General features: G+C 39.2%; 1 protein-coding gene across 1 annotated transcript; it reads left to right on the forward strand.

The window, feature by feature from the left end:
• The first annotated feature begins 11,418 nt into the window (after nucleotides 1-11,418).
• On the forward strand, nucleotides 11,419-53,396 carry LOC126248593 (tubulin alpha-1 chain-like). Its single transcript, XM_049949716.1, has 4 exons — nucleotides 11,419-11,570; nucleotides 38,832-39,051; nucleotides 46,158-46,459; nucleotides 52,432-53,396. The coding sequence occupies exons 1-4, from the start codon at nucleotides 11,568-11,570 to the stop codon at nucleotides 53,251-53,253; spliced, it is 1,347 nt and encodes a 448-aa protein (XP_049805673.1). The 5' UTR covers nucleotides 11,419-11,567; the 3' UTR covers nucleotides 53,254-53,396.
• Nucleotides 53,397-72,089: the final 18,693 nt, after the last annotated feature.

The raw sequence follows: 72,089 nt of genomic DNA on the forward strand, positions 1-72,089 counted from the left end.
CCGCTGTTATTGAGGGAAGGCAGCAGCTGTTGCCTGCAGTGGAAAATCATTTACTGCTCTGACGACATCCTTCTCCTGTTCTCGTTACGCTCCTAAAGCCGAAGAAATTCCTCGTTGTGTACCAGGAGTAAAGTGAAGAAAAGTCAGTTTTTTTTTTCAGTAATTGTTAGTGGTAGAGAAAAATAAGTGAAAAGCATGTGATGTAATAATCGTTGACTGACAGACTGACAGTTTAAATTGTTGTCCCCCCTCCCCTCCCCCCCTCCAAGTGAAAACCTTATATGTAACATATTCTTGCGGAACAGAATGCAGAAGATTCTTGAAATAATTTAAGAGGATTCTCCAGTCGTAGAATTTGTTTCTGCTGTTATGCTTGTATTTAAAATCCCTGTTAAACTGGTTTTGTACCTTTGCTCAATCAACTATTCGTCGCTACGGTCGCAGGTTCGAATCCTGCTTCGTGCATGGATGTGTGTGTTGTCCTTAGGTTAGTTAGGTTTAAGTAGTTCTAAGTTCTAGGGGACTTATGACCTCAGCAGTTGAGTCCCATAGTGCTCAGAGCCATTTGAACCATTTTTGAACTATTCGTAAGTACACTGCATAACACAACATCCTTTTCGAAATCCCGTAATTGTCTCTCATTGTGACGCAGGAGATTGAAATTCTATTCAAAGCTGCAGATAATATTCTCCTGTTATGGCGCAAAAGAACGGCGCCCTGCGATGTTACCCACGGGCTCGACAACGCTTCAAATTGTAAGCTGTCGACACAAGCGAAGAATTGCCAGAGTTGAAGAAGTTCATTTGAGGTGTGAGATTGGTTAATGACATCAATTGGCAGAGTGGCACCAAAATTTATCACATTTTTGCCCAACACTACCGTGGAAGCGTCAGATGATGGGAAGGTCGTTATACCCCTTCTTACCCACATTTCACCCCTTTTTTCGACGACTCTGTGATGGAGGCCAGAACGGCGACGCCCAGCGTAGAAATCACGCGTTTTTTTCTGTGTGGCCGAGGACAACATTTCAGACACACTACGCCTCTGTATCAACACGGAAAGGCCTCAGGGGGTGGCATAAAAGGCGCCAGTCAAGGCACCAAACGTGTAATATGGAGGAGCAGGACTCAATCCAGATTAAGGCTTCATGTGTTTTTTTTTTTAACATGATTCTGGCAAGTGCCAAGAGGATTTTCTCGAAGGGGACACGGTCAATTTCGTTTTCCATCTTTGACCTATCCGGACTGCGCTCTGTCTCTGACGACTCCGCCGTCAACGGCATGTTAAGTACTGACCTTTCTTTCTTTGATTTTCAAACATAAATGAGCTGTCAATGAAAAGAAGACAGATGGAAAATGATTAAATAAACTGTTTATCACTTCAAAAGTAATCGCCGTAACTGTTAATACATTTATCCCACTGTGAGACGGCACATTCAATGTCTTATGGAAAAATGTTTGCTGTTGCCTACGGAACCATGATTGTATCCCTACGTGAACCTCTTCGTTCGAAGTAAATCGACGGCCACGAATGTTTCTCTTGAGGGCTCCAAAACTGTGTAAATCGCATGGGGAGAAATCTGGACTGTATGGAAGGTGTGTAAGGGCTCACCAGCGAAACTGCTGCAGCGTACTCGAAACAACGTTGGCAATATGTGGGTGGTCCCACATGTTGCAGAAGTTTCGGTGGAAAACCCTTGCACATTCTCCATACAGTCCCGCTTTCCGCTTTTTCTTGGAGACCTGAAGAAAGACACTCGTATTTGTCGATTTGCTTCGTACGTCGAGGTGCACGCCTAGGTACAGTTATGGTTCGGTAGGCTAGTAGTATGCTACACAGATTCAAGTCAGCCTTGTTGAACGTACATCTGGACGAGTTTCTTTCAGACACTGTTAAATCTATCTGTTGCATCTAGATTGGAAAGGGTCCTTAGAGTGCAAGTCGTTGGTCACATCCAGCTGAGCAGTGTCCACTCTTGAACTGCGTGAGATGTTCCCTATTCAAATGAAGAAAGTGTCTGAAGGCTTGTGCTTGCGATAGCTCGAATAAGAGTGCAGGCGGTGTTAGTGCTTGCTAGCTGTTACATTCATTTAGTCTCACAAACGGGCACTGGGTTCTGGAACTGTACAGTAATAACACTGTGAGCGTATATGTTATGAAGATATCTTAGGGAAAACGCCGATTTGTATATTTTACGTAGCTGGATCAGCTTTGACTCTTCAGATAGCGCAAATGACGCGTGGTTCGATGGGTTTACTGTCGCTGTTTTGATCTTTTCCTTCCAGATCTGTCTTTTTTCCATTTTTTTGTGTTTGTGTGTGGAGCAGGAGGGGAGTAGTTTTTTCCTTTGTATGTTGTATTATATTCGTATGTTTAGCTTGCTCAGCCTACCGATAAGAATTAATTAGCTTTATTCTGCTATTTTATGATGATTTATTTTCTTATATGGAAGAGAAAAGTAAACTTTCCAGCATGTCTATAGCAGTTACAGTACTACGAGGCAGGCACCGGTGTTTTTGGCGATAGTAACCACTGATCGCTGACAAGTGCGAGAATTATCGCACAATCAGCTTAACAGCTCATGCATCGAAGCTGCTTACAAGAATAATATACACAAGAATGGAAAAGAAAATTGAGAATGCGCTAGGTGACGATCAGTTTGGCTTTAGGAAAAGTAAAGGAACGAGAGAGGCAATTCTGACGTTACGGCTAATAATGGAAGCAAGGCTAAAGAAAAATCAAGACACTTTCATAGGATTTGTCGACCTGGAAAAAGCGTTCGACAATATAAAATGGTGCAAGCTGTTCGAGATTCTGAAAAAAGTAGGGGTAAGCTATAGGGAGAGACGGGTCATATACAATATGTACAACAACCAAGAGGCAATAATTAGAGTGGACGATCAAGAACGTAGTGCTCGTATTAAGAAGGGTGTAAGACAAGGCTGTAGCCTTTCGCCCCTACTCTTCAATCTGTACATCGAGGAAGCAATGATGGAAATAGAAGAGTCCGCAGCTCGTGGTCGTGCGGTAGCGTTCTCGCTTCCCGCGCCCGGGTTCCCGGGTTCGATTCCCGGCGGGGTCAGGGATTTTCTCTGCCTCGTGATAACTAGGTGTTGTGTGCTGTCCTTAGGTTAGTTAGGTTTAAGTAGTTCTAAGTTCTAGGGGACTGATGACCATAGATGTTAAGTCCCATAGTGCTCAGAGCCATTTGAAATAAAAGAAAGGTTCAGGAGTGGAATTAAAATACAAGGTGAAAGGATATCAATGATACGATTCGCTGATGACATTGCTATCCTGAGTGAAAGTGAAGAAGAATTAACTGATCTGCTGAACGGAATGAACAGTCTAATGAGTACACAGTATGGTTTGAGAGTAAATCGGAGAAAGATGAACGTAATGAGAAGTAGTAGAAATGAGAACAGCGAGAAACTTAACATCAGGATTGATGGTCACGAAGTCAATGAAGGTAAGGAATTCTGCTACCTAGGCAGTAAAATAACCAATGACGGACGGAGCAAGGAGGACATCAAAAGCAGACTCGCTATGGCAAAAAAGGCATTTCTGACCAAGAGAAGTCTACTAATATCAAATACAGGCCTTAATTTGAGGAAGAAATTTCTGAGGATGTACGTCTGGAGTACAGCATTGTATGGTAGTGAAACATGGACTGTGGGAAAACCGGAACAGAAGAGAATCGAAGCATTTAAGATGTGGTGCTATAGGCGAATGTTGAAAATTAGGTGGACTGATAAGGTAATGAATGAGGAGGTTCTACGCAGAATCGGAGAGGAAAGGAATATGTGGAAAACACTGATAAGGAGAAGGGACAAGATGATAGGACATCTGCTAAGACATGAGGGAATGACTTCCATGGTACTAGAGGGAGCTGTAGAGGGCAAAAACTGTAGAGGAAGACAGAGATTGGAATACGTCAAGCAAATAATTGAGGACGTAGGTTGCAAGTGCTACTCTGAGATGAAGAGGTTAGCACAGGAAAGGAATTCGTGGCGGGCCGCATCAAACCAGTCAGCAGACTGATGACAAAAAAAAAAAAAAACACTGATACATCCACTCGCACCATTACGACAGCCGTTTATCCAACATGAACTGTGAGACGCATACTGTAGTATCCATATACAACGGTGTGCAAAATTTAAGGGCGAAAGTAACTGCCAAGTAACATGGCTCGATGGAACTTGGACCATGAATAGAACGAACTGCCACAGTAGAGTACAGAAGGTAACTGAAAGAAATACGCAGTGAGACGAGCAGAATATACACTTTTATTCACTTATTTATTTATTAAACTTAAGTCACAGCGATTCATGGTGGTTCCCTGGACATTCCAAAAGGCGGGGCATGGATCTTACGAGGGGCGTTCGAAAAGTCCGTGCAAAGTCTGAAAGATGGCACCACCGGCTCGTATCGAGGTAGCATCTTTGGAAAGAACGCACACCAAGTTTCAGCCATATTGGTGTATTTATTTGTGTTTGGCATTCGTGTGAATCAAGGAAGTCGAGCGATTTTCAAAAAATGGACGAAAAAGAATTTCGTGTGGTGATTAAACATTACTTTATGAAAGGAAAAACGCCTCAGGAGACCAAAGAGAAGCTTGATAAACATTACGGTGACTCTGCACCTTCGATTAGAACGTTTATAAGTGGTTTCAAAATTTTCGCAGTGGCCATATGGGCACAAGGGTTGCTCAACGTTGTGGACGCCCTGTGGATGTTACGACTCCAGAAATCATTGATAAAATCCATGCTCTGGTGATGGATGACAGAAGAGTTGAGGTGGGTGAGATTGCTAGCGCTGTGGGCATCTCGAATGAACGGGTACATCAAATTTTGCATAAACATTACAAAATGAGAAATCTATCCTCATGTTAGGTTCCACGATTGCTCACGCTTGACCAAAAACGGAATCGTGTGAAGTGTTGAAACGATAGTTTGCAGCTGTTCAGGAAGAATCCGTAGGACTTTAAGCATCGTTACATCACTGTGGATAAATTACTATACTCCTGAGACCAAAGAACAATCTAAACAATGGGTTACCAAGGGAGAATATGCACCAAAAAAGGCGAAGACCATTCTTTCGGCCGGAAATGTTATAGCGACTGTCTTTTGGGATCCGCAAGGGATAATCCTCATCGACTATCTGGAAACGGGTAAAACTATTATAGGTGCATAGTATTCATCGTTATTGGACCGTTTTTAAATCGAGCTGCAAGAAAAACGCCGGCGATAGGACCGCAAAGAAGTCCTTTTCCGTCACGACAATGCACCATCACATACCTCAGCAGTTGTGGTCGCAAAATTAATGGAAATGGGATTCCAACTCGTTTCATATCCCCCCTATTCTCCAGAATTGGCTCCCTCGGACTACTATTTGTTCCCGAATTTGAATAAATGGCTGGCGGGACAAAGATTTTATTCAAACGAGGAGGTGACTGCAACAACTAATAGCTATTTTGCAGACTTGGACAATTCCTATTATTCAGAAGGGATCAACAAATTAAAACAGCGTTGGACGAAGTGTATAAGTCTAAAAGGAGACTTTGTCGAAAAATAAAAAAGGTTTACTCCAAACACGTAAGTAGTTTTATTTTTGCACGGACTTTTCAAATGCCCCTCGTAATACGCTGTGTGATCACCACGGACGGCAGTGCATGCTCTGTAACACGTTTCCATGCTGGCAGCAAGGTTGGTAAGAAGTTAATGTGGTAGTACGTTCCATTCCTCCACCAGCGCGATAGGCAACTGCTGGATGTTCATAGGTGCCTGTGGAAGTGCTGCAATACGTATTCTCAACACATCCCTTACGTGCTCTATGGGGAGCGGAGAGGCCAGTCCATTCTCCGAATATGCTCTCGTTGCAAGAGCTCCTCCGCCTGTGCTGTTGGTGCCGCTGCGCATGATGATTCATAAAAAATGAAGTAGGGGCCGAATACACCCCTGAAAAGAGGCAGGTGGGGAAGAAGTACTGTGTCACAATAACCTTGACCAGTGAGTGTACCACCTTCAAAGATGTTAACGCCAATGCGCCTACGCAACATTATGCCTCCCCACACCACAACACCTCGACCACCAAAACGATCATGTTCGACAATGCTCAATGCACCTTCATATGGCGAGAGGCGAGCGCACTAATGCAGCCGGCAACATTGTCGAGCATCATCGTTTTGGTGGTACACGTGTTACGGCGTGGGGAAGTATAATGTTTCGCAAAGTGCTTCACTTTTGTGTGCAACTGTGCTGTACCCAGTGCACAGGCGTTTGAAAAACGTTGCTGTTAGATGTAGTAATTTGAATCTGAAGCCTTTGCATGTTAAGATAAATGCTGTCGTTTTGTCCAGTGTATCGCTTTCTCCTTCGTAATAACAACGTCTGTGACCACTCTTTTTGCAATTGCACGTTTATGTTCACGATGTTGCGGCAAATCGTAGTAGCATTACAAAATCTGAATATGTTATGAAGTTCTCGATTATTAAGATAGTTATCCAATTTTTTTATTCCTACCGCTTTTCCTCCCTGCTGTACTGTGGCAGTGCCCATCAGATTGCTGCCAATACGTGCCATTTGCACAGTTTTCAAAATACCTATTAATCCAGCTAATTATTTCTTGGTACAAAAAAGGGAAATATCATAATTCCTTCTCCTTTTCTAATAATGACGAACTGATTTTGATTCATTGGTACTTACTTACTGTGCTTTGGTTTCATCTTATTTGATGGTTGATCAGAAAAACTCCCCTTTCAAAACACTCTTATTCTGTTTCCTGTTAATACTCTCCGGTGGTCCATCCAACGCGCTAGGATTATTAAAGTGTTGGTCGTTCTGTTCCATGAATTTATTCTCACCAGCAGCTAAGGATGTGCGTTTCGCCACAGGCAGATCCCACTATATACAATAAAGCCAAATACAACTGGATGCACCAGGCGCCGCAAAGTCTGCTGGCTAGCAACTGTTTCACATCAGCTGCCCAGTCCATGGACTCGCAGCTAAAGTTGAGTATGAGATGGTTTTTGTTCTAAAGTTTGCACCTTCCTTGCTGTCTGAGTATTAACGACAACTTCCCTGTTCTCTATGACATAATACTCCACTGTCTTGACAGTATGTGGTTGCTTAAGAGTTCCCAGAGCTTATGGCTACAGTCTCCAGTTGGGGCATCACAGGTTAGGCAAACCCGAACTCAGTCGTAGATGACTGCGATCCCTAAGCTGTTAGCTATTTGGCAGGATTCTGGAAGCACATGTAGCTTGAGCACGGTGAGAATTCTCTTCGATGACCTTTAGAAGGTATTGGTGTCACTGTCTCTGAGAAGCGATAGTCGTCGACAGACTTGGTTATTTTCTTGTGTCGTGTGATACCAAAGCGATACCTTGAAAGTAGCAGAGAAAACGTCATGTTCGCAATAATAAATTATCGCTTTACTCCAGTTGTCACCGTACACGTACCATCTGCTTACAGTTTCATTTGCGATCTACTTTTAGACTATATAGTAAATTACCCGCTTGGTCACAGAAAGGGGGCGGAGCGTGTATTCGTAAGAAGTAAAAATGGTGAAAACGTGTGGTTATGGTGCATATATCGGCATGATATGTAGTACCAAATGCATTTGTGAACTATTTCATACGAAACGGTAATATACAAGTACAACGGTCGACAATGCAGCTGTCTTTGATAAAGCGGGTATGCTATTTATAATTTTCCGGCAATGAACAAACGGTATTGAACTAAGATTTTCAGCCTTCCTTGCGCATTTAATCTAGTTCAATTTTTCGTCGCTACACATTCTTTACCCTTCAAATCATCAGAACGTTCTTTGCAAGTGAGAGAATACGTATTTAGTGAAGAAAACTCCTGTTTTTTGTTTATTTATGAGCTTTTCTATAATCAAATGAGTGTTATCTTTTGAATCTTTTGTACTTCACTTAAAGAACAATCACTGTATGGTTCAAATGGTTCAAATGGCTCTGAGCACTATGGGACTCAACTGCTGAGGTCATTAGTCCCCTAGAACTTAGAACTAGTTAAACCTAACTAACCTAAGGACATCACAAACATCCACGCCCGAGGCAGGATTCGAACCTGCGACCGTAGCGGTCTTACGGTTCCAGACTGCAGCGCCTTTAACCGCACGGCCACTTCGGCCGGCAATCACTGTATGTTCTGAGCATATGTACGAGGTGCATTCCAGTTCTAAGTCCTCCAATTTTTTTTCTAATTAACTACTCACCCGAAATCGATGAAACTGGCGTTACTTCTCGACGTAATCGCCCTGCAGACGTACACATTTTTCACAACGCTGACGCCATGATTCCATGGCAGCGGCGAAGGCTACTTTAGGAGTCTGTTTTGACCACCGGAAAATCGCTGAGGCAATAGCAGCACGGCTGGTGAATGTGCGGCCACGGAGAGTGTCTTTCATTGTTGGAAAAAGCCAAAAGTCACTAGGAGCCAGGTCAGGTGAGTAGGGAGCATGAGGAATCACTTCAAAGTTGTTATAACGAAGAAACTGTTGCGTAACGTTAGCTCGATGTGCGGGTGCGTTGTCTTGGTGAAACAGCACACGCGCAGCCCTTCCCAGACGTTTTTGTTGCAGTGCAGGAAGGAATTTGTTCTTCAAAATATTTTCGTAGGATGCACCTGTTACCATAGTGCCCTTTGGAATGCAATGGGTAAGGATTACGCCCTCGCTGTTTCAGAACATGGACACCATCATTTTTTCAGCACTGGCGGTTACTCGAAATTTTTTTGGTGGCGGTGAATCTGTGTGCTTCCATTGAGCTGACTGGAGCTTTGTTTCTGGATTGAAAAATGGCATCCACGTCTCATCCATTGTCACAACCGACGAAAAGAAAGTCCCATTCATGCTGTCGTTGCACGTCAACATTGCTTGGCAACATGCCACATGGGCAGCCGTGTGGTCGTCCGTCAGCATTCGTGGCACCCACCTGGATGACACTTTTCGCATTTTCAGGTCGTCATGCAGGATTGTGTGCACAGAACCCACAGAAATGCCAACTCTGGAGGCGATCTGTTCAACAGTCATTCGGCGATCCCCCAAAACAATACTCTCCACTTTCTCGATCATGTCGTCAGACCGGCTTGTGCGAGCCCGAGGTTGTTTCGGTTTGTTGTCACACAATGTTCTGCCTTCATTAAACTGTCGCACCCACAAACGCACTTTCGAAACATCCATAACTCCATCACCACATGTCTCCTTCAACTGTCGATGAATTTCAATTGGTTTCACACCAAGCAAATTCAGAAAAAGGAATGATTGCACACTGTTCAAGTAAGGAAAACGTCGCCATTTTAAGTATTTAAAACAGTTCTCATTCTCGCCGCTGGCGGTAAAATTCCATCTGCTGTACGGTGCTGCCATCTCTGGGATGTATTGACAATGAATGCGGCCTCATTTTAAAACAATGCGCATGTTTCTATCTCTTTCCAGTCCGGAGAAAAAAAATCGGAGGCCTTAGAACTTGAATGCACCTCGTATTTATAATCACTCTTATCCATTTACAGAAAGAAACTAAAGGCAAAGTAGCTAAGTGTCCGAATAATTTTTCACACTGACCGTAACACGTTACTGACTCTATCTGTATTTTCCAAAAGAGCGTTTGGACGGCCCTGCGCAAGCCATGCACATGTATTTAATAATGATATCTAACCACGATCACTATCTACTCTCATTTGCATTTTCCGTGACTTTCAAGTTTCTTCTGTGGAGCTGGGGAGTTTACAAATATTCCACAAGTAATCCTTTCACATCTTTTATCTCAACATGTGTCAGAGGAATAGTGATAATTCGGATTTGTACTATGTTTCAAGAAAGCAGGGACAGGTCAAGCTTTATTCGTAAAGTTTGTGTAAATCCGAAGCTTCCTATCATCTAAAAAATTGCGCAGGTGTTGAGAAAAATGGGATTGCACATGACAGAAATTCAAAATGAGAAGATCGGGCACGAATATCTGGAGGCATTCTCAAGTCTCTCTCTAAGTTTCAGAGTTTAAAGCACTAGACTGGATATACACAAAGCAGTTGTCTTTCTGTGCTGATTAATGACGTAATTCATTTCCCTTAAGAAGATACAATATCTTCCACTGTCTTTTCGATTTGGTTGGAACGAGGTGGTCCTCTCTTCAATACAGCATTAACGTTCTGACCATTAGGATTTAAAATTTCTATTGTATTTCTAGATCACTGAGGTGAATACCCTGTAGTTCCTGGGCACGTCAAGACCCATTTCCTCTCCTATCCTTGAAGAATCTCTGATACCCCGAAGTCCGACAGAAAGTTGTATTCTAACCTTCCTCCCTTCTTCGACGTGTATAGAATTCTCGTGAACGACCAAAACCTATTGCATCACTCATTCTTCATTCTCAGCTGAATTTATTCGATGATTTTTAAACTCAAGAAAGATATCTAATGAACAGTTGAAATTTAACGACAAATATCCTTAGAAGCATCATTCGATCATGGGGAAATAATGAAATCGTTTTTCACCCTGCTAAAGACCTGTTTAGAATAAGAATGAGTCTTCAGTGATCAAACTTTGCCTCTAAGTGCCCTGTAAATTCGGTTTTATGGTACAGGCATTTTAAATCCATTCAGAGAACTAACAGAGATTGGTGATTTGAAATACATGTAAATTACAAAGAAAAGGTCTCTTACCTCATAAATATGTGAAATATCGATTTTTTTAGCTTAGCGTGACAACTCATTAGGTAAAGCAAAATACTTTAACTGTCCAGCCGTTTAAGCAAATAAAAAAAGAAACTTGATGATCACAAGATCCAATAAAAAAGTAAGTTTCACACGAAAACCACAAATTCAAAAGCTGAGGCGACGTCAAACTGCTCTAGTAACATCTCGACGCTGAAATGATAAAATTAATCTTGATATAAAAAAAACGCGTGCTTCACTGGTTAAAACTTAAAGAAAACAAATAGAAATATTTCAATTGTTGTAAACAGTATTTTAGTATAAAGGCTAACAGAGAAGTGTGGAAATCGTCCTGACGTACGCAAGTTCTTAAGGAAACTTCCAACCGTAAGACAAGCTCATCTTATGTTTGTGAGACCCGTAGTAATTTGTATCCTGCTCAAAATTGTTCGTTCATTAATACACTTGTGTGTGACAGGTTTGTAAGTGTACTGCGGATACGTCTGCCGGTGAAGTACCTCATAGTAACACTCCAAGAAAAGAACTGTAATTTCAGAAAAGAAGTCTGTTTGTGTGAATCGCCAGTACCTCCGAGACCTCTTTGCGAGAATACAGGGCAGTTTTCTGAATCGGCGGCCGTGTCCGCTACAGTTGCCTCGACTTATACTTGTTCCATCTCTCCCCGACACATAACTGAAATCCCGGTCCTCTCATTCTTCCGAAACGAGCCGCGTGTTGTCACAGTGTAGGAAGCTCCACCCTGAGGGCCATTTCTTGCGCGGCGCCCCAAAAATAAACCTTCTCCGGCCGTCTGCCAGCAGAGTCTTTAGTAGCGAAGACGCGAGTGTCTCGAATACCTGTTGCAGCGAGAGATCTTACGGAAATTGGACAAAAATGGTTGGTTTATGTACCTTATTCATTTCTTTTGAACGTAGTTGTAGTTTTACGTATGTTTTATCTTTCCTCATGTTCGAAAGCTGTTGTTGTAAGTTAAAAGTTAAGGATGTGTGTGACCACGTGCATGAAACCTGTGGGGGTATGTATCTATACTCTCCTGAATGAAGTGTGTAAAGGCCATCTGACTGTAGTTATTTCAGAATACTATCTTAACACTTAAAAACTAAGCTGTGTAAAGGAACGACGGAAACTGCACTGTTACATTACGCCTGAGTGAGCTGGATAAATTCTGATTTAATAAGTAGAAGTACTGAGACATGATCATATAATTTATTAGTATTTATTTCCTTCTCCTTGTGTCGTCGAAGACTGTGAGTGCTTGTTAATACAAATTCATGAGATGATGTAATCTGCAACATGTGCACACTTGCCAATACGTTACAACTCTTTGGCATCTTCATAGAAAGTGACAATGATTCTATATTTACTGACTAATAAAGCCGCGCAACGAGCGTCAGATTTTTGAAGCTTTGAAGATGATGTTCAGCTGAAAATTCATGAAATCTTAGAATATGAATGCCAACTTTTGCTAGCGCCTTTGTTTCGTTAATTGCGTTAATAGTGGTACCATTCCATAAGTACATATAATGATATTAAAGGTGTGCATTAGAAATAAATTTTGCTCTTCTTCCGGTCAAGGAATATATTTACAAAATAATGCCTGTTTGAATGTTCTTGTGCTTTTTAGTACACCAAGATTGTTAGGCAGATCCTAAGAGAGAATCATCTCACAAAAATGACAGACTATTTTGATGACCAGTTCCATGTATCAATATCAATAATGGCAAGGTTTCTCAGTGGAAAATTCATTGCAAGAGGATTTGTTTTAGAGTAGATTAGCGACACATTTGCCAGAGTAGAAATACATAACATACACAGAAACTGTATCAAATTCAGTTGTTTGGATTCGAGCCATGGTGTGACCCACAATGTTAACCTATCTCAGATACTGACAAGAATGGTAGCTATAAGTAAGCAGTGATAATGTAAAACCAAGGTAAACTGTTGATACGGGAAATAAAATCAATGGAAACCTACATTTTAAGCTCAGATTTCATCTAATGAAAGGTAAGAGGCAGCATCCGTACATAAGTTAATCATCTGACCAGAATATATACTTTCAGTTCAGTGATCTTTCATACTGTTCGCCTGTTTAGCTGAGTGATAACATGCTTGCCTCCCATGTACTGGGCCTGGGTTCGATTCCGGGTTGGGTTGGAGATTTTTCTCCGCTTGGGGACTGGGTTTTGTGTTATACTCACCATCATTTCATCCTTATCATCGGCCGCAAGTCGCCCAAAGTGGCGCCGACTGAAATAAGACTTGCACTTGGCGGCCGAATCCAAATGGTACCTCCCGGCCAGCAATGCTATACGACCATTTCATTTCCATCTGTCATGCTCTGTTAATTTTCATTAGGTTACAGGTTTACAATACAGTGTTTTCTGCCTTGTTTGACAATAGCCAGGAATACTGCAAATAGCGAATATAAGCGTAATGTGTTTATATACATAGTAAAATGACGTAAAACTTAAATATTGCAAATACTTGTCAGCGAACGTGCTCCAACATGAAAAAAAAGTCACGAAACACTGTTTTACTTTTGCTATACGAGAAGTATGGATTTTCCCTTCGAAATTTTTAACTGAGTTACCTCCTACATACAACAACACTTACAGTAATTTAAATACATGTTGTAATTCTTTTGTATCTTCACGGAAAGCGACAATGATGTTATATTTACTGGCTAATAAATTCGCACTACTCGCGTCACGTTCTTGAAGCTCTGAAGAAGAAGATGTTCAACTGCAAATTCATGGAATCTCAGAATATGAATTGAATTCCTAAAAGTGTATCCTGATATTACTATACAGTCCTATTATTTATCCAGTTGTGCATCAGGGCGCAAATGGAGGACAGGGCCATTGTGTAAAAGGTTCTGCATTTTGTAGAGTAAGCAGCCAGTTACGTATCAATATCAAGGTCCAAATGCTATACCTCATGATTGTGACCACACTGTTCTGCTAAGAACTATTGAGTTCTTGACTTAGCAGATTTGGATGCTCATCTTTCTGTATATATCCGCAATATGCTGACTCCAAAATGTTTCAAGTTTAGTTATTGTGTTTAATTTTGGAGCTTATGAAATGTATTTTTCTGTTGTTGACAGTTTTCACCATGCACCTTAATAGGGTTTCCATAATTTATGCGTAACTAACCGGGGAAATTTCTCTTAAACTGACTAAAAATGGACGCAGTTTCGTAAGCAGAAACCAGGAGAAACGAGGACACTTCTCTTAAGCTTAAAAATGACTTAATTAATAAAAATATTTTATCGGCTTTGTGATTACAACTGCCTTTGAAAGTTCATCGCTTTTTTTTTTTTTTTTTTTTTTTTTTTTTTTTTTTTTTTTTTTTTTTTTTTTTTTGAGGGTATCGCGTGCTAACACTGATTTCACAATTGCTGTTTATTTTATTCCGCCCAACGTCACAGTTTTACTATTCGCAATCATTAAAATGCTTGGAGCTTAGCCTAGAAGTAGAGTCCACTGATTTCAAAGACATGTGATGTTTAATAGTATGATAGGACATTGCTGATTCCTCTGCTGTTACTAATTTGCCTTGTTTAAATGAATTTGGAATAAAATAACTGTCCATTTTTTGTTCTTGCAGAGTACACGTTTGATTTACGTTTTACGCTAGTTAAATGATCCTTAATATCTACTCTACCTGCATGTGCAATGGAAACACTTACAAATTATAAATTCTACTTCATAGTGACTTCTCCCTCATTTTATGAAAAACCTCTTGGAATGAACACTTCCCCTTTTGCACTGTGAGTTCTCTTGAAAGAATCAAATACTTTAATAACAAATTAACTGCGATGTGACTTAGAGCAACAGAGAAGCACGTTGGTGGAAAGCTTAACCCGAATTGAGATAAGGGGCAATAATGGAAACTTAGCAGGGTTACCACGCAATAAGATTCCTTAAGGGACTCAGTCAACTGCCATAATAAAAACTTTCGTTATTTAGATAACAGCTGGAGTTGAAATACAGATTAAGGCAAGAATTTTGAGAAAAAGTAGATAGTGTTATAACATTCCTCTGAAATCCGAAATCAGGATCAAACTGCCGTCAGGAAATCCGGGACATTTGGCTACCCTAAGTCCTTTCTCCATTTATCATTATTCTCTCTTCGTTTGCATTCATTTCAGTACAACATATTATAGGCATTTCTGATCATATTCACATTTCCTTCCTTCTTCTTTCTTCCAAGACGTTTGGCTTAAACATGTTCCAAAGAGGGCCGTTCCAAGTACATGACGAGATAGGCCCACGCCAAGGGTGCAGCCACAGAGAGGGCGCAAAATCTGACCAGTTAAAAAAAAAATGTGGTTTACAAATTAACCCGAAGAAGTACGTGAATTCTCCTACCCTTCGTATTCCTACCTTCCGCCTATGAGAAGAAGCATTTCCCTCGGCCGGTAACTAAATGCACGCTGTGTCCTTTCTAATGTGTCATTTCGTCCATGCAGTATGATGAAGACACTACTACGACCAAACAGACGTCTGTCGCTAACATGGTTTGCGTGGTAACAGTGCGCTTGGTTCACACAGTTTGTCGTGTACACAACTTGCTCCTGCTCAACAATGGAGCTCTTTCTGCAGCGTTGCTACGGTATTGTGCGACCTCGGAGGTCGGTAAGCGGTTGCTGAACGAATAAGGTATTTTACTGAGGGCATCCGATTTTTGCCGTGTGAGGACTGGAGCGACACTGTTAAAGTATTTAACAGAATCATAAGTGCACTAGATAACAGATCTTACAAGTACCAAAACATTTCATCTGACTAACGTCCTGTCAATAAACGCCTTAAACGAAAGCTCTGCTCCTTGTATTGAAAAGTGTGCAGCTGATTTTGTTGCCAAATATAGTAGAGATATTGATACAGCGTTGCTAGTTAAACTAATAGCTGCTTTGAAATTCCAGGTTTTCAGAACAGATCAAAAACATTGAAACTGATTTCCATTTGGATACTTTGAAGGTTTTGCAAAGCACTGTATCTGATGCTTATCCAAACGTCGAAATAGATTGGCAAGCGACTGCAGTAATTTGAGCGAAAGCAGGATGTTAACTCTAAAATAATGTCCATAGGATGTGACACAGCTATTAAACTTGACTTCAGTGAGGATATCAGTGAGTTTTTTTCGCTCAAGAAAAAGAAACGCAAGTTAAAATTATAATACAAACATAATTATTGAAAGGGATATTTTCTCAGCTCTTAATTTTAACCCTTTTTCTTCTATTTGTGATTAGTAATGTATTCACAATTGACAATTTATAAAGAAGAAATAAAACCTGTTCTTTGTTATTGTTGTTATTATTTGCATATGGATCCTGTTGGATCACGCAGTAGTTTCAGATTAGTTTTCCCGATCTTCCACGTGGCTCTTATGCTCTCTGCGTATGCCATTTTTCTCCCTTCAGTTCAATTGGTTCCTTTTTCTTTTAATCTTTCGACTGAACAGATTCCTGTTTACCACTTCCATTGCTTTTCTCGACGTCCTTTTTAACTTGCTTGCTCCATGACATATTCTTTGATTGTCCAATGTATCCCATAATTTTGTGTCTAAGCCTCGTTGTTGGGAGTCTTTGAACATGTCCATAAAATTTATATCCTCGTTTTCTAATGTCTGCTGCCAGGTTTGACAATTTCTCTGTTGCTTTACGGGATTTCAGTCTCAGGTCTTCCGTTTTGTCTGGGCCAAGGATTTTCCTCACAGTTCTTTGTGCTTTCCCCAGTACGTTTTCCATATCGCCTTTTCTGTTGAGAATTAGAACTTCCGCTCACTTACAGAGCTTGAGGTGTTTTAATGTCTAACTTTTGTATGTGTGGATAAGCACTTTTGTTTGTAAATGCCATGAGTTCTCCTGCACGCTGTCTAGAGTTTTTGTAATCGAAGTCTCAGCGCTTCCTTTACTGGTCTCGTTTGTTCTGTGACCTCTCCGATATTGTTGAAGTGTCTGACCGTTTTCGTTAGCCATATTTCGTGTCTAATTTCAGAAAATTCAATTTAGTACAAATCAAATCATTCAAAAAAAGAATAAAATAAAATAAAATAACGGGGATTAGTTGGCCAGCTTTTTCATCGCATTCTTTGAACACTTCTGTCATTGCTGTAACTTCACTGTCCGCATATATCGCTAAATCTGCGAAAGTTAAGCAAGAGTTATTAATGTTATCTTTGTTCTTTCAGGCAGAATAAATTTCCAGAGATTTCGGTTTTTTAAATTCTTTTTCCCATTTCATTTTTAATTATTTTTCTCATTTCCTAAATAATTCACCTAAGATGAGATTGAAGTTGAGTAGTGACAGCCCATCTGCTTCGCGAAATCCTGTTTGAAGTTCAAGGGTTTACCATTTTTCCCACTCAAATTTTACTATGGACGTTGTGTCTGTCAGTGTTTCATTAATGATACTTGCTGTTTTTCGGTCTAGTCCCTGCCCCTGTAGGATATGAAACAGAGAATGTCGGTCAACCAAGTCATTCTTCTTGAAGTCGACAAAAGTATAGATGGTAGAGCTGGTACGAGTTGTCATATATTTTAACGTTCTTTTTAGATTGAAGCTCTGTTCTACGCATCATCACCACGGTAGAAAGATTGCTTGGTATTCGCCGATCTTAAGTTCACGCTGTGCTTGTGTTCCTTTGAAGCCGGCCGCGGTGGTCTCGCGGTTCTAGGCGCGCAGTCCGGAACCGTGCGACTGCTACGGTCGCAGGTTCGAATCCTGCCTCGGGCATGGATGTGTGTGATGTCCTTAGGTTAGTTAGGTTTAAGTAGTTCTAAGTTCTAGGGGACTGATCACCACAGCAGTTGAGTCCCATAGTGCTCAGAGCCATTTGAACCATTTGTTCCTTTGAAGTAAACATACTGAGAATATCTTCTATGTGACTCGAAGGAGGGGGGGGGGGGTCCTCCTGCAGTTACTGACGCCTGTCCTGTCACCCATTTTGAGGGGTGGATGGATGAGTGCGTACTTCAAACCTTCTGGCAGTTTTTCTGTGTGCCAAATATCCGTGATGATTTATGTAAGTTCTGAAAGTGAGTTTTTCCCTATGTGCTTCAATAACTCTGCGAATATTCCATTTTCCCCAGATGTGCCGCTGCATTTTAGTCTAAGAGTATGTTTGTAGATTTCATCTCTGGCGGATGAATATGATTCTGTCTGTGTGTGTGTGTGTGTGTGTTTTGTGTAATAGTAGTAGTAGTACTAGTCTCCCTGGGAAATCTTATAGGTGGTTCTGGACAGTTATGTAGCTCAGAGAAGGACAGAAATTGCTCCCTGCAGTTGTGAATTATCAGAGCGAGTATACTGTCCTGCTTTCTAAAGCACCTTTTCCGCGTTGTGTACCCACTGATCCCTCCACTGAACGACCAGCAAAAGTCACGCTTGTTGTACTTCCTAAAGCTAATTTAAAAAAAAAAATTAATATTGTTATTGATGTGTCTCCTCCATCTCTTCCTGATTAATATTGCCACCTGCTTTTTAATCTTGAAAAAGTGTTGTTCAGTTCACGGTGATTTTTTACTGTTGTATTTCTGTAAGGTTCTCTTTCGTTCTTCCAAAGTGTGTTACCATGCTTTGTTCCAGTAAGATTGTTTCCAATGGGTTAGCTTTATGGCTTTCTGTATGGTCTTGGTTTGGAACTCTTCCCAGTGTCTGCCCTTTGTTTCTCCCATTCCTCTTTTATATTAAATTTTCTGAAAGTGTATACTGTTGCAGTGTGCTCTTTTGGGGTAAATTTAACTTTGGGGCGAACAAGATCGATCCGAGTCGACGTCTGAAGCTCTGCGGATTTGTACATCATGATTTTCACATTTTTTTGTTGGCACAAAGCAATGAAACGGCCCGTTCCTGTTTGTGAATTTCTGTGTTGAGAAATTGCTAATCGTTTTTTGGTGTACTTTTTCTCTGCCAAGTTGTGCTATGAAATTGTCTAGTAGGATTCTTACACCTGTTCTTTATTATACATCATAATGTACAGTAGCTCCATAAGCAATAAATCAATAGAATACCGTTTTACTTTAATACTACTTGTGATTTATTTGCTGCAGTGATACATTTAGTTCGTTGTAAGCGATGTTTTATATAAATATACTTCAGTTACGTAATACTTTCAATAATGATTAATTTTTCTTAAACCTACTCAAAAATTATAAAACTATGTGAAACTACGTAGAAAAAAAGCAGAAATGTAGTTTTACGATTCGAGGGGAAGAAGGGGGAGCAGAATTAATAGTTCTGTAAAGGGTATGGGATCATTTCGGTAGCGCACCAGTTCGTAATAAAGTTACTGTATCGAATTAAGAGAACGTATGAAACGTAAAATAATTTGAAATTTTTTCAGCTCTTGGTGCCCCACAGCTTGCTGATCGTGTTTCACACCTCTGTCGACTGCTATAAAAATCTTTATAGCTGCTACTAGTTTTGACTGTTACCCAGGCACAACGAAATTTTCAAATACAACATCTGTGTGGATACATACATGACATTGATCTTACTTTACACGAAGTCGAAAACAGGAACTGGACAAGAGAACTCAATTTATATAATCCTTAATATAGTAGCACACCGCATCCATGAAAGGTGTTCATTTGAAACCGTGGGAGTACACTGTAGGTTTCACGTGATTCATCCTTTTCTTCATTTCGGTGATGACAATTGGAGGGTCAACGCTGGTTGTGGTTTGATATTCCTGGAAGAAGTCTCCAAGTAATTTCAGCGCAGTACCTTAAAACATGTGGGAACGTCAATCCACAATAAGTATAGTACCAACACGTAATAGCTGGAACTGAAGCCACATATTTCATTAAAACTCAGTGCGAGATACATAAAACACCACAACAGTAATCAATTGAATGAAACGTATTATTCTAAAGGCGGGAAGACAGAGAGTCTAAAAACAAAGATATTTCACACTTAACTGTACAGAGACAGTTCTCGTCTAATTGCGTCGTCACATAGGTTCCCCCCACCCCTTACAGAGTGGAGCACCTGGAAGGAAAGGAGATTCGTGGCGTACAGTTCTATTAGCCCCAGTGAGGGTTAGCGGTAAAATCGGAGAAGCTGATTGTCTGATGGAGAATGGTCTGGTGATGACGTACGCCTGCCAACAGCTGTGTCGTCCTATTTAGGCGTCGGGGCGACTATAGGGGGAGCGGTCCAAAGCACTGTCCTCTTGAAGCAGGTAGGCCTGTCTGACACGTTCCAAGGACACCGTAGTGGACTTGCCAGTAACCAACATCATCACAATGTGTTCATTCCGTAACAATACAATAGAATTTTGACAGAGTCAGGACACAGTATAACATGAGAGTACGTATATAACTTGAGAGCATGTACGTAAATCTTAATGTACGAAGATATCAAGATGCGCGTGCCAGTGTGCTGGAGATGGCGAAATTTAGAGATACAATTATTGACTTGTTGCAAGAGGAATGGAGGGTCTCGCAGCATATAGTCGTATAGCTGTTCTAAAACTTTCGAAGGATGTCTGTATGGTTCACCATGCATTAACTCTCCTGCAGAAGCTCGAGTATCAGGTTTAATTGCGGCACATAGTCTCAGTAATACTAGCGGTAGGGCAGATGGCCACAAAGAGCCATGGCAGATTAGGGAAGATTTTAAAGGCAATGCTATCGTTCCATCATCTCGTTGCTGACTGGCTGATAGTCTGCTAGTTCGTGGAACCAATTAAACTTAAATTGACGTCCTTGTTCAGTTGTGATGTTGTTGGTTAGACACTTCAGTTCAGAGCGACTGGTCGTGCTTATTTCCGGTCGCTGTTGTTCTTTGAATAGCTGCGAGGAGTTGTGCATATCTCTGCTCTTGGCCGGATCGGAAATAATACGAATACCAGTTGTGTAACTGGTTGTTGACATCGCGGTGAGAGCTGCGCCTGCTGCTGTACTGTGCGCTTTTGTGAATTGGAGCTGTTTCTGTCAGATTGTGGGAGTTGCTGCCCTCTAGAGACGTCCAAAGCATTTAAATGTGTGACGCTATTACTACTTTGTGGGTCCCCGCACGAGTTGTTATGTAATAAAATACTACGTATGCGTTCAGTTACCAGTATCTAAGAATACAAGTCCGCAGTATCATCTGAAACTACAGCACTTTTGATAGCGAAAGGCAAATGGCTGCAGCATACTTGTTTTAAAGTTGCATCAGACACTTCAGCTTCAGTGACTGGTGAATTCAGACGAAGATTTATCACCAGTAACTTTACTTTTCAGAAATTGTTGAGTGCGTAGGTCTCTTGATCTACCAACGTAGCAGAGCATATCGTCTTTAAGTTGTTCATACTTGTAAGGAAGGTTGTGCTATGAACGATGTTTGACTTAATTTGCAAAGAAAAAAAACGTTCCGGAACTGTGACCTTACGGGGGTGTTTGGGTGTTTTTTTGAAAATTAGATGCATTAAAACATTTTAGCACAGTTTTTTCGTCAGAGAGATCAAGCAATATATATACAAGGCGGTCCATTGATAGTGACCAGGCCAAATATCTCACGAAATAAGCAACAAACGAAAAAACTACAAAGAACGAAACTCGTCTAGCTTGAAGGGGGAAACCAGATGGCGCTATGGTTGGCCCGCTAGATGGCATTGACATAGGTCAAACGGATATCAACTCTTTTTTTTTTTAATAGGAACCCCCATTTTTAATATATATTCGTGTAGTACGTAAAGAAATATGAATGTTTTAGTGGGACCACTGTTTTCGCTTTGTGATAGATGGCGCTGTAATAGTCACAAACGTATAAGTACGTGGTATCACGTAACATTTCGCCAGTGTAGACGGTATTTGCTTCGTGATAAATTACCTGTGTTAAAATGGACCGTTTACCAATTGCGGAAAAGGTCGATATCGCGTTGATGTAAGGCTATTGTGATTAAAATGCCCAACGGGCGTGTGCTATGTATGCTGTTCCGTGTCCTGGACGACATCATCCAAGTGTCCGGACCGTTCACCGGTTAGTTACGTTATTTAAGGAAACAGGAAGTGTTCAGCCACATGTGAAACCACGACCTGCAACAAATGATGATGCCCAAGTAGGTGTTTTATCTGCTGTCGCGGCTAATCCGCACATCTGTAGCAGACAAATTGCGCGAGAATCGGGAATCTCGAAAACGTCGGTGCTGAGAATGCTACATCAACATCGATTGCACCCGTACCATATTTCTATGCACCAGGAATTGCATGGCGACGACTTTGAACGCCGCGTACAGTTCTGCCACTGGGCACAACAGAAATTACGGGACGATGAGAGATTTTTGGCACGCTTTCTATTTAGCGACGAAGCGTCATTCACCAACAGAGGTAACGTAAACCGGCATAATATGCATTATTGGGCAACGGAAAATCCACGATAGCTGCGACAAGCGGAACATCTGCGACCTTGGCGGGTTAATGTACGGTGCGGCATTATGGGAGGAAGGATAATTGGCCCCCATTTTATCGATGGCAATCTAAATGGTGCAATGTATGCTGATTTTCTACGCAATGTTCTACCGATGTTACTACAAGATGTTTCACTGCATGACAGAATGGCGATGTACTTCCAGCATGATGGATGTCCGGCACATAGTTCGCGTGCGTTTGAAGCGGTATTGAATAGCATATTTCATGACAGGTGGATTGGTCGTCGAAGCACCATACCATGGTCCACACGTTCACCGGATCTGACGTCCCCGGATTTCTTTCTGTGGCGAAAGTTGAAGGATATTTGCTATTGTGACCCACCGACAACGCCTGACAACATGCGTCAGCGCATTGTCAATGCATGTGCGAACATTACGGAGGGCGAACTACTCGCTGTTGAGAGGAATGTCGTTACACGTATTGCAAAATGCATTGAGGTTGACGGACATCAGTTTGAGCATTTATTGCATTAATGTGGTATTTACAGGTAATGACGGTGTAACAGTATGCGTTCTCAGAAATGATAAGTTCACAAAGGTACATGCATCACATTGGAACAACCGAAATAAAATGTTCAAATGTACCTACGTTCTGTATTTTAATTTAAAAACCCTACCTGTAGCCAACTGTTCGTCTAAAATTGTGAGCCATATGTTTGTGACTATTACAGTGCCATCTATCACAAAGCGAAGAAAGTGGTCCAACTAAAACATTCATATTTCTTTACGTACTACACGAATATGTAATAAAAAATGGGGGTTCCTATTTAAAAAAAAAACGCAGTTGATATCCGTTTATCCGTTTGACCTATGGCAGTGCCATCTAGCGGACCAACCATAGCGTCATCTGGTTTCCCCCTTCAAGCTAGACAAGTTCGTTCTTTTTAGTTTTTTCGTTTGACGCTTATTTCGTGAGATATTTCGCCCGGTCACGATCAATGGACCACCCTGTATATATGGTAAACAGTACGCTAACATTTTGGAGTGTGGTAGAGGACCCACTACATCAATAAGTACACCTGAAAATATTCATCGACAGTGTGTAACAGGCGATGTAGTATGCGTTATAATTTTGCTCTCCTCGCAGGCTGTAAATGCCTTAGTCAGTTGTCACTCATCCTTCTTTAAGTTTGGCCATACAAATTTGTATGTTATGAGCTTGACTGAAGGTCTCTCTCTTGGATGATCCGTGTTGTGGTAATGCTTAAAACTGTGATTCTAAATTGTTTGGGAATATACAGAGAAACGGTTTCAACAGATATATCAGACTAGAGTCTTAATCCATTGGAAGTAGTAACCTGCTTAGATTTCAGTGAAGTGCTGCAACTTTATTTAAGAGCTTGAGCTTCATCTTTCTCTTTTGAGATAGCTATTTCATCGTAGTCCATCATCTGTAATTCTTCCAGTCTAGACACATGGTCAGCCACTTCAGTTTCTGTGCCAGACACAGAACACAAATCTACATCTACATCTACATCCGTACTCCGCAAGCCACCTAACGGTGTGTGGCGGAGGTTACCTTGAGTACCTCTATCGGTTCTCCCTTCTATTCCAGTCTCGTATTGTTCGTGGAAAGAAGGATTGTCGGTATGCTTCTGTGTGGGCTCTAATCTCTCTGATTTTATCCCCATGGTCTCTTCGCGAGATATACGCAGGAGGGAGCAATATACTGCATGGCTCTTCGGTGAAGGTATGTTCTCGAAACTTTAACAAAAGCCCGTACCGAGCTACTGAGCGTCTCTCCTGCAGAGTCTTCCACTGGAGTTTATCTATCATCTCCGTAACGCTTTCGCGATTACTAAATGATCCTGTAACGAAGCGCGCTGCTCTGCGTTGGATCTTCTCTATCTCTTCTATCAACCCTATCTGGTACGGATCCCACACTGCTGAGCAGTATTCAAGCAGTGGGCGAACAAGCGTACTGTAACCTACTTCCTTTGCTTTCGGATTGCATTTCCTTAGGATTCTTCCAATGAATCTCAGTCTGGCATCAGCTTTACCGACGATCAACTTTATATGATCATTCCATTTTAAATCACTCCTAATGCGTACTCCCAGATAATTTATGGAATTAACTGCTTCCAGTTGCTGACTTGCTATATTGTAGCTAAATGATGAAGGATCTATCTTTCTATGTATTCGCAACACATTACACTTGTCTACATTGAGGTTCAATTGCCATTCCCTGCACCATGCGTCAATTCGCTGAAGATCCTCCTGCATTTCAGTACAATTTTCCACTGTTACAACCTCTCGATACACCACAGCATCATCTGCAAAAAGCCTCAGTGAACTTCCGATGTCATCCACAAGGTCATTTATGTATATTGTGAATAGCAACGGTCCCATGACACTCCCCTGCAGCACACCCGAAATCACTCTTACTTCGGAAGACTTCTCTCCATTGAGAATGACATGCTGCGTTCTGTTATCTAGGAACTCTTCAATCCAATCACACAATTGGTCTGATAGTCCATATGCTCTTACTTTGTTCATTGTACGACTGTGGGGAACTGTATCGAACGTCTTGCGGAAGTCAAGAAACACGGCATCTACCTGTGAACCCGTGTCTATGGCCCTCTGAGTCTCGTGGACGAATAGCGCGAGCTGGGTTTCACACGACCGTCTTTTTCGAAACCCATGCTGATTCCTACAGAATAGATTTCTAGTCTCTAGAAAAGTCATTATACTCGAACATAATACGTGTTCCAAAATTCTACAACTGATCGACGTTACAGATATAGGTCTATAGTTCTGCACATCTGTTCGACGTCCCTTCTTGAAAACGGGGATGACCTGTGCCCTTTTCCAATCCTTTGGAACGCTACGCTCTTCTAGAGAACTACGGTACTCCGCTGCAAAAAGGGGGGTGGGCAAGTTCCTTCGCGTACTCTATGTAAAATCGGACTGGTATCCCATCAGGTCCAGCGACCTTTCCTCTTTTGAGCGATTTTAATTGTTTCTCTATCCCTCTGTCGTCTATTTCGATATCTACCATTGTGTCATCTGTGCGACAATCTAGAGAAGGAACTACAGTGCAGTCTTCCTCTGTGAAACAGCTTTGGAAAAAGACATTTAGTATTTCGGCCTTTAGTCTGTCATCCTCTGTTTCAGTACCATTTTGGTCACAGAGTGTCTGGACATTTTGTTTTGATCCACCTACCGCTTTGACATAAGACCAAAATTTCTTAGGATTTTCTGCTAAGTCAGTACATAGAACTTTACTTTCGAATTCATTTTACGCCTCTCGCATAGCCCTCCTCACACGACATTTCGCTTCGAGTAATTTTTGTTTGTCTGCAAGGCTTTGGCTATGTTTATGTTTGCTATGAAGTTCCCTTTGCTTCCGCAGCAGTTTTCTAACTCGGTTGTTGTACCACGGTGGCTCTTTTCCATCTCTTACGATCTTGCTTGGCACATACTCATCTTACGCATATTGTACGATGGTTTTGAACTTTTTCCACTTATCCTCAACACTATCTGTACTTGAGACAAAAATTTTGTGCTGAGCCGTCAGGTACTCTGTAATCTGCTTTTTGTCACTTTTACTAAACAGAAAAATCTTCCTACCTTTTTTAATATTTCTATTTACAGCTGAAATCATCGATGCAGTAACCGCTTTATGATCGCTGATTCCCTGTTCTGCGTTAGCTGTTTCAAATAGTTCGGGTCTGTTTGTCACCAGAAGGTCGAATATGTTATCGCCACGAGTCGGTTCTCTGTTTAACTGCTCAAGGTAGTTTTCAGATAAAGCACTTAAAAAAAATTCACTGGATTCTTTGTCCCTGCCACCCGTTATAAACGTTTGAGTCTCCCAGTCTATATCCGGCCAATTAAAATCTCCACCCAGAACTATAACATGGTGGGGAAATCTACTCGAAATATTTTCCAAATTATCAAATGGTTCAAATGGCTCTGAGCACTATGGAACTTAACAGCTATGGTCATCAGTCCCCTAGAACTTAGAACTACTTATACCTAACTAACCTAAGGACAACACACAACACCCAGTCATCACGAGGCAGAGAAAATCCCCTCCAAATTATCCTTCAGGTGCTCAGCCACAACAGCTGCTGAGCCAGGGGGCCTATAGAGACATCCAGTTACAATGTCTGAGCCTGCTTTAACCGTGACCTTCACCCAAATTATTTCACATTTCGGATCTCCGTCAATTTCCTTCGATACTATTGCACTTCTTATCGCTATAAACACGCCTCCCCCTTCACTGTCCAGCCTGTCTCTGCGGTATACATTCCAATCTGAGTTTAGGATTTCATTACTGTTACCGTGTGATTTCAGCCAACTTTCTGTCCCTAGTACTATATGGGCATTGTGACCGTTTATTAATGAGAGCAGTTCTGGGACCTTTCTATAGACGCTCCTGCAGTTTACTATTAGCACATTAATATTGTTATTCCCTGTTGCATTTTGCCTACTCCTACCTTGCCGCGTCTCAGGAGGCGTCTTGTCGGGCCTAGGGAGGAAATTCTCTAACCTAAATAACCCACATGTGCACTCCACACGTACTCCGCTACCCGTGTAGCCGCTTCCGGCGTGTAGTGCACGCCTGACCTATTCAGGGGGACCCTACATTTCTCCACCCGATAGCGGAGGTCTAGAAATTTGCACCCCAGATCTCCGCAGAATCGTCTGAGCCTCTGGTTTAAGCCTTCTACTCGGCTCCAAACCAGAGGACCGCGATCGGTTCTGGGAACGATACTACAAATAGTTAGCTCAGATTCCACCCCGCGAGCGAGGCTTTCCGCCTTCACCAATTCCGCTAACCGCCTGTACGCACTGAGGATGACCTCTGAACCCAGACAGCAGGAGTCATTGGTGCCGACATGAGCAACAATTTGCAGTCGGGTGCACCCAGAGCTCTCTATCGTCGCCGGCAGGGCCTCCTCCACATCTCGGATGAGACCCCCCGGCAAGCAGACAGAGTGAACACTGGCCTTCTTCCCCGACCTTTCCGCTATTTCCCTAAGGGGCTCCATCACCCGCCTAACGTTGGAGCTCCCAATAAATAATAAACCCCTCCCCCCGTGTGCCTGCTCGGACCTTGCTGAAGGAGCGGCCACATGTCCACTCACAGGCAGAGTGGGCGATGCCACACGGCCAGCCTCCGCATTGTTCCTCCGTCTCGTGCGCCGCTGAATCCGCCACTCCCCTTGGGGAGAGGGTGGCCCAACCGCGCCCGGTACCCGCGAAGATGTCTCGACAGCAGGGACAGTGGGTGAAGCATGTAACACCTGGGGTGTAACATGCGACGCACCTAAGGTGTAAACTAAGAACTATAGTGGAAGTAAAGGAGTTGTAATGGTGAATGAAGCCTTTGCATTCTTCTATTTGAATGCATTAGTTTACGGGACACTATCGGTGTAGGTAGAAAATGTTGTTCCTTCGAGTAGATGGTTCAAATGGTTCAAATGGCTCTGAGCACTATGGGACTCAACTGCTGTGGTCATAAGTCCCCTAGAACTTAGAACTACTTAAACCTAACTAACCTAAGGACAGCACACAACACCCAGCCATCACGAGGCAGAGAAAATCTCTGACCCCGCCGGGAATCGAACCCGGGAACCCGGGCTTGGGAAGCGAGAACGCTACCGCACGACCACGAGATGCGGGCTCCTTCGAGTAGATATTTGAAATATTTTACCATTAAATAAAGACTAAGAAGTTTAGCATAATATTACACATATATATTCGTAAAATAATTTAACATAAAATTATGAACTGCTTGAGAAAAATTAAGTCACTGTTCTAATTTTTGTATGGCCTAACACCACTACTGCCAATCTTGATTCAGACGTACGACAGATGTTGTTCCAACTATTGATAAGCCTCCAGACGTGCTTCGATTCTGTGAGCTATTATATTAAAAACATAATTGGTCCAAATGGCTCTGAGCACTATGGGACTTAACATCTTACGTCATCAGTCCCCTAGAACTTAGAACTACTTAAACCTAACTAACCTAAGCACGTCACACACATCCATGCCCGGCAGGATTCGAACCTGCGACCGTAGCAGTCCCGCGGTTCTGGACTGCAGCGCCTAGAACCGCACGGCCACCGCGGCCTGGAAAAAAAAATGAAATAAATAAAAATAAAAAAAATACTGGCACGTCTAAACAATGTTTAGTTCTGATTTCCAGTTTCTGTTTTGGCATTATACACGAGTGGAGGGAATATCGCGTAGCCTGTGTCTTGTTACAGATACTGTAACTGAATTACTTCTTGTGCCTGCTGATGATAAGTAACAATCGAAACTGCTAGCAATAATAGCGCTTTTCATAACAGCTGACAGTAACCTGTCCAGATAGCCATGCATATTAAAGCACCATTTCAGGGATGGGAAGGTGCACTGGCCCCGCATTGAATCTGACTGGTGGATTAACAATTAGCGTCAGTGTGTTGGCCAGCCTGGATGTGGTGTTTAGGCAGTCTCCCACATCCGACAAGCTGGTACCCAACTCCCAATTCAGTTACATGATTCACAAATATTTAGAAAACTTTTTCCCACTTCCACGTGAATAACGCTATATGCAGACAATTGGGGTACACATCCATCACGGGAGAGGGTGGTGGGGGAGGAAGGGGTGGCAAATGGGGTGGTACAGGAAGGGCATCCGGCTGCCCCTTACATTAATCATGCCAAAACCGATACATAACCATGCTGACCCTGTGCAAGATGCGGGACAAATGCATATGGAAAAGAAGGACACAGCAACTGACGATAGTGCAACACCATTTTCTGTGAAATAATTTGATGAATGTTCCGTATAATTGAGCTGCCATAGCTGTTAAAACTTTAAAGTAACTTACATGTAACTCACCACTGCAGCTGAGATAGTGTGTTGCATATAACTTCAACCAATAAAATTATTTTTCTATTGTCGATTCTGTTCGCCAGTTACCTTTCTTCTCAACCATTATCCCCTGTTCGTTTATTCCCCTCTCAATTCAGTGTTAGTCAATGGGCAACATCTGTGAAAAGTGTGTTGCAGATAAATTATGGACTAAATTCTTCCTTACACTCATTTCCTTCTTTTTTTTGCGAGAGCAGAATTGTTTTATTGAAATATGTCTGATCTAAAAATTTTAGAATATGAAATATTTTGCACATAATCACAAAATAATTTTTACATGATTTCTGCAAAAATGATAAAAATAAAAATCTCAAGGATATGAAGATAGCAAATATTGTCTCAAAATTAATACACTGTTGGAAGGAAATTAGAATACCGTTTTAGAAGTTTCCAATTCACTCAAGATCTATTGTTGCAATAGTGCATATGAATTACATGAAATGATTACATTTACAGATCAATAGCACAATCGGGTCCGAGGCATCCCATATTAGTATGTGGCGTAGCCTCCACGGTGCATACAGATACTGACTCTAGCATCTAGTCGATCATGCAGGTGGCGACCTGGGATACGTTATGCCACACGCTCGACCTGTTAACGTGTTTTTGTAAGAGTTATTCTCTGGCAAGTCACACAGGTCACTTTTCATTCCATCACATCCAACACATGCTTGATTGAAGACGCGTCTGGTGGCTGACCAGGGAAGTTGCTGCAGGTCTTGTAAATCATGTTCAGTTTTAGGGGAGTGTGTGGGCGAGAGTTATCCTGCTGGAACAACACATCACCTTCCTGTTGCAAGAATGGCAAAAGATCGTGTCTAGCAACATTCTGCAGGTACTGAACGCTGGTTGGTGTCCACTCCAGTAACACCAAAGGTGAACAAGAGTTTTAGCTAAACACACACCAGACCACAAATTCTGGGGTGGGGACAGTGTGTCTTGGACGAATACACTCTACCAGACAGTGCTCACCAGTTCTATGTTGTACATGCAAACGACCATCACTTGTGCGGAGGCATAATTTGCTTTCATCGCTGAAGACCATAGTGTGCTATTTCATCTTCCAAGTGATCCTCTAATGGCACCAGTCGAGCCGTGAACGATGATGCTGTAGCGTGAGCGGAAGACGGGCCAGAGGTATGCACACCAATAGTCCCGTTGGTAATAACTGTTTCGCAACTTTTCGTGTTGACACGTCTGGGCTCACAAGCCCTCTTGTCTCTGCAGTAGTAGCTGTGCGATCTGTCACTGCTGCCCTTACAATACTACGATCCTGGCGGGTGTCTGTGCTGCGTGGACATCCAGAACCTCATCTACGAGTGAGGAATGTCGACGTGACCACTAATACCAGCATTGTTGCACAACTGACGTAACACCTTGAGCTTGTGAGGCAATTCTTCTAAAGGACCGCCCTGCCATTCGGAACGCCACAATTTGACACCTTTCAAAGCCGCTCAGTTGGTTGTAGGAAGCTCGAGTGCGTGCATCTCTGTGGCATGGGTGCCAGTTTGCTTCACACGTTTGCATCACACTGAGCCTTATGACTGGTAGCATTCCCTATTAAAGGGTAGACATAGATGGCGCTCAGCTAGCTATGCCACTATGCTATCTCTTGGCGGGTGACACTGAAACCATTATCAGTACATCTACTATTCCCATAGAGGCGTATGACGGTTATCGGAGCACAATCGACGTCTTCTCATCATGTCTAGTTATTCTTTCCTTGCGGGAGTGAAAGGATGCAAATAAATATTTGCTACTCGTACTGTTGGATGAATAGCACTGAAAGAATAGCAGCTCAGCATTCACTACGCAAGTACCGTATACTGGAATAATTAAACATAAAAAATTAGGTGTATTATGAGTGTGCTAGAGCAACCAGTCATAAGTCAGGACAGTAAGAAATACTACAATCTGAATGTTTAATAGATGCTGAATGAAAGGTTCCAGCAACATAAGAATCAATTAATACCAAAATTATAATAGCATAGTTAATAATACAATGAGGTCATTGTTAAACCATTTTCGTGTTTTACCTCTTACAATGAGCATAAATCTTAATGCCAACTATGAAAAGATTTTTGGCCATGTGGTCACTAAGCATTGTTGACAGAATCACAAAGAATTATTCTCTACTAACTGAGAAACCTGATGTTGCCAGAGTATTTATTTATAGCTGTGCCTCAGAGTTTATATGCATGTGATTTATTTTTGACTTGTAAAGCGTCTTTGCACACAATGTTTGAAGTAGTATGTTTAGGGACATGAACACAGTGCTTATTTGCTTCACTAACGTGGGAGAGAGCCACATAGAGCTGGCAGCACAATAAGCAAGTCACAGTAAGGTCCACGACCACAACACGCAGCATCTGACCTTGTGCTTTGCTCATGGTCATGGCATAATATAAACTCCCCGGTGCACACGTTTAAAGTGAAGTGGTTAATTGTTAGGAATAAGGAGGTATAAAATCTCTCTTGCCTGCGCCACTTCTCGTCAAAATTTCTGCTTCTGTGATGTTACTTTGGTCAGAAGTAACTTTATGCCTCTGTGAGTGAAGGGTTCTGAGGAACGAGACAATGCATGACATTCTCGATCAGAGTTACATCACGCCTCACTTTCGGAAGGAGTTCCCACAGAGTGAATTAAAGCCTGATGTTCTCGAGCCACAGCAATTCTCACCTCACGATCTTCACTGGATTCTTAAAAACAGCATAGTCCTTAGTCATTCAGCTGTTCCAGTGTATTCAGAAAGACTCGACTGTTCTCCAACCATTTTTATTCTTAAATAAAATGAAATAAAAATGTAATGAGTAGGCACCCAGATCACAAAGCAAGCCTGATAAATTAGTTTTTCCTAGGGAAAAATATAAAAAAAATTATCGGAAGAAGCAAAACAATGCCGTTAAGTTTTTAAGACACAAAGTGAAATCAGTAAATCCATACATATTACCCAATTAAATTCGCTCTTAGTTTGTATTCGTAAACGTAAGAATGTGCCGCTGAATTCTGTCACTGCCATAAACTTCTGAAAATACATCTGTCACAGAGTTAAAATAACCCCTGAATAAAGGAAGTAGGTACAACCTTTTATGTCTGGATTGCCGACAGTTGAACAATGTCATTGGTCAGTTTAACATCACGTGGTAGGCAAGACAGCCATTTTGGAGCCAAGTTGCACAGTAGAGTAAATGGGCAAATTGATCTAATTAGCGGTTATCTTAGTGTATAAGGGCGTATGAAACGGCGAAGACCACTGCAGTGTTATGCAGTAAACTATTGATGGGCAGAACGTGGTAGTAAGTTTTTCCAAATTCCGCACGTCAAAAGGAATGCAGAAAGATGACTACATCAAATTGCGAAGCAAGATACATTTCCATACAAGACTGGTAAACTATGTGAAATAAATAAACATTCCTTTCATTGATGCTTACTTAACTATGAACTTTATTATGTTTCATTATATGATAGTAATATTGCATGTGCATTTAAAGCACATTTAATAGTGTGCAGATTAAAATTTCATACTGTTTTCATTTCTTAGCTCCATTTAACACCTAATCAATTTGAGATGATGTTAAGAAATTATATTCCACGCCTGATTGAAGCTCGTATTTTGAAGCATTTGTGAAACTGTTTAAAAATTTCTGGTCACGTTACTCTTCCCAAACAAGTCGTTGAAGACAATAATTTGCCAGTTCCAGTTGCCTCTGTTGTAAAACTGTACGATCTTTTTGAAACAGAAAAAAGAAAAAATTAAACATTGCCTGAAACCTACGAGAAAATATATTAGGAGCAGGGCATTATGATAAAATGAAAGTTGACCCTGCTTATCAGTTTCAGATCATAGTTTTTCTACAGCTGTTAAATATACAGTAGGACAAAGGATACTTTAAGGTTCTGTTCTGTCAGCTGCATTTTTATAGGCGGTTTTTTGGTGGTTTAAATTAATGACCTCGAGAAAAAAAACTACAATGCATACAGCTGTTGAAGGCAAACTCGATGATGCTGGCAGTTCTTCCTGAGTGTTATTAGGTCTACGCTGTTTGAAAATTTGGGAAAGAGGTATTTGGGAAACGGAAGTAGTAATGGCAACAACCACAGCAAGTACCAATAAGAATTATCTTCTGAAAGAAAACGGTTTCCATTATGTTTTATTGTGTAGGATTTCACATGATGCCTTGCAAAACCTTTTCAGCATGGTCCAAGCGATTAATTCAGTTCCATATTTTCCCAGTTGTAAGACAATAATGTGCCTTATTGCAGTGTCGCAATATTTTCGTGACAGTAACCATGGCAATTATCATCAGTAAATGCTGAATTCCTCATCGACTAGCTAGAACACAAAAATGGTTCAAATGGCTCTGAGCACTATGCGACTTAACTTCTGAGGTCATCAGTCGCCTAGAACTTAGAACTAATCAAACCTAACTAACCTAAAGACATCACACACATCCATGCCCGAGGCAGGATTCGAACCTGCGACTGTAGCAGTCGCTCGGCTCCAGACTGCTGCGCCTAGAACCGCACGGCCACTCCGTCCGGCGCTAGAACACATGGGTAGGCCTATCTGTGATGAGTCAGAAAGCAACACCGATGCAATTACGCATTTAGGCATAAGAGACAAAGATGAGATTGTGCGAGGAAAGACAGTCTTTGCATTATCTAGTTGGGAGAACATTAAAACGAGTTAAACAGAAATATGCAGTGGAAGATGTGGGCTACATGCGACTTTCAGTAAGTCAACAGTATGAATGTAAAAAGAGTTCATAGATTAACACATTACCGCCAGCAGAGATGTGTGCCACAGCAAAAACTGGCTGTGAAAGTGTAAACATGAGAAACGCGTACAGCTATTGTAAGAGATAGTCACCTGTCAGATAATTTACTGCTTGTATTTTTTCACTTACGGTATTCAGATAAGTTGATAGTTAAGTTAATGTAAAAAGAGTTATAATCTGCGAAGGAAACAGAAACATTAAAGACATTAACATGTAATCAGAAGTATGAACTTGTGTTTCAATATGGTCATCAATTCCAAAATATCTCCCTGAAGCGAACTGAATGGGAATAATACATATTGCTGTTATATCTAAAGGATACATTACTTATCACAAAAGTAGCTGCAAAGAATTTTACCGTATTATGAGGAAAATAAAATGCTATGATTTAAGTAATGGACTTAATGAAAGTCATTTTAATCAGTTTGTACTATAAATAAAAACAACGAAATGATTAAAAACTCTAGTTAATTTCCTTTATGCACATATAGTCGCGTTAAATTCTTCATAAATGAGCGTTTAACAATTCTGTCCATAGCGCTGCTGTAGCTTCTTGCGTCCAAAACGGCGGCCGCCGCCAAATTGGTGGTACTTTCTTTATTCAGGGCTTTAAGTTAAAAAAAAAAAAAAAAACTAGCAGCACCATCGATGGGTTCTTTGATGTACTATGCTGTGATGATTAAACATCTGTACTACCAAGCTGTACAGATGATTTTAGATAACAAGTTAAATTATGATATGTTTTATCTGTGTTCTAATTAGAATGAACTGAAGCCTGTACGTTGCCCCAATCTGTGCCCAAGTTAGCTATAAAAACTCCATGAAAATGAGTCAAGTACTTTTGGAATACTTATGGATGACATAGTAATAAGCATCCCTGGCGTAGAGAAACAACTGGAAGAGCTGAAAAGAAATAAGTCGCGAGGTCTGGATGGAATCCCAATTCAGTTTTACAGAGTACCCTACGTCATTGTCCGCTTACTTAGTTTGCATCTATTGCGAATCTCTCGACCAGCGCAAAGTGCTAAGTGACTGGAAGAAAACGCAGGTGACTCTGTTATATAAGAAGGTAGAAGAACGGACCCCCAAAATTACAGACCAATATCCTTAACATCGGTTTGCTGCAGAATTCTAGAGAACTCAGAAGAGTTCGAATATAATAAATTTACTAGACATCGAAAAGATCATGTTCAGGATCAGCATGGCTTTAGAACGCATCGCTTGTGGGAAAGCCAGCTTGCTCTTTTCTCACATAATATACCGCGAACTATGGATGAAGGGCAACAGGCAGATTTCGTATTTCTAGATTTCCAGAAAGCATTCGACACAGTACTCCACTGTAGACTGTTAACGAAGGTATGTGCATACGGAATGGGCTCCCAGACATGTGATTGGCTCGAAGATTTCTTAAGTAATAGAACCCAGTATGTTGTCCTCAATGGCGAGTGTTCATCAGAGACAGGGGTAACGTCAGGAGTGCCCCATGGAAGTGTGATAGGATCATTGCTATTTTATATACACGTACATGATCTAGCACACAGGGTGGGCAGAAATCTGTGGTTGTTCGCTGATGATGCTATAGTATACAAGAAGAAGTTGAAGATAAGTTACTGTAGCTTGATACAAGATGACCTAGAGAAAATTTCTAGTTGGTGTGATGAATGGCAGCTGGCTCTTAATGTATAAAAATGTAAGTTAATGCGGATGAGCAGGAAAAACAAACCCTTAATGTTCAGAAATAGCATTAGTAGTGTCCTTCTTGACACTGTCCCTACCGAGCGGGGTGGCGCAGTGGTTAAACACTGGACTCGCATTCGGGAGGACGACGGTTCAATCCCGCGTCCGGCCATCCTGATTTAGGTTTTCCGTGATTTCCCTAAATCACTCCAGGCAAATGCCGGGATGGTTTCTTTGAAAGGGCACGGCCGACTTCCTTCCCAATCCTTCCCTAATCCGATGAGACCGATGACCACGCTGTCTGGTCTCCTTCCCCAAACCAACCAACCAACCAACCAACACTGTCCTGTTGTTTAAATATCTGGGCATAACGTTGCGAAGTGATTTCAAATGGAACGAGCATGTGAGGATTATGGTAGGGAAGGTAAATGGTTGACTTCAATTTATTGGGAGAATCTTAGGAAAGTGTGGTTCATTTATAAAGGAGACGGTATATAGGACGCTAGTGCGACCTATTCTTGAGTACTGCTCGAGTGTTTGGAATCCACACTAGGTCAGATTGAAAGACGACATCGAAGCAATTCAGAGGCGAATTGCTAGATTTGCTACCGGTAGGTTCGTTCAGCAAGCAAGTGTTACTGATATGCTTCAGGAGCTTAAGTGGGAATCCCTGCAGGCAAGAAGACATTGATTTCGAAGGACACTATTGAGAAAGTTTAGAGAACTGACGTTTGAAGCTGACTGCAGAACTATCCTATTGCCGAAAACACTCATTTCGTGTAGGGACCATAAAGATAAGGTACGAGAAATTAGGGCACATACAGAGGCATGTAGACACACGTTTTTCCCTCGCTCTCTCTGTGAGTTGAACAGGAAAGGAAACCACTAGTCGTCATTAAGGGTACCCTCTGTCACGCATCGTATGGTGGCTTGTGGAGTATGTAGATATAGATAGATACAGATGTAGATTAGCGTGTTCAAACAAACATAGTTTTAGATAAAACTTTAAGTCACAATTTCTTTTTTGTGTGATACGATTTTGACGAAATAAAGCCTATACGTTGCCACAAGCTATGCTCAAGTTACTGTGAAAACCCTATGGAACTTGGTATAGTGGCTTTGGAGATCAGCGTGTTCAAACAGACAAACATACATGTCAGTTTTACAGTTTTATTATCAGTACCATATAGATATACACTATGTCATCAAAAGTGCCTGGACACCTGGCTGAAAATGACTTACAGCTTCCTAGTGCCCTCCATCGGTAATGCTGGAATTCAGTATGGTGTTGGCCCACCCTTAGCCTTGATGGCAGCTTCCACTCTCGCAGGCATACATTCAATCAGGTGCTGGAATGTTTTTTGGGGAATAGCAGCCCACTCTCCATGGAGTGCTCCACTGAGGAGAGGTATCGATGTTGGTTGGTGAGGCCTGGCACGAAGTCAGCATTCCAAACACCCCAAAGGTGTTCTATAGAATTCAGGTCAGGACTGTTTAGGAGTGTAGAAATTTCGTGTACAGACATATGAGACAGTGACATCCAATCACCTGACAACGTTTGAAGTCGGTGAGTTCTGCAGAGTGCACCATTCTGCTCTCCATGATGTCTAATGACTACTGAGGTTGCTGATATGGAGTACTTCGCGGTACATGGCAGCCCAATGCACCTAATACAAAAAACGTATGGTTTTGAGGGTGTCTGGATACTTTTGATCACATAGTGCAGATCATGCATCAGAGGGAAGAGCAGACACTATTTTCTCCTGGTGGGTAGTGTTGTTTGGGATGCATATCAGTTATATGGTGTTTATAAAATGTAGTGGTGAACCTTAATGGTTGTGAAGTATTTATGATCCAGAGAAGTCAAGTGTTATGGACAGTTGTCTCAAGTGATATATCATATATCTTGATCACATAATATCACAACTAAGCATTCTGATGTAAACTGCTCTCCTTATAATAGTTTTTTGTATAAAGTCCATAGCCATTATAAATTTCTTGAAAGGCATTCTTCTGAGTTAACTTTCCCTTCATAAAATTGAAATCAACATTCATCATTAACACTTGACTAATTACTTCCACCAGGCCATTATCAAGCTACATACATATGAGTATTAGACACTATTTTTGAATGTCATTGATTTGACAGTGGACATTCTGTACAAAGTTTTCTATTACCAGAATAAAACAATGTTATTAATAAGTTAGTCTACATGTGCATCTTTCTTGTATCTTCAGATCTATGTACCAAAAGTATAGATATCAAAATGCATTATACTCACTGAAATTTTACATAGGTAGTAACAAAATAAAAAAAATTAATGATAATGTGTCTCACTGGTAAAATGTCAATTATTAATTATGTGTTATAGTTTCAGAACTGTAAATGATTGTAATAATGGCTGACACATTTTCAAGGGAGAAGCCACACCTATATCAATGTTTTTTAAATATTTATTACAAGAGTCTTAGTTGCCATTAGTCATGATTGATGACTAACTCCGATTACATTTAATTATAAATCTTCAGATGTGACTGATCACTTCTCACAGCACATGCTTAATCAGACCTGAAGATAGTCATTAACTATGAGGGAATCTAGTTATCAAGTGTGACTAATTGCATCTGAGACTGTTGTAATAAATATTTTTAAAATAGCAAATGCTTGTGTCAAAAAGTTGTACTTCATTAAGGTTCCAATAAATGGTAGACTTTACATGTAACATGTACTGTACATGAATAAATATTGTGACTATTCGGTGATACAATTCACTCACAATTGACCATGAATTTAAAGTAATATTAATAAACATTTAAAGTTATTTAAAGCTATTGTTATAGTATAAGAAAAACTTAAAGCTACAGTTCTACATTAAGTTAATACCTCTGGGACTAAAAATTTTCTTAACTAATTAAGCAATGCAGCTTTATCTTCCTTTCTACAAATTTAAAGTATAAATTTTAACATTTTAAATTTATGCAGTGCAGCATCTTTTACCCAGTGAACTCCAGTGTGGCACTGTTTTTTGTTGTATCATTCAACACTGCAAGATTATGTTGGTTCATTCTTTTCTGTTATGTATGTTACATTTTCATCAGTTTCAGTTGATAAAGAAAAACAAATAGAAACCTAACAGATTTAAGTATATATTGTTCTTATAAGCTACAGATTTACATTATGAAAGTTTGAAATTTACTGAACAATAATTTGTTCTGTCTATTTTATCAATATCTTTACAGTATTTGGTTGTATAATATGGACTGTGTAAGTTGGGATAGTTGTTGAAACACGTTATTTTTTCTTTTGTGTTAATTCTGAAACACAGAGTTGAATGTTGTGTAATGTGTACTTGTAAATAAAATTCGTATTATGTTCTCATTTTCAGCGTGAATGCATCTCAATACATGTTGGTCAAGCTGGTGTTCAAATTGGTAACTCTTGTTGGGAACTTTATTGCCTTGAACATGGCATCAGTCCAGATGGGCACATGCCATCAGATAAAGTGCAGGGAGGTGATGACAGCTTCAACACATTCTTCAGTGAGACAGGAGCTGGGAAGCATGTACCAAGAGCTGTCTTTGTTGATCTAGAACCAACTGTAATAGGTAAATACTGTAGACATACTTTTTACATTACACATCTATAAAAAGTTCTAAATTACTGTATTTTAATATATCAGTATGAGATAACTTTCATAATTGGCCTGATTATCATAAATTCTGTAATGATTTTTTTCAGATGCCTAACTTACAAGTTAGTCACAACACACCTAAAAGTTGTAAATACTTACAAAAAATTTTAAGGTATAGAATAATTTAACTTATGAAAGAAATCACATGACTATGTATTACAGTTGCAGACATGTATTTGTAATGACAGTAATTTTGAACATTTCTAGTTCATTAAGAACACAATCGTGGTTGATGGCTGAATCAATGAGATAAATAATACAACACCATCAATACGTACCTTTTTGTGCATGTAATTTTTTTCTCCTGCATTCAGGATCTAAATTTGAAAAATAATCAGCTTTTAGATCTGTACAACTCTCTGTATTACATAATTTTCTGCTGTAGCAATGTGGAAATATGTAAAGAGTATACACACAAAATGCACTGTACAATCCCAGGATTTAGGTGTGAATAAGTACTGTGCTGTTCAAATACTGTGGCATATTAGTGGGTTAAGTAACACAAAAAATAGCAGTCCTGTGTATAAGCTGCCAGTGGAGAATGTTTTATTCTTCATCGGACAGCTGGGGAGAGTATTAATAAGAATTTGCACAAGTAATTGCTTTACTGGTACAGTACCCTTACACATTGAAATCTTAATATTGATTTTATGTCAGAAAGCAATGATTACATGAACTCCAAATAGCTGATGTCTCATTTTGGCTTATTTCCTACAGTAATATTTTCCACAAAGATAGAAGACTGTATTCCATTGCCAGTTAGTTTATAACTTCAATTGTCTTTCATGAATCAGATGTGAAATCCTCTATAAGTAATTTGAATGACTGTGGTGTCCAGTATTATCAACAAAAATAAAAAACTTGAAGTTATGTATACAGTATGCAATACATCCTTTGAGTGCTTGTTTATTCATGTCTTTCTTTTTTTCCCAAATTGTGTGCATGTATGCAAAACACCACACTACTTACCTTAAGTTAAATGCCTAACAAAATTACACAACAGATGTTGGATAATGTGAGAAGTAAATTAGCCCTGTCACATGCAGCCCAAGATTGGGAATCTTGACATATGGATAATCTATCTTTCTACAAACTTAATGAAAAATTACTCATCTGACCAAAATACTTGTGTGAAATTCAGTCAGATCCCTCTCACCCTTAAGAATCATATACAGATTAAAAGTGATGCCTAAAAGTAGTAACTTGAAAGAAAGGTGGTATGTTTAATGAATTTCATTTGTTCTCTGAAAAAAAAGAGCACACTGAACACATTTCAGTAACACTGCTAATTGAGTGGTGAATATAAGCAACAATTATTAAAAAATGAATTTAATTACTTGACAAATGTTTTTAAAGCAAGAGGAAAGTAATGGAATGATGTAACAGTTTTCCTACTGCACATTCACAAAAGAATATGCCCTTCCTGATCAACAATGAATGTGCATTATAAAATTAAAGTTGCCATGCAAGTCTAAAGATCAGCTGAATCATGACCAGAGCTGAGCAAGGAGGCAACATCAAGATTCCCTAAACTGCCTGAGCTGAGCTGTACTTTACCATATAAGCATAAGTGCTAGATTGTCATTGTTGTGAAAGGTGGTGTGTTGGCACAGTTTAAGTGCTACATGACAGATCTATTTGTACAAACACTTCTGCTGGTTGGTGTCCAAAATCTTGCCCTACTCTGAAATAAATACTGAAAAATCCCTGTTCAAATTTATGTCAATGAGGATGATGGTAGGCATCCATTCCAATGTACAGCCTATCTTTAAACTTTCAAACAACCAAATCTGCAAAGTTATTGAATAGTCTCTTGATATGAATAAAGTCAGAAGGACCCAGTTCAATAAAATAAGTGATGCTCATATCGCACCTGCACTTGGATCAGAAAATGCTAAGCACTCTACACTTTCAGAAATATGAACCAGACATCCATCAAATTTCATATCTATTGACAAAAATTTAATCAGACAAAGCCAGAGGCTAAACATGAATCTGTCTACTTGGCTGAATGGTAAGGCAGAAGGTCATTCCAAAATTGCATAGCACCACATGCCAAGGTAAAAGTTTTCCTGCAGTCATATAGGTTCAATAAAGTGACTGATTTGTGAAGTCTGCAAACAATGTGGCCAGACCCATCTGGTGTCAGAGTATCAAGAATGTCCGTAGTAGAGAGATGCATATGTCTCCTAGTGGGAATTATGTAAACTTATACCACCACTATATTTCTGTCTTTTCCCCTAGTCTTTTCCAATCACAGGCCTGAGATACATGAAAGTCTTCTTACTACCAAAAGGAAAAAAGAGTCTTATCCAACTGAACTGAACACTTGGTTTCAGTCTTCTAGAACAGATGAGGAGTACGACAGTTGGCCCAATGATGTCACAATGTCTTTGCCAATAGAAATTGTGCTCTCTAAATGCTACAGTATTCCCATGTAACAGCTTGGAGGTAAAAAAAAGGAAAACATTTTAGAATTGGGTGGTGGGTGATAGCTTTGCATCCTCTGTCCACATTTTTGGAGTTCCAATCTGCTGACAGAGTTATCTTCCCAGAATGGAGAGAGAGAGAGACAGAGTGTATAGATATATAGACATACTCGAGAGTAAATAAAAAATAAACAAGGGAGAATGACTAACATCTGTATTTAAAGTACTATGACTAGGGAACATCTAGATCCATACTGTGCGGACCATTGTGCACTGTATAGCATTGTACTACATATTATGGCTTCTTCCTGTTCCATTCATGTATGGAGTGAAGGAAGAGGACTGTTACATAGCCCTATTAATTTAATCTTGTCCTCAATGATCCCTATTGGAGTTATTTGTAGGACACTGGAGTGAGTCCCTAGATTCATCTTTTAAAACTGGTTCTTGAAACTTTGTAAGTAGGTTTCTCAGGATAGTTGGCATCTATCTTCATGTATCTGCTAGGTCAGCTTCTTCAGCATCTCCATGACCCTCTCCCATGTGTCAAACAAATTTGTGACCATTTATGCTGCCCTTCTCTGTGTGTGTTCAATATAACCTCTTAATCCTGTTTACACACTTGGGCAGTATTCTAGGATGGTGTACATGAGAGTTTTGTAACAAGTCTCCTTTGTAGACTTATTGCACTATAAATAACTTGGCTAAGTAGCTTATTATAAATGATACATTAATTTTTAGTATAAATGTGATGTGGGACACTCAAAGCTTATTCACTAATGAAAAATCTTGGTTTCAGATGAAGCACATTTTAAACGGAGTTTGAAAGACTTTTTGGTAGGCAACTCCTTTTACTCTATAGATGAATAGCTTAACAGGGTCTGTTAGACCAGCTTAACCAAAAATGTCTGTTAGATTTCAGTTCTGACAGCACTTGGTCACAATAGTCACGATCAGGGTTTTTGTATATGATAAGATTATTAAAAGTACATAACCATGTTTCATTCTGACAGTATATTAATTCTGTAAATATTACCAGTTCCAGTTTACTGTGATGTATTCACATAGCATACTTCATGTATAGTGTTAAGTTATTAGGTATTGCTATAGATAGTAAACTGACTTGGGAGCCACATATTAAATACATTAGTGCAAGGCTGTCCAGAGTGGTGTATTTGTTAAAGAATTTAAAAAACTATGTACCTGCGGCCTATGTAAGATTGGCCTACTTTGCTTTCTTTCAAAGCATTATATGTTATGGGCTTTTAATATGGGGCAATAGCTCACACCTTCAGGACATTTTGGTACTTCAGAAGAAAGTAATTAAAATTACAACAAACAGTGATAAACTGGCCCACTGCAAACCACTGTTTATCAACTTAAAAATATTAAATGAGATCCATCCTTCATGAAATCCTCCCCACTCCACCAAGAGTGTCTTTCCGCCGTCCACCTAACCTTCGTAACCTCTTAGTTCATCCCTATGAAATCCCCAAACTACCTTCCCTACCCTCTGGCTCCTACCCTTGTAATTGCCCCCGGTGTAAAACCTGTCCCATGCATCCTCCCACCACCACCTACTCCAGTCCTGTAACCCGGAAGGTGTACACGATCAAAGGCAGAGCCACGTGTGAAAGCACCCACGTGATCTACCAACTGACCTGCCTACACTGTGACGCATTCTATGTGGGAATGACCAGCAACAAACTGTCCATTCGCATGAATGGACACAGGCAGACAGTGTTTGTTGGTAATGAGGATCACCCTGTGGCTAAACATGCCTTGGTGCACAGCCAGCACATCTTGGCACAGTGTTACACCGTCCAGGTTATCTGGATACTTCCCACTAACACCAACCAATCCGAACTCCGGAGATGGGAACTTGCTCTTCAATATATCCTCTCTTCCCGTTATCCACCAGGCCTCAATCTCCGCTAATTTCAAGTTGCCGCCACTCATACCTCACCTGTCATTCAACATCTTTGCCTCTGCACTTCTGCCTCGACTGACATCTCTGCCCAAACTCTTTGTCTTTAAATATGTCTGCTTGTGTCTGTATATGTGTGGATGGATATGTGTGTGTGTGCGAGTGTATACCCATCCTTTTTTCCCCCTAAGGTAAGTCTTTCCGCTCACGGGATTGGAATGACTCCTTACCATCTCCCTTAAAACCCACATCCTTTTGTCTTTCCCTCTCCTTCCCTCTTTCCTGATGAGGCAACAGTTTGTTGCGAAAGCTTGAATTCTGTGTGTATGTTTGTGTTTGTTTGTGTGTCTGTCGACCTGCCAGCACTTTCATTTGGTAAGTCACATCATCTTTGTTTTTAGATAAAAATATTAACTGTTATAAACATGTATATTTACACTGCCCTATTGCATATAAAGAGCAACTTATCAGAATACCAGCATAGAAGAGATGTACACTCTCATGGCACCACAAATAGTAGCCATCTTGACATACCTCACTACAGATTATCCAAGTCACTGAACAGGCACGAAGTGGAAGATGTTTAACAAACTGCCACTAGAATGGGTAGAAGCTCCATTTGATTTATTTAAAGACAAATTATTCACTTGGTTAGCTGCAAATCCTTGTTACTCACTTCAGGAATTTTATGACTGTAAAATATCATAGTGGTACCAGTTTGGGGAGTTCAGCATAACTTCTTTAAATGAGTAATTTATGATGCAATGTTTTCCATATTATTTGATTTTAAATAGTGTATTATATGGAAAACCAACAGTGACATATTGATCTTCAACCCATGTATATATGCTGTATAACTTGTATTTATGTAACTTGAATTTATGAATTGCTGTAATAGCTAAACGACAGTAAAATTTCATTCAATTCAATTCAATCTCCTGGCAAATGATCAGGGATGTGAGTATTATATTCAAATGTTCTATGTTTTTTATCTAATACATTCTGACATATTCCACACCCATGACAATCATCTAATTTTTGGGTCTATGGAATGAAAACTGAAACTAATCTGAATCTAATCTAATCCAAACAAATAACTGAGAGATGACAGTTGTGGCACCACTTCCTCATCAGTATTCCACAACCAGGATAGTGCATAGCTTTTCAGCATGAAAAATTGTCATGTATAATGTTTTCCTTTTTTTAAATTTTGTAATTGAAGTAATTGTATACAGTCACTGTTAAGAAGCACCAACCAAACTGATAAAACTGTAACAGAAGCACTTCAATTTAATATACACCAGCAGTAAGAATGTGTCAGTCTTTAATTTTGTGACACTTCAGTCATTGGAAGTAAAGAATGCCAGTAACCTAACTGTAAATTTAAAAGGGGTTCAGCTTTCAATACATACCAAATATCTACATGGTGGATGCCACATACACATGTAATTCTAAAGACTATGTCATAAGAGTTGATCAGAAGACTTTGGGAAGTTGTTTATTCAGAGCAGAAGATATGCAGTAATTGTGTACTGACTCAAAACATGACATAACATTAATAACATCTAAAGCTCCTCCGCCTACAGTGATGTGATGCAGACATCATCATTCATGGCTTAAAACTCAGATACTTTTGTTTTATGGATATAAGTGACAAATGAAACTGCAGTTCTTATATTTGTAAGCTAGACACATATACATGAATTACAATCACACAAGCCACCAAACCAGCATGATATCAAAAGGTAGCACAACACTACTTTACAAACAGGAGGTCTTCTGTTTGTACTTTAGAGGACTCCGTTGTTAAAGGAAATGTTATTTCTGTAAATAGAAAAAAATATTTAAAGAGTGAAACTTATATCTGAGATGAATTCAGTTTCAGCAAATCCCACAGAAAACTTATTATGATTCTAATTTTTATGAATGAAAATGTCGAGTAATAAATGGTGTTATTATTTAAGGAAGAAAGATTTAGGAATCTATACCTGTAGTTTTTGCAAACTTCAATGAAGTTCATGTGTATAGTTCAGTCCTCACAAAATTATTTAAAATGTAAAAATAAGTGTAATAAAGTTAGTTATTTCTTCATGCACATGTAAAATTTTCAAGAAGTGCTAAGTAAACATTTTGTATTTCTAGCCTATCTGCGTTTCTTATTTTAACTACAAATCATAATTTAATAATTTAATTTTACCCATTTGGGAAATAAATATACCACATGTTCACAAATTATCCTTGTGTTCACCAACACTGGATTTACATACACTTGAAGATAATTGTGGAAAGTATAACATACATTACTGTTCCATCTCATAGTTTTTTCAGAGCTTACTCGAGATATGATTGAGATTATTGTTGTATTAACTCTATAACAATTTTGATCTACAACATTGTAGCCCTGTAATCTTCCAGATGAAAAGTGGAACTTCTGTAGTTTTCAGTAATTGACTAATAATAATAAATAACTTAGTAGGGTGAAGAGTTTCTCTTGTTTTATAGAATTCATTAGCTTACTGAATGTATTAATGTTTATAATTGTTGAAATTAAATTTTGTCACACTGCTGTATACTGAGTTTCTTTGGGTGACAGGAATCATGAATATGAAGTGTGTGACTGCTGGAAAATGCATAAATTCTAAAATGAAAATAACATGTTTGCAGATGAGGTTCGTGCAGGTCCATATCGACAACTATTTCATCCAGAGCAGCTTATTACTGGAAAGGAAGATGCAGCAAACAACTATGCAAGGGGGCATTATACAATTGGAAAGGAATTTGTTGATATTGTTTTAGACCGTGTAAGGAAACTTGCTGATCAGTGCACAGGTCTTCAGGGATTTCTCATTTTTCATTCATTTGGTGGAGGCACAGGATCTGGTTTTACATCACTTTTAATGGAAAGACTGTCTGTTGATTATGGGAAGAAGAGTAAACTGGAGTTTGCTATTTACCCTGCCCCTCAGGTATGACATTCACAATTTTATATGTGTGTGTATCCTAAACTATTGGATCCATTTCAACCAAGTTTGGCAAACATATTACTTAATGTCTGGAAAGAAGTTCTATGAGGTAAAAACTATCTAGCTCCCATAGGTATCGGCTCAGAGTTAAGAGATTTGGTTATGCCTGACATCTAGGCTACCCTACACAACTGGTGTATTGTGCAAATAGTATCAGAATGTGTTTCAGAGTGTGTGCATGCAAATGGGCATGGTCAAGCAGAGAGAGGGGGGAAGAGGAGGTGGATAGTGAGCAGGGGGGAGGATGAGATGGACAGACAGGAGTGCGAGCAGGAGATGGACAGAGGGAGGGAGGAGAAGTGAGTGGATGTAGAGACAGAGAGGGGGAGGAAGAGGAGACAGGCACAGAGAGTGGGAGAAGTAGATGGACAGAGAGAGCAAAGAATTGGGGAAGGTGTAGAAGACACATGGGAGATGTAGAGGGGTAACTTTCAGGTTGAAACAGAAGAAAGTGTGAGGAGGCATGTGGAAGGAGGATAGGCTGTGAGGTGGAAGAGTGATGGTGTGTGTGGAGGCTGGTGGAAGAGGGACAGGTTGTGAGATGGCAGGGGGAACAGGTATATATTGTGAGGGAGCAGTTTCAGGAGGGGAGAGAAAAGTAGTTCATTTTCTGTTCCTTTCTAATACAAGACTCTTTGATTCATAAAGTGTCTTTGAGACTGAGTCAGTGTTATTATGAACACAAAAGCTACTGTTCTAAGATAATGTGACTTTCACTATCACATGACAACCATAATACTGAACACATAGCATCCAACAGACTACTGTACATCTTGGTGTTAATATCTGCAATTATTCAGATACCAACAGGAGATAAACGCGAACACAAACTTGTCTATTTAGTTTCTAATTCACACATCATTTTATGCAAATGTCAGCAGAGAAGCTTCAGAGACATGAAACAAATGAAAGACTATAATAATGGTACTAAGCTGCTGCTATAATTTTTCTGTGTTCTTCAGTTACTAATTATCAATAATGACAGAAAACATATACATGTCATTTTTTTTAAATGGGGACAAAAAAATTATCCCTGAGAGAAAAGGAGCAAAAAAGTGGTATGGACATACACCCACAAACATGAGCCAAGGGAGTTACACCCACTTGAAGGAAAAGATAAAAGATTTTTGGTAGTGTAGATTATAGTGATTAAAAGCACACTTGAGACCACACCAGGCAAATGGGAACAGTCGGTCTGTACTAGTGTTTTAGCTACACACTCAAGAGGACAGTGAGCTGGAGCATCACAATGTCATAGTCACACTACCCTTCATACCACCAAAGGCATATCTTCCAGCCAGGGAGACAGGGTCACCCGCAGGAAGTGCAGAGATATCTCATGTGACAGGCATTGTAGAAGAGCAACTGGTCCCTCAGGTCAGTCGCCAATAAACCCTTATCACTCACTAAGGCTAAACTGGTGCTATAGTTCTCTGACACCATAGCTAGGGGATTCTCTGTAGCCTACAGGCACATGTTGTGAAAGTTAATGATACTGCCCTCATGAAGGTAGCTTCGTATATGGTTAGAATGGATGACAGATATCTCAGCACAATGTTGGCTTGTGGGATGAGCCAGTGATGGAATTCAAGCCCAGCATGTTTTATAAGTGATACTGACAACTGCAGTTGTCTTACAGAACATTCCACTTGGTCATCTGGCTTAACTCATGCTGATGGGCCACCTGCCTGATGCTGATACCAAGGTGTGGTCAAAGAACTTTTACATCCACCTTCAAGTGGGTGTACTTTCCTTGGAACACATTTCCTTCTGTATGTACATATGACTTGTTATCAGGTATCATTTCCTGTAATTGGTCCCCATTTAGTAAAAGTGTGCTGTATAATGTTAATCACATGAACCTCTTTCAACAGCTGTAAGCTTACAATGATTATAGGTGAATACATTGCCTGAGGTTCAGAAATACCATCTTTTTCAACAAATAAATATTTAGCAAATAAATTGTGGATCCACAATATCCCAATGAAATACACATGTTTCCATTTGTGTCACAAGTCACTGGTCATGGACAGTTAGTTACTTGTGTGTTCCAGGGTTTGTAATTGTTACCTGTTGCTGTGATACAAAAAGAGTCAGTTTTAATAACAGTACATCTTCTCAACAAAAAATATGGCAGCATGCCATTTACATGATTCCTTTCTTTTGCATGCATACAGTAGCTTATGATTAAGTATGTTCATTTTCATTGTCATTGACACACACACACACACACACACACACACACACAAACACACAAAATTTGGAAATTTGTGGTAAGTTCTATGGGACCAAACAGCTGAGGTCATCAGTCCCTAGGCTTACACACTACTTAATCTAACTTAAACTAACTTACGCTAAATAAAACACACACACCCATACCCAAGGGAGGACTCAAACCTCTGACAGGTGGAACCATGCAAACCATGGCAAGGCACCTTAGACCACATGGCTACCCCATTCGGCACACACACACACACACACACACACACACACACACAAATCATACTACTAGACATTCATAAATTCTTCTGTGGAGTAGGAGGAGCTGTGAAGACATGTGATTTCAAAGTTTGTGTTTGAACATACTTTCTTTATGCACTAAATAATCATTGAGTAGGTGGTCAAAGATTTTTATGACTGAATACCCCACTGTTCTCTGTAAGCCTGCCTTACGCAGCCAGAGACAGTAGTCACATGTGAATCGTGTGTGTGTGTGTGTGTGTGTGTGTGTGTGTGTGTGTGTGTGTGTGTGTGTCTATATATACAGGGTGGTCAGTTGATTGTGACTGGGCCCAAATATCTCACGAAATAAGCGTCAAATGAAAAAACTACAAAGAACTTGTCTAGCTTGAAGAGGGAAACCAGATGGCGCTATTGTTGGCCCACTAGATGGCACTGCCATAGGTCAAACGGATATCAACTGTGTTTTTTTTTTTAATAAGAGCCCCCATTTTAATTATATATTTGTGTAGTACATAAAAAATATGAATGTTTTAGTTGGACCACTTTCTTCACTTTGTGATAGATGGCGCTGTAATAGTCACAAACATATGGCTCACAATTTTAGACAAAGAGTTGGCTACTGGTAGCGTTTTTAAATTAAAATACAGAACGTAGGTACATTTGAACATTTTATTTCAGTTGTTCAATTTGATACATGTACCTTTGTGAACTTATCATTTCTGAGAACGCATGCTGTTACAGTGTGATTACCTGTAAATACCACATTAATGCAACAAATGCTCAAACTGATGTCTGTCAACCTCAATGCATTTGGCAATACGTGTAACGACATTCCTCTCAACAGCGAGTAGTTCGCCTTCCATAATGTTCGCACATGCATTGACAATGCGCTGACACATGTTGTTAGGCGTTGTCGGTGGATCACGATTGCAAATATCCTTCAACTTTCGCCACAGACAGAAATCCGGGGACGTCAGATCCGGTGAACATGTGGGCCATGGTATGGTGCTTCGATGAGCAATCCACATGTCATGAAATATGCTATTCAATACCTCTTCAACCGCACGCAAGCTATGTGCCAGACATCGATCATGTTGGAAGTACATTGCCATTGTGTCATGCAGTGAAACATCTTGAAGTAACATCAGTAGAACATTACATAGGAAATCAGCATACATTGCACCATTTAGATTGCCATCGATAAAATGGGGGCCAATTATCCTTCCTCCCATAACGTCGCACCATACATTAACCTGCCAAGGTCGCTGATGTTCCACTTGTCGCAGCCATAGTGGATTTTCCGTTGCTGAATAGTGCATATTATGCCGGTTTACGTTACCGCTGTTGGTGAATGACGCTTCGTCACTAAATAGAATGCGTGCAAAAAATCTGTCATCATCCATAATTTCTGTTGTGCCCAGTGCCAGAACTGTACACAATGTTCAAAGTCGTCGCCATGCAATTCCTGGTGCATAGAAATATGGTAAGGGTGCAATCGATGTTGATGTAGCATTCTCAACACCAACGTTATGAGATTCTCGATTTTTGCACAGTTTGTCTCCTACTGATGTGCGGATTAGGTGCAACAGCAGCTAAAACACCTACTAGGGCATCATCATTTGTTGCAGGTCATGGTTGACATTTCACATGTGGCTGAACACTTCCTGTTTTCTTAAATAATGTAACTATCCGGCGAACAGTTCGAACACTTGGATGATGTCGTCCAGGATACCGCAACAGCATACATAGCACATGCTTGTTGGGCATTTTGTTCACAATAGCCATACATCAACACGATATCGACCTTTTCTGCAATTGGTAAACGGTCCATTTTAACACGGGTACTTTATCATGAAGCAAATACCGTCCGCACTGGCGGAATGTTACGTGATAGCACGTACTTATACATTTGTGACTATTACAGCACCATCTATCACAAAGCAAGAAAAGTGGTCGAACTAAAGCATTCATATTTCTTTATGTACTACATGAATATGTAATAAAAATTAGGAGTTCCTATTAAAAAAAAAAAAAAAAAAAACGCGGATGATATCCGTTTGACCTATGGCAGTGCCATGTAGCGGGGCAACCATAGCGCCATCTGGTTTCCGCCTTCAAGCTAGACAAGTTTCGTTCTTTGTAGTTTTTTCGTTTGACACTTATTTTGAGTGATATTTTGCCCAGTCACTATCAATGGACCACCCTGTGTGTGTGTGTGTGTGTGTGTGTGTGTGTGTGTGTGTGTGTGTGTGTGTGTGTGTTGTCTAACTCTGAAGAAGGCCTTTTGGCTGAAAGCTTACTTGTTTAGCTGTCCTTTTAGTGTGCCTGTCTGTGACTCATCTCCGTTAGATGGTGACTAACAGTCCATTCTTTTCATAATATTATGATTATTCCATCCTGGATTTTCCATTGTTTCATTTCACTGCTTTCTGTGCCACACCAATGCTGTGTTATGGATAGTGTATATCCTTCCTCCTCTAGTATTATATGTATGAATGTTACAATTGTTTAACAAACCTCACAATGTACTGTAAGGCTATTGTCAGAGTGCTCAACTGTTTACAAGAGGTTCCAGACTGAACACCACACATTATCCTTACAATATGCTTTTATACAACACAATCATTTTTCCTCACTACTGAGCTATAGTAAAATATGATGCCATAAGACATTACTGAATGAAAACAGGAAAAGTAAGTAAACTTTTTTACATTTTCATCTCCAGAATCTGATGTTGTATGTAATGAAAAAGTTGCAGAGCTAATACATTTAAGATCTATACCATAACACGTGACTTCCAGTTCATGTTATTATAAATATAAACACAAAATAATTTTGAATATTCTTTTTCATTTATTGATTTACCCTCATGAATTACTTCTAATGACATGGTTGCGCCTTATGGAGTACTGAATTGTATGAGTGTGAGAGACCATTTGCAGAGAACTTATAAATTTACACACATAGCTAGACAGTTTATTCTGTCATAAACTAAGTCTTCATGCTGTTAAATTTTTCTGTTGAGGAGTTTTGTATTATGCCATATTATTGTTGAAAAGAACACTTATACCTACTTTTCTTTGTCCCCCACCCCCCACCCCCACATGTATTCAGGATCAAGCATGTTATGGGAATTTCCTCTTTGTGGACATTATGTTCACATTTTTTCCTGTTTGTCTTCACATTCATCATTTCCCTTTAAGGATGGCTCGAGAGGACTACCACAATTGCCTCCTACTTATGCACTGTTTAAAATCTAGTCTTTCTGTTTTAACATCTTAACGTTCATGTGTTGTCTATCTGAAACTGACATGTGGTTAAAAGCCAGAATTCACTAGAAATGCAGAGAATCATTGGTACAAAAATAAAATAAATGCAGATTATAAACCTTTTATTTTTGAGTTTATGATAAAGTATTGCAGCATTATAGTGAAACATGCTTTTTGTTTCAGGTTTCAACAGCTGTTGTGGAGCCGTATAACTCTATTCTTACAACACACACAACTTTAGAACATTCTGATTGTGCATTTATGTGTGACAATGAAGCCATTTTTGATATTTGCCGACGGAATTTGGACATAGAGCGACCTACGTACACAAATCTGAATCGGCTTATTGGTCAAATTGTATCATCAATTACAGCCTCTCTGAGGTTTGATGGTGCCTTGAATGTGGATCTGACTGAATTCCAGACAAATTTAGTTCCATATCCTCGAATCCACTTCCCTTTGGTGACATATGCTCCAGTAGTATCAGCAGAGAAAGCTTATCATGAACAATTGTCTGTTGCAGAAATAACAAATTCATGTTTTGAGCCTGCAAATCAGATGGTTAAATGTGATCCACGTAATGGAAAATACATGGCTTGCTGTATGCTCTATAGAGGTGATGTTGTTCCCAAAGATGTTAATGCTGCTATTGCAACCATAAAAACAAAACGGTCCATTCAGTTTGTTGATTGGTGTCCAACAGGATTTAAAGTTGGAATCAATTATCAGCCACCAACTGTAGTCCCAGGTGGAGATCTTGCTAAAGTCCAGCGTGCTGTCTGCATGCTGTCAAACACAACAGCAATAGCTGAAGCATGGGCACGTCTAGATCACAAATTTGATTTGATGTATGCTAAGAGAGCTTTTGTACATTGGTATGTAGGAGAGGGTATGGAGGAAGGTGAATTTGCTGAAGCACGAGAGGATTTAGCTGCCCTGGAGAAGGACTACGAGGAAGTAGGATTGGATTCAGTTGAAGTTGAAGAAGGCCTTGAAGAGTACTGATGTTATTCCATAATCATGTGAATTTTCTTAAAACATACTCTCTACTTAAATAGGTACCAGTAAGATGCTATTTATGAACCATTCTGTAACTTATTGTTTCATGCAGTATTACATTTACATTGAAATAAATTTTTTGCACTCCATTTCCTGTTATTATTTTATTCATTTTTTAAATCCGAGATAAAAACTTATTAATAGCAAACACTATTTTTACTAATATCTATTATCTGCAACCTAACAATACAACATACAAATAATGAATATAATATGTTACCAAACTTCTCAGAGAGAATTTTTTGTAGCATCCATACAACTGGAGTCACACATTAGTTATTATACTTACTTGTATTATCAACCAGAGACAGTGGTCATGTGTGTGTGTGTGTGTGTGTGTGTGTGTGTGTGTGTGTTTGTTTGTGTTGTCTGCTTAAGAAGAAGACCTTTTGACTGAAAGCGTACTTGTTTAACAGCCTTTTGGTTGTGCATGTCTGAGAATGAACATCTCTACAATATTGTGAGTGGCAATCTATCCTTTTCATAATATTGTCATTGTCATGGATATTTTTCATTGTTTGATTTTATGTTTACTAAGAATGACATACAAGCATGCTTCTTTGCCTGATATACGAGCCCTGCTCTCTTATTCTTTTAAATTCCCTAAGAGTTTTTCTGCATATTTGACAGACTGACCTGAACAAAAAGTGCCACAACAATTTTCAGTTGATTGTAATGTAATATATTCACAGTAAAAAGCATTTGACTGTGGCTAAGATATTTCCCCCATATACTTTTAATGAGGAATGCTATTTCAGCCAGTTTAGCCAGGTATGAGAACTTCATTGTATCTTTTATTCATTGTTCATTTATACCATAGGTCCTTACAGCAATGAGCTCGCCCAGAAATTGTCTAGATTATTATTAAACATATTTCCTTGTACATCAGTTGAACATTATGGAATGAGTGCCCTTGGAATTGCTTGGACCAAACATAGATTTTTATTCATAGTGAATGTCATTCTTACGCATGGCATCATGAATCTGGGCATCTGTGTTACTATCAAAAAGCTAGAGTTTTTTGTTGAGGAGGACAAGAATTCCCCCGGAAAATAATTACATAAGATACCAAAACAAGCAAAAAACCAAAATAAGCTGCCTTTATTACTGTCTATCAAATTGAGAAAGTGCAAGAGGCATCTTTTGGTAGACTGAAAATTTGAATTGTGTGCTGGTTCAGCTGGCTGAAACATTGTCCAAAAAAGACAAAACTTCTTGGTACAAGTTCTCATCTGGGAAACAATTATAATCTCTCAGGAAATTTTGTTGCATTTTATTATGTAACAAATGTAAGAGATAAATTATGGAAACAAACTGCTTAGTCTTAGTCTTAGTTAAGCCATTCTCCTCCACAGCCTTTCTTCCAGAAATATTAGGTCATCAACTTATACGCAAGAGTTTCTGCAAAGACTGGAAGAGTAGTAAAAGGTGCCAGATTGAACCTTTGAGTCGGGTTATTGGGAATTCTAAGATGACTCATTTCATATGAGTATTCCATGCAGAAGGCAAAAGTATGTATTTGAATCCCATGTGAATGTACAGATATAACTTGTCACTACAGATTTATTCAGGGAAAATTATGTATTTTGTAATAATCATGAATATATAATTTTACAGACATTTCTTTAGTAAAACATGTACAGATACATTTCCACAGAGATGAATGTGCAATAAAATGGAAATCTAGTGAGGTGGTGCAGTGGTTAGCACACTGGACTTGCATTCAGGAGGACGACAGTTCAATCCTGCATCTGGCCATCCTGATTGAGGTTTTCCATGATTTCCCTAAATTGCTTCAAGAAAATGCCGGGGTGGTACCTTTGAAAGGGCACGGCCAACTTCTTTCCCATCCTTCTCTAATCCAATGAGACTGATGACATCGCTGTTTGGTCTCCTCCCCACACAACCCAACCAAACCCAATAAAATGGAGACATACTTTAATTTGAAAGCTGTTCATACATGAACATACATTTTTCAAGAGGCAGTCAAGTGAAACTGAGAAAGATGGAAAAAATTAAGTAAATTTTGTATTATTTCAAAATTAATTACCATAGCTGTTAGTAAATTTATCCCACTGTGATACAAGATGGTTAGTGCTTCCTGAAAAAATATTTGTGGTTGTCTATTGAAGCATAAATGTACCCTGTCATGCATGTCTTTGATTAAACAAATCAATAATCACACATGCCTTTCTTCAGCTCTTCAAAAACATGGAAATAACAGGGTCAGAGATCAGGACTGTATGGAGGATGGGTAAGGGCTTCCAAGTAGAACTACTGCAGCACAACCAAAACAACAGCCTTATCCTTTTCCTCTGACTGCAAGGACCTGTTGCTCACTGACTTTCTGGAAAACAGCAACATAATTAAAGCACAGTGGCATGTAAGCAGTATGGAAAAATTACAGGGTGCCATCAAGTTGAAATGCCCAGGAATATTGATGGAGGGCATCATTTTCCTTCATGGTAAGCAGTCACTATAAAGAAACTTCTAAAGAAACAGAGATTACTGCACAATAGGTATAAAACAGTGTATAGGGCTATAGAGAGAAAGATGCTGAATGAAACACATTTGGCTGTCAAGAGAGCAATGCATTATGCATTCAATGACTTCCCCAGCAGAATAGTGTCAAATGATATTTCACACAACCCAAAGAAATTTTGGTCATATGTAAACACTGCTAGTGGCACCAAAGTTAGTGGCCAGTCTCTAGTGAATGAGAGGAACAGAAATTGAGGGTAGCAACGCAAAAGCTGGAATGCCTAACTCTATTTTCAAATGCTCCATTATGAAGGAAAATTGAATTTAATCCTCATACCACTGAAAAGATGAGTCTCAGTGGTGTTGAGAAACAGTTAAATTATTGAAATTGAACATAGCTCCAGGGCCTGATGAATCCCTATCAGATTCTATATAGAATCTGTGGCTGAGTTAACCCCTCTTCTAGATATAATCTATCATAGATCCCTCAAGCAAAAATCCATGCCCAGTGGTTGGAACAAAGCACAGGTCACACCTGTTTTCAAGAAGTTTAGAAGAACTGATCTACAAAACTACAGTCCATTATGCTTGATGTCAGTTTATTGTAGAATCTTAGAACATATTCTAAGCTCATACATATTGGGATACCTTGAAGAGATTGACTACCTCCTTGCCAGCCAGCATTGATTCTGAAAACACTGATCATGTGAAATCCAACTTGCACTTTTGTCACGTGACATACTGGAGCCTTTGGATCAAGGCAATCAGGTAGCTGCAGTATTTCTTGATTTCCAAAAAGCAGTTGACTCAGTACAATATCTATGCTTACTGACAAAAGTATGATCATGTGGGATATCAAGCTAAATTTGTGTTTGGATTGAGGATTTTTTTTTTTTTGTAGGGCGGATGCTGCATATTACCTGGGATGGAGACTCATAGTCAGATGTAGAAGTAACTTCAGATGTGCCTCAGGGAAGTGTGTTGAAACCCCTGCTGTTCATGTTGTATATTAATGACCTTGCAGATGATATTAATAGTAATATCAGAGTTTTTGCAGATGATGCAGTTATCTATAATAAACTACTCTCTGAGAGAAGATGTATAAATATTCAGTCAGATCTTGATGAGTTTTCAAAGTCAAAGACTGTCAGATTGCTTTAAATGTTCAGAAATGTAAAATTGTGCACTTCACACACAAAAAATACATAGCATCCTATAACTATAATACCAATGATTCACAGCTGGAATTGGCCCACTCACACAAATACCTGGGTGTAACACTTTGTGGGGGTATGAAATGGAATGATCATGTAGACCCAGTTGTGGGTAGAGCAGGTGGTAGACTCGAATTAGTTGGTAAAATACTGGGGAAGTGCAATCAGTCTACAAAGGAGATTACTTACAATTCACTTATGTGACTGGTTCTAGAATATTGCTCAAGTGTGTGGAATTCATACCAAATAGGACTAACAGGGGCTATTGAACGCATACAGAGAAGGACAGCATGAATGGTCACAGATTGTCTGATCCGTGGCAAAGTGTCACAGAAATGCTGGAGGAAATGAACTGAAAGACTCTTTAAGATAGATATAAACTATCCTGAGAAATTATGTTGACAAAGTTTCAGGAACTGGCTTTAAATGATGACACTAGTAATATATTTCAACCCCCAATATATCACTCACATAGGGATCGTGAGGATAAGATTAGAATAATTACTGCATGCACAGAAGCATTCAAACAATCATTCTTTTCGTGATCCATACGTAAATGGAACAGTAAGAAACCCTAATAACTGGTACAATAGGACATACCCTCTGCCATGCACCTTACAGTGGTTTGCTGAGTATAGATGTAGGTGTAGATGTAGGTTCTCTTGCACGATAATGCCCACCCACATGTTGCCGAGGTTGTTTCAACTATGCTGCAAAAGTTTCATTGGGAAGCCTTTAGACATCTTCCATACAATCCAGCTCTCTCCCACTGTGATTACCATATTTTTGGAGCCATTAGGAAAGACATTCATGGCCATCAATTTACTTTGGACAAAGAGGTGCACACATCCATATATTCATGATTCTATAGGTAACCACAAACATTTTTGCAAGAAGGCATTGAGCATCCTGTTTCACAGTGGGATAAATGTATTAACAAATATGACCAGAATGAAATTTTCACTCTGCAGCAGAGTGTGCACTGACATGAAACTTCCTGCCAGATTAAAACTGTGTGCCATACCGAGACTCAAATCAGGTCCTTTTTCCATCTGTCTAGTTTTCATTTTTCTGTCCTTATATCAATGTAGATCCAGTAGGAAGATTATCAGATGCTTAGCTCCTTTGTTGAAAGTCGGTATTTCATAAGTTGCCTAAGTGTAACACAGTTACTGTAGCCAGAATTCTTTGAATTCATTTTATATAGCCAACAGTTTTCTTTTTTACACAATTTTCTATACAGCAATATGCAACAAAATTCAATATCTCCAGTTTTGCCTGTTTTATTCCTTTATTGGGCTCTTCTTAATTCAAAGACTAATTAAATTTAGCAGACACTTGAACTTACAGATTATTACTGAATTTTAATTGTGTCATTTCTGCTGGTTTCCTTCCAATTTTCTTGAAGCTATTCTGGTAAAAACATGCACATTATAATGTTTATTGGGAGACCATAAAACAGGCATGGTAGCTGTGAAAAAACCATGAGCAACAGTAGCAAAAAATCTATTGTAAGGTCTAATTAGTGTGCTGAAATTTTCAGTAGCTAACGAAATGCCACAGTATGGTAAAGACATGTTGCAGCCAGTGAAGTGAATAGAGTATTTCAGTAGAAAGTTGGATGTGACAATTCAAACACATTTTGTACTACAATCTAAGAGATGTTGTTGTGTGACACAAATTCTCAGAAAGTCTTTAATGTGCTGTCAGATGCTAGGTGTCAGAAAAAATCAATTATGAAAGGTGTGTTCAACAAAGTAGTACAGGAGATCCATACATACATATCTCATGTACATTTCTGAAATCTTTCTTGACAAAAATATCCCACTAAAATAACAATTTGTCATTGGTAAAGATATTACACCTATAGGAACTAGTGTCAAGTACATGTAAGGCCTAGACTTCTAGTGTTAAATCCAAGTAATGTGGTTTCTGATGTGTAAGGGACCTATTTAGAAAAAATGGTGGCTATGACACTTTTTGAATGTTATACGCTTATATCAAGAATACTAGTAATATCAAGCAGAGTCATAGCAACGAATGTTCAAGAGTTTTCAAGTTTGTGATGTGACCTGTTGAGTGTATGTGTCTGTACAACAGAAAAGTCAGTTCTTTCCATTCCATGAGAGTGTTCACAGTGTAAAGGTAATTGTATTTCCCATGTTCTTAATAAATATTTGTAATATGGTACAATCTGTGGTTGTTAACTGAAAATAAGATTGTTATTTGATAAAGTAGTGATTTGTGAAATGGGATATGGCTGACATTAAGAAATGGGTGTTTGATGGAGAGGACTATGAGAAATGGAAAAGGTGAACAGAAATGTATTTGAAGATTAAGAAATGATATACAGTGGCATCAAGAGCAAAAATGAGCATGAACAAAGAAAATCTGATTACAATGAAATACATATATAGAGTCATTTCAAGCAAGCAACTGGAATTTGTGAGTGATAAGGAAAGTGAGTTTGAGATACTGAAAAAGTCTGACAAATTATACTCAAAGGAATCAACACAATGCAGATTGCTTCCAGGAATGTCAAACAAACAGAGGTTAAAAGAGTGTAGTGACTCACCATTATTCTTCAGTATTTTTGAAGAAAACAGTGAATGAACTAATATTATCAGGCATGAAAGTGACGAAAAAGAAGCAGGTATACTAAGTGTTGAGAACCATACCAGAATGTTAGATCTGTATTGGGGATTTGGTTGACATTTTGAAACAAGAAGATCACACAGACGAGCACTTTAGATGTAAAATTCAAATGATGGATTTGAAATACAATGAAGGAAGTATGGGTATAAAATTCAATGGATTTCTCATTTAAAAAATAGAGTGAAAGGTACCAGGAGCAGGTTTGTTATGGACGTGACAAAATGGAGCATTTCAAGAGGAACTGTCATTAGCCAGAAACCAGCAGAGGTTCATGGACATGTGGCAGACATCATCAAGGAGGTGGCTGAAGAAATTTTAGTCATCACAGTAGTTAAAAACCAGGGAAAAACAATCAGCATAGAGGTAACAATAACTGTTAACATGCTTGAAGTGAGCAATATGATTCAAGAGACTCAGCATCAAGAAGTTCATGGCTATCAACAAAACAGAAACAACATGAGCAGCTATGTGATGGAGATACAACCCATGATGACATGTAATAATATTGACTCATGTAACAACATACAGCATGATTGGTTATTGGGTAGTGGTTGCACAGATTATGTCATTAATAAAGCAAATTAATTTTCTGAGAGTGTAACTGCAGAAGATTCTGTAAATACAAAAATTGCAGGCAGTAAAGTTTTGGAAGCTACAAAAATAGGAGATATAAGTAGTTATTTGGGCATTTATGGTGAAATGATTAAAATGAAATGAAAAAATCTTATATGTCAAGGTAGAGATACAAATTTTATTAGTTGTGCTAAAATCACAGGAAAACATACAAGTATACATGTAGCAAAAAGTTTTTCATTAAGCTGGCAATGAATTTCAATTGCTTTGGAAGAAGACAGGCTGTATACAAGCAAGGTAGAATTTATAAGAAAGTGATTAATGTAAAAAGGGTGAGTAGTAAAGATAGTATTACAGTACAGGAGAAATGGTACCATACACTGGGACATGTAAATTTAAACAATTTAAATACTTTTTGTAAATGTCAGTTAGCAGATGGACTACCGACCAATTTATTATTGGAACTTACGAAATTTAAAGTTTGGATTTTTGAAAATAACAGAAACAAAGCAAACAAAGCATTGGAGATTATTCATACTGATTTAAATGGGTCTCATTCTACTCATGGTTTGCATGCGGAAAGATATTTTATTACTTGTATTGACAGTTATAATAAAGCAGCTAGACTCTACATTATCAAACATAAAATTCAGGATTATAATGGTTTTGTAGAATATGTTAATGTCTATTAATTTATGAAACAGGAGGGAATCATTTTAAATGCATGTCCTTACTATGTACATGAATTAAATGATACTACTGAAAGACACAACAGGTCAATAATGGATGCCTGGTAATAGGAACAAAAGTAAATAGGAGATTTTGCATCAATGTAGTTTGTGCAGCTGTGTACCTTAGAAACAAACGTTTAGCTAGTACCATTGAAAGGAAAACTTCTTGTGAGATATTTTTTGGAAGAAATCTAATATTAAATATTAAAAGTTGTATGGAAGTAGGGTTTCTGTACATATACCAAAATAATTGAGATGATCAAAATGGGATCATAAAGTAATCTTGGAAATTTTGATAGTCTACAGTGAATTTTGATACAGAGTACTAGTGTTAAAAACAAAATTATCATTGTCAGACATGTTGATACTGTGGAAGAGAACTTCACATGTATGGGGCTGAAGGACTCTGATTCAGGGAGTGAACATGAAACTGCTTCTGAGTATAGAAACATGTAAAATGAGTCACTTATTGAGTAAATGGAAGAAAAGGGTGTCAAGGGGGTCCCAACAATTATAAACAAGGCCAAGAACAGAAGCTGAGGTAGTGAACTGGAGAATCGGTGCCTGACAGATGAGGTTCTTAATGGTAAAGTTTCATCAGGAAATTTATTTATAGCAACCTCCAGGATATAAGATTTGAACAGATAGGGTTTGTAAGCTAGTTAAGGTGCTTTGTGGTTTGAGAGAGAGTCCTTGAGCATGGTATTATTGTCTGGGCGAGTTTTAAAAATTCTAGGTATTAAAAGAAATAAAGGTGATTATTGCCTACACATCTTGATAACTGCTAATTATGTGATTTATATAATTGTGTTTGTTCATGACTTGATAATTTGTTGTAAAAGTTAAGACTCTGTTACCAAGTAATTTCAAATGAAAGACTTAGGTAAGGTAAAGAATTATCTTCAGATTAATATTAACTATAACTGGGCCAAGAATGTAATCACTCTTTTTCAGGAAAGTCATATTGAAACTCTAGCTGAGAAACACAGGGTGAAATAAGTTACAGTGTAAACTATATGAGTAGATTTAAAAAATTTTACAATGATATTCACTTTAAATATGCTTTGTGCGTACTGAAATATTTGTATCTAGCCAAAGGTTTGAATTTAAAGTATTGAAGGATTGAAAATTTTTATCTCTTAGATTCTCTTGTAGTGTAGATTGCGTGGGTAATTATTTAAATTGTAATCCCATGTCAGTTTATGTAGTTAGATTATTCGAAAATGTAATATTTTCAAAATCTGAGAAAAAAGAAAGTGTTACAAAATCTAATACTTTCGCTTAGTTTGTAGCATTGTAAAGAGCTCTCACTGAGATTAAGACAATCTAGGTATTTTGATTATTCTCTAAGTAAAGTATTAAAAGTCTATTAAAGTACACAAAGGCAATGTAGGGGCAGTCAGTATTGCCAAATATGGCAACTTTCCCAAAGTTTCAAAGTGTCTCAAAGTATGCTACCTTTTTTGACTGAATATTGTATGAATGGAATTATAGACATTTGTAAAGTATGAATGTGTATAATCATATATTTGTAAAGTAGATTCAGAAAACAATTTAGCTGATAAATTTGTAAACTTCTGAGAAATGTTCAGTGTAATTGATTAAGCTTTGTTATTACAATCTGATTATCATATAAATGTAAGGAGGCCTGTTCAAATGGAGTACTTTTATATTGAAAATATCAACAATCTTGAGAAGGTTCTTAACAAAAAGTGTTCCAGAATTTTTGTGATTGTAGTACTACCTGTTGAGTGTGCCAGTGTACATACCTTGTACAACCTCTGAATTTTCTCAAACCTCCAATGCATGCAGTTCTTGTTACTACACTTACAGACAGACAATTCCTTCCTTTTTTTGCAATAACTGGAAGCCTACCCATTTCACTGCATAACATAGGATGCCTCATTAACCACGAGGTAATCTTCTAGGATGGCCTACGGCTGTGCATCTGAGGTATGCCTTATGAGGTTTTAACTTATTGAAGTTCTAATATTTATACCACAGAGGTCGATAATGACCCTGCCTAAAATCGTAATAACTATTAGCACATCTTATACCATTAGGCATAAATACATATTCTCCGTAGGCATCCCTGAACTGTCTTAACAACTGTTCTACATTAGGTTTGTAGTACCACAATTCTTCTGATACAATAACGGCAGCCGATGCATTTATTTTGTTTCCCTAAAAAGTCCTTGCGAGGATATCAATACATGCTTCCATGTCAGGCACCGGGAATGCACACTGGAGAGTGTCATGATAGTGACTGATATGCTTCCAGTTTTCATAAAAAAATAATAACGCCAACATCAGCTGCAACAATATAACTTTATTTAGAACGATATTAGTGTGTTCACAGTTTGTGGCATACAGTGTGACTGTAGCAGCTATAAAGCTAAGTACTGAAAAACTTATCTGTGCACTGTTATACAGTTATTAAATTTAATAGTTTTCAGTAGTGTTTTGTGCTGTTTGTGCCAAAATAACAATTTAATAAACTCTTGGAAATGTTTGATGACTGTGTTTTTTAGATATTTCTGTGCGTTGAAGTCATTTAGTAAATTTTGTGCTTTAGTTTTCAGCTGATGTTTCTTATCGTTTCTAGTGAAATATTTCAGCAAAATTTTCATTCAGTGTTTTAACTTCATCGAGTGTTCCAGTGGCAGTTTGAATTTTTGGTTTTACCTAATAATTTTGTGAAGTTTTGTTGGTACTGGTATTAGCTGTGGTGTAGTAGTATTAATAAAGTACTTGCTTTCTTAGTAGACAGAGAATTTCAAGACTGCTATTGTTAGTTCTATAAATAGTTCTGCTGGTGTAACTGAACTTTGGTAATGTAGACGTATAGTTTTTTTCAGTAACAGAAAAATCTTACCGTGGGTGAGAAGTGTGGGCTCTGTTGTAGGTTTGTGAGTAGTGGGTTACAGTGTGGGATTTTTTCATAGTATTTTAATTGGGGGGAATGCAGTGGGGAAGCCAGTGGGTAGTCTAGTGAGATCCTCTCCTGGGAATGCAGAATCTGTAGTAGAAAAAAGTTGATAGAGGAGCAGGAGCATAAGATCCCTGGGAATGCAGAATCTGTAGTATAAAAAAGTTGGTAAAGGAGCAGGAGCATAAGATCTGTGCCCTTCTGGTGCAGTTACAATGTGCAAAGAAGGAACTAGGTAGGTTGAGGAGGGTGAAGGGTGGTGGAGAATGGAAACTGGCAGTTGACAAGAAGGAGCTGGGAAGAGGAGGTATTCAGACAGTTACACTTTGTTTATATGCAAAAGATTTGACCAACTGTCAGAGTTGAGTGGAGAGGAGCCTTGTGTAGTTGTAGATGTAGGGAACATGCACCAGTCATTAGCAGTTAGGAGGCCCAGGTCAGCTGCAAAGTCTAACAGAAAGAAGAATGTTGTGCTGTTAAATAGTTCGTACGGTAGAGGTGTGGGCCAGCAGTTGCAAGAAGTGTTGGGGAGTGAGTACGAGGTCACCAGCATTGTTAAGACTAGTGCAGGGTTGGCTCAAGTGACTGACAGCATAGGGGAGTTATGTACGAATTTTACGAAGGAGGATCAAGTAGTGATAGTGGGAGGAGCAGGGAACAGTCTTGATAGGGATGGGGAAAATGATGTAGGTGGTGACCTGGTAAAGATAGCTACTCAAACTGGTGGCACTAATAAGCATTTAGTGCAACTGTTTCAGCGTCATGATCGGCCTCATCTGAATGTGGCTGTTAGGTGTATTAACATGGGGTGGTTAGGGAGCTGATGGCAGAGGGCATGGGTCACATCTCAGTTGTGCCAGCCAGGTCTATCAGTAGATCAGGATTCACTAGGCATGGCCTGCACCTCAATAGGTATGGGAAGGGGAGGCTGGCAAAGCTTTTAGGTGACAGTGTTGTGGGTGGTGGTGGTGGTGGTGGTGGGATCACTCATTGAAAAATTCCTGTAGCAGTTGGTGTTAGAGCTGCACCTTTTTTAGATTGAAGTCAGCTGATAGGTATACCTGCTTAAAGATATTCCCTCTAACTAAGGGCTCACCTTCAGAGGATGTAATGTTTCCAAGTAGAGAAGGAATTAGCGTATTTCATCAAAATATCAGAGGTATTAGAGATAAAGTTAGTGAACTGCTTATATATGTTGATTCTGAAATTATTGGTATACCAGAGCACCACTTAAATAATTTGACAATTCAGAGGCTTCCTTTTCCAGGATACGGATTAGCTGGCCATTTTTCAAGGAGTTCCTTGAGGTGTGGGGGAGTGACTCTGTACATAAAAAACAGTATTCTATTTGAGTCCATATATGTATCACAGCACTGCACTGAACAGATATTTGAATGTTGTGCAGGGGCAGCTGAATTTAGTGAAACTAAATTTCTAATTGTTGCTGTTTATAGGTCCCATAACTCTGACTTAGAGCACTTCTGATCAAGCTAGAGGGGGTTCTTGATTCACTTTGTAGGAAGTACCAGAAATTAGTTATAGGAGGCGACTTCAATACAAATTTTGTCACTGATGGTGCAAGAAAAAGGATGTTGGTAGATCTCATAAATTCATATGATCTGATGCAGACTATGTTTTTTCCAATTAGGGTGCAGGGGAACAGTAGCAGAGCGATAGACAATATATTTATTCATTCTTCATTACTAGATGGACATTCTGTTAGTAAAAGGGTGAATGGCCTTTCACACAATGATGCACAATTTTTGACACTAAAAGGCTTTAGTACTCAAACAAATGTCACATTTAATTACAAATTATGTAGGAAAGTTAATCCAACAGCAATAGAGAGCTTTTTAAACCTTGTCAAGGAACAAGAGTGGCAGGGTGTTTATAGTGCCAGTAACATAGATGATACATATAATGCTTTCCTTAACACTTTTCTCATGGTCTTTGAGAGTTGCTTTCCATTAGAACATTCTAAATGGGGTGCTAGCAGTAATAGGCAGCTCAGGTGGCTAACTATTAAGGATATCACATAGAAAAAAGTGGGAATTATATCAAAAAGTTAGAAGTAGTCACAATCAAGCGACATAGCCCATTACAAACAGTATTGTAAAGTGCTTAGAAATGTTATTAGGAAGGCAAAGAGTATGAAGTATGCAAATAGAATAACTAATTCACAGGATAAAATTACAACCATATGATCAGTTGTGAAGGAAGTGTCTGGTCAGCAGCACAAGGTCGACAGTATAAAGTCAGTTCGTAGTAATAATATTTATGTTACTGATAAATCAGATATATGTACAGTATTTAACAATCATTTTCTGAGCATTGCTGGTGAATTAAATAAAAATTTAGTTTCTACAAGGAATCATATAAATTTCTTGGCAAATGCCTTTCCAAGATTGATGTCTGAAATACTGCTCTGTGATACAGACAAGGGTGAGATTGAGTCAATAATTAAATCACTGAAGACTAAGGACTATCATGGTTATGATGGAGTGCCTAGCAAAATATTAAAGTACTGTGCTGCACATGTTAGCTGTGTATTTAGCCGTATTTGTAATTTTTCCTTTAGGTGTGGTCAGTTTCCTGATTTATTAAAGTACTCACTGGTAAAGCCGCTTATAAAAAGGGAGAAAGGGATAATGAAGATAATTTTAGAACGATTTCTATGCCATCAGTGTTTGCTAAGGTTATTGAAAAGGCTGTGTATGTAAGGATAATTGATCATTTTATATCACACGATTTGCTATCAAATGTACAGTTCGGTTTTAGAAGTTGTTTAACAACTGAAAATGCTACATTCTCTCTGTGAGGTACTGGATGGGTCAAACAAAAGGTTTTGAACGCTAGGCATACGTTTTGATTTAACTAAGGCATTTGATTGTGTTGATCACAAAATATTGCTCCAGAAGTTGGACTATTAAGGAATATGGGGAATAGCTCATAATTGGTTCACCTCTTACTTTAGCAACAGACAGCAAAAGGTCATTATTCACAACGTTGAGAATGGCTGTGATGTGGGATATCAATGGGGTATGGTCAAGTGGGGAGTGCCCCAGGGATCAGTGTTGGGGCTACTCCTGTTCATTATTTATATAAATGATATGCCCTCTAGTATTAGAGATAATTCTAAAATATTTCTGTTTTCTGATGACACTAGCTTGGTAGTAAAGGATGTTGTGTGCAACATTGGCTCAGTTTGAAATAGTACAGTTCAAGACCTAAGTTCATGGTCTGTAGAAAATAAAGTAACACTGAATCACTGTAAGACTCAGTTTTTACAGTTTATAACACACAACTCAACAAAACCTGACGTTTTAATTTCACAGAATGGGCATATGACTAGTGAAGCTGAACAGTTAAAATCTTTAGGTGTTCAGACAGATAGTAAGCTGTCACAGAAAGCCCACATTCAGGATCTTGTTCAAAGACTTAATGCTGCCATTTTTACTATTCAAATGGTATCTGAAGTGCGTGATTGTTCAACATGAAAATTAGTTTACGTTGCTTATTTTTGGTCTCTTATGTTTTATGGCATTATATTTTGGGGTAACTCTTCCTATTCTAAAGGGATATTTTTGGCTCAGAAACAGGCAGTTCGGGCGATAAGTAGTGCCAGTTCACGAACCTCTTGTTGACCCCTGTTCGCGAGTCTGGCTATTTAGACATTGGCCTCACAATATATATATTCCTCACTGTCATTTGTTGTTAACAATGTTAGTTTATTTCCAAGAATAAGCAGCCTTCACTCAGTTAATACTTGGCAGAAATCAAACCTGCATTTGGATTGGACTTCCTTAAGACTTGAGCAGAAAGGTATACAGTATACAGCTGTATTAATATTCAATAAGCTACCACTTGAATTAAAAAATCTTAGCAGTAATCCATGCACTTTCAAATTGAAATTGAAGAGTTTCCTTGTGGGTCACTCCTTCTATTCTGTCGAGGAGTTCCTTGAAAAATTAAGCTGATTCTTGTTATATTGTTACTTAAACTTATGGACTGATTTTTTTTTTTTGGGTTCATAAACATTTATTTTTATCTGTTATTACTTTTATGTTGTAATTTCATGTGCTGACACGTTCCATGACCTTGGAGGTTTGCTCCTCAATCTGGTCCTACAGATCTTGACGTGTAAATAAAATAAAATAAATGTATAAGGCAGAACAGTCAGTTTGGCTTCATGAGGATGTTCACAGTCTAAACATGAATGTATTTATCTTGTTAATGAATATTCTTAACAGATATATGTGAGAAATTCATGAAAAAGGATTTTTATTTGGTGGACTTCGCTAACAATACAGAAATGGTTGAAGGCCAATCATTTTGACCGTTTCAGGTATTACATAAGATATATTTGTAACGAGGCATCCCTGATAATGATAAAATTTTACAGCTGAATCTTAAGTTCTTTCAATTACCAGATGCCTCTTTATAACATTGTGTTCACGAATGTCACATCAAGGACCTTCATTCAGTAAATTTCCTTTTCAGATGATATACAGGGTGAGTCATACTGAATTTACCAATTTCATAAAGGTGTGTAATAAAAAAAGCAAGATAGAAAGAAAATTATTTGAAAGAATATAAAATGCTGTTTTAATTTACATGATTCTGAAAATGATATCTTGTAAATAGCATTAATTTCTTTGGTGATGGTAATCTTCAGTCCATTGATAATTTAGGGAGGATGTGTTACACTTTTTCCTTGATGTAACCCCAGAGAAAAAAATATCACATGGGATTAAATCAGATGATCTAGGGGGCCACCCACCATCACTTTCCAAAGAGATAAACAGATCAAGAAATATTTGTCTTAGAATTTCCATTGAAAAAGTGTTGTACGGTCTTTAGCACCATCTCACTGGAATCAGATGTTGTCCTTGTCATGGACGTGCAATAATTCATCCAATTTCAATTACATAAAATTTTAAATCATGTAACAATGCTGAGCAGAAGTGTCTGTTATGACTTGACCATATTCTTTGAAGAAGTAGGGGCCCCAGACATCAAAATCTGAAACAGCACACCACACTGTTACTCGAGGGCTGTGGAGTCATTGTTTATGAAGACTCCAGGAGTTACTCTCAGCTCACTATCAAAAATTTTATTTATTAACAGTTCTGGCCAGCTGGCCAGGGTGGCCGAGCGGTTCTAGGTGCTACAGTCTGGAACCATGTGACCGCTACGGTCGCAGGTTCGAATCCTGCCTCGGGCACGGATGTGTGTGATGCCCTTAGGTTAGTTAAGTTTAACTAGTTCTAAGTTCTAGGGGACTGATAACCTCAGAAGTTAAGTCCCATAGTGCTCAGAGCCATTTGAACCATTTAGTTCTGGCCAGGTGAAAATGGGCTGCATCCCTATGGATCAACAGCAGTATGAGGCATACTCTGCAGAATGTCATGTCACAAAGCTGTTCATGTTTCAAGGTCTCTTTGACTTAACTCTTTCACTATTTGCATCTTGTACGGGTGCAGTTTAATGTCTCTATGCAGGAGTCTTCTGACACTATTGGCAGACAATTCAAGAGGAGTGGCACAGTTATGAAGAGAATGCTTGGGAGATTATTGAACTCAAACGTGCACTCTATTAATGTCACCAACTTTGATTCCATATGGAACCACTGGAAACATAGTGCACAACGATAGTAAATTATTAGAAGCAAGGATAGGAATTTCAATTGTTTTTTATTAGTCTTGCACATCCAGATTTCAGTTATAAATAGCTAACTGCAGTGCATTTGAGTGAGTTATAATCAACAAACTGCTAGCAGTATATGTCACCATATGACTGTACTAGTGTACAGGGAAAATGAGTTTCCCTCTCCTGTACTCCAGTAAGGCCATATGTTGACATGTACTGCAGGGAGTTTGTTGGATCATTACTCACTCAAATGCACTGAAATGGCTATTTATTGGTGAAATCTGGATACTCATGTAGAATAAGAAACCAATGGGATTGTGACTGATTGCTGTGTTCCTGTCCTTCCTCTATCCATGCTTCTCAGTGATGCTGACATGCTAATACAGCCTGATTGTTTACTTCCCACTGCAGAGGAGATCACTCTAAAATTAGATTCTCAGTTCCTAATTGGTGTTCAAATAAGAATGGGGTCATAACAACCAAGAGCAAAATCTTTACAAAGCATACACCATGTTTTGATCACAGATCTGCCACTTTGAATCATGTCTTCCAACACAGATGCCTGATGTTGTTCTGACAAAGCCATTACATGCACTGAAAATTGCATTTTATGGGGTGTTTAACGAAGCCATTCCTACTTTCTACCCCATCCTCCATTTGGGCAGTGACCTTATGAATTCAGAAAGTTTAATATGACTCACCCTGTATAATGATATGTTGCAGAAATATGTTTTTAACATTGTTTTCTCATATGGTGAAAATACTTCCTTACCAAAGCAATATGTTAATTTGGGTTTTCAGTTAATTAGAAAAAGTGATAAAAATGAAACACCATGTATATTCTGATTATTGAAATCCTTATATTGTTATTTTTGTTCATGACATCTTATTTATTGGCTTTGTACTTAAAAGTTTTGTCAGAGATACATTTATGATCTTTTGTTTTACTTTTATTATCACAATTTCATTTAGTTGAAACCACAAACATTCAAGTAAAAGAAGCATAACAGACACTGCCATTCCTGTTGCAAGAACAGTAAAGATTGGTGTAGCTGCTACCATATTCACACTGGAGAATGTGTTTTCCTCAATTTCTTTCTGATGTGATTGCATCCTTTCTATTCTGTTGTAAACACCACCTGTCTGCATCATGCTGATACTGTAAAAGAGTCATTTTACATAATACATGAAAGTGTAATCGAACAACAGGTTATGACAGTCATGTATCAAATTTACATTTCAGTTCTGGGGTAACTGCAGCATACTCAGTGTTTAGTTACCTGTGATAATAATTTCACATGATTTTCAGCTTATTAAAAATACTCAACTCTAAGAATATTTATTTATGTGCCTATCTCAATTGATTTAGCTCAACACAGTATTTCGTTCACATAAAAAGGAACAATATGACTCAAATGCACAGTTAATTAGTCAATCTGTACATACAGAATGTGATTTGGCATGACCCAAATAAAAATATTCAAGCTATGATCTCATCAACAGATAAATACACACATCAAAAAAATTTTGCATCACCTCGGTTTGGAGAGTTCCAGTACCTGAACAGAAAATTGGAATAGAGATCAACATAAACTTCATTTCTGCCCTTTTTATTGCTCATGAAAACCACACATTGCATGTTGTACCACCATACAGCAAGACCTTCAGAGATGGTGGTCCACATTGCTGTATACACCGATACCTCTAACACCCAGTAGCATGTCCTCTTGCATTTATGCATGCATTTATTCGTCGTGGCATACTATCCACAAGTTCATCAAGGCACTGTTGGTTCAGATTGTCCCACTTCTCAGTGGAGATTTGGCGTAGATCACTCAGAGTGGCTGGTGGGTCATGTCATTCATAAGCAGCCTTTTTCAATTTATCCCAGGCATGTTCGATAGGTTTCATGTCTTGAGAACATGCTGGCAACTTCAGTCAAGCGATGCCATTATTCTGAAGGAAGTCATTCACAAGATTTGCATGATGGGGGTGCGAATTGTCATCTATGAAGACAAAAGCCTCATGAATATGCTGCCGATATGGTGGCACTATTGGTCGGAGGATGACATTCAAGTATCATACAGCTGTTATGACGCCTTCCATGACCACCACAGGCGTACGTCGGCCCTACATAACACCACCCCAAAACAGCTGGGAATCTCCACCTTGCTGCACTCACTGGGCAGTGTGTCTAAGGCGTTCAGCCTACCGGGTTGCCTCCAAACACATCTCCAATAATTGTCTGGTTGAAGGCATATGTGACACTCACTGGTGAAGACAATGTGATGCCAGTCCTGAGCAGTCCATTCAGCATGTTGCTGGGCACATCCATAATGCGTTGCATGGTGTCGTGGTTGCAAAGATGGAGCTTGTGAGTGAAACTGCACATCATGCAGCCTACTGGGCATAGTTTGGGTCATAACACGACGTCTTGTGGCTGCACGAAAAGCATTATTCAACATGGTGACATTGCTGTCAGGGTTCCTCCAAAACATAGTCCGTAGGTAACAGTCATCCAATGCAGTAGCAGCCCATGGGCGGCCTGGG

The sequence above is a fragment of the Schistocerca nitens genome, chromosome 3 (assembly GCF_023898315.1).
Source record: "Schistocerca nitens isolate TAMUIC-IGC-003100 chromosome 3, iqSchNite1.1, whole genome shotgun sequence".
In the NCBI taxonomy this organism is placed as follows: domain Eukaryota; kingdom Metazoa; phylum Arthropoda; class Insecta; order Orthoptera; family Acrididae; genus Schistocerca; species Schistocerca nitens.

What these genes read in the sequence shown, in the direction of transcription:
- LOC126248593 (XM_049949716.1), top strand. An exon ending in TCTAGAACCAACTGTAATAG is followed by an intron (nt 39,052 to 46,157) that starts GTAAATACTGTA and finishes ACATGTTTGCAG; the next exon opens with ATGAGGTTCGTGCAGGTCCA. An exon ending in CTATTTACCCTGCCCCTCAG is followed by an intron (nt 46,460 to 52,431) that starts GTATGACATTCA and finishes TTTTTGTTTCAG; the next exon opens with GTTTCAACAGCTGTTGTGGA.